General features: G+C 37.1%; 1 pseudogene; it reads right to left on the reverse strand.

The window, feature by feature from the left end:
* Window positions 1-8222: 8222 nt before the first annotated feature.
* Window positions 8223-54497, reverse strand: LOC149179230 (putative pectin methylesterase CGR2 pseudogene; annotated as a pseudogene).
* Between the last annotated feature and the right edge of the window lie 17592 nt (window positions 54498-72089).

Consider the following 72089-nt stretch of genomic DNA (forward strand, 5'->3'; position numbering starts at 1 on the left):
TAAAAGTTTCTTTCATATCCTAAGGATCCAAAATACTGAAGCAAATAAGCAAGCTAATCAAGCATGTAGTTTGGCAAAGGGGAAAACAGAGATCAAAGGGCAAGGGGGATGGAGAACCATACCATGACTTCAACTATGGGGATGACATGCTTCTTACCTCGTAAAACCAAAAATAAAATTTGAACCAAGGTGCGAAGCTTAGAGTTAAATGACAAATCTTATGAATTAAATGTGTCTTCCACTCAAATAATTATACGAAGTTCAATCAAGTTATATGGGTGAGGCAACTTCTGTGAGGTGGCAAGTGGCTAGCATGCAGGCCATGCACCCTTTCATCCCTCGCCTTAGGTGAATATGGATGGAAATATATGGTTTCAATGCTCATTCTGCGAGCAAGGCACATTTGATTAGTCTGACTTGGGAGATTTATTTCCCACTCTTGAGTATAAGATAAATTTTGTGTGGGAGGTACACAGCCCAATCCTCATACTCGTGATGTTTCATAATACATTTGGTATGAAATCCAATTATTTATGGGAGAAGTGAGGCAATTGGTTCAGTGTGAGAATTCGGTCCAGACATCTCCCTACTTTGAGGACCCTCTTGAGCCTGCAAATATTCAAAGTGGGTGATTTGATTTAGAATATTATATTGTTGTGCTAAGATCCTCCTTAGATTAGAAACAAAATGCTTTCATCGTGCTTAAGGATTCATGAATTTTTGCAAGTGGAATGATGAGTTTTTATGTTACTTTTATGAGTAATTTAACATAAATAAAAGACTAAACAACAGCATAAACATGTGCAAAACATCATCAAAAACACATTACAATAGGAACATGATAAAGGAGTTCACCCCTCCTGGGCTAACTCTCCTAGGTCTAGCTTCCAATGGCTTGGGCCTCTCTATTATGCTCAAAAGTGTAAAAATATGTGTTTGCAATGCTCCAATGCTTCTAAAACCTGCTCCAATGAGTCTAGAATACTAAAAAATGGTACCCTATCCTCTTTCTGCTTCTCTTTTGGTCGAAAATTGCCTTAGTTATGACTTATGTCAGTCTTTCCACAATTTCCTCCTCCAAATCTGGCTAACTGCCAGTTAAATTCATTATTTGGAGTTAATTCTGGTAGTTCTGCTGAATTGGTGATCCTGCCAACTTCCCAGCCAACGAACCCGTCTATCTCACGGTGAAGGCAACGGGTCCGACTTGTGGCGGTAAGGTTGCGTTCACATGCCGTGGTTAGAGAGGATGGCTGTCAGGATTGGCAATGAGCGGTGCGGTTACTGTGGCGGAAACATAACTGTTGTGGGCTGCGAACGAGGTGGTCACATGGGAGGGCCGTCGACGGTTATGCTAGCAGTCTCCCCCCCAACTTGGTGGTAAGTTCATAATAATACAAACCTGCTTGCATTGATAGTTAAGAACCATCATGTGGGCGCAATGGTAGGCCTTGGCACTATGAAACAGGAGGTCACAGGATCGAGCCTGGCCTCTAACCTGTGTTTCCAACCAATATTTTAGCCGACCATTAAGAGGACACGTGGTGGCCATAAACTATCGACGTCGATAGTTCCATCGCAAATCGCAATCAGCCAGAGCAGGGCTGATTCTCCATAACGGGACTTTGTGCTATGTGATATGTGATTGCGATATCACAATTGCAGCCTGACTCTAATGGGGCTGATTTTGTAAACGCACTTGATCCATGCAATGTGTGATTGCGATTTATTGCGTCACACTCCGGCTTCACTCCGGGGTCGATTCTTTACTGACGACCCACCTCTGATTTGCTATTGTGATATTGCAAATCGAAAACTGGTAGTGTTGGGGACCTCTTCCTTCTGCGATCTATGAAATGTGGGGCCAAGGGCAGCCTGCTCCTTGGTGCTTCCCCATTCACTAAAGACTCCTACTACGTCATATTCTCTTGCCATCTGTGCAAGTCAAACCTGAACTTTGACTTGCTCTAACTTCTTCATATGAGCTTGGATTCGAGTGTCGTTTGCACCGTTGGAATCAGGATGACGAGAAATTTGATCTAAAGCTAAGTTTATTGAGATTCTGCCACTTTGAGTTTTGAGCCTAATTTTAAGCACTTGATCACTCCTCCCCACTAGAAGCCTTTTGGACTCCAAAAGATCACTTTCAGTTGTTCAACATGGGAGGGTACAATTCCCTCACCTTTCCAACCTCTATCCATTTGGTTTTGTCCATGTTACTATGAGGAGCAACATCCTTCTTACCAAGATGATACAATACATTATGATGCAAATGGTAATCAAATTCCTCTATTTGATTCCTTTGACTCAAGCTTGAATATACATCTTGAAAGTATGTATTTTGTTGAACATAACTTTCATGTAAAACAAAATTATGCTTGAGGATAGTTATTACACAAACTATAGGCCTAGAAATTACATCAACAAACTTGTCACTTATACCTTTCTTATACCTTTTGACCAAGTGGAATAGTAGAAGAAAACCCATCCAATGAAAGTGCCCTTGTCACTGCAACTTAAACACTGCACCACTGAAAATTTTTGAATGAAATGAAATGGTCTTACCATATTGCATAAAGACTATGCCCATGGCATAGTCACATACATCAACCTGAAACTCAAATGACTTTTCAAGTTTAGATGAACAAGTATAAAAGCTGAACTGATCTTTTGTCTTAAAGCATCAAATTCCTCTTGTTGTTTTCCTCCCCATTGGGAGACTGTTTGCGCAACTTCCAAAGAATGCAAATGAGCTACAATAGAAGAAAAAATAACAAAATGTTTCCTCCAACATTGGGCTAATCCTAAAAAACCTCTTTTCCAAATGACTATCTTGAGCATTGACCAATCTATAATGGCATCAATCTTAGAGTAGTCTAACTTCAACTCATCTTCTCCAATATCATGGCCCAAGTACAACAAAGAAGTTTTATCCAACATATACTTTGACATCTTCAATAACAAATGTTCTTGACATAAGACATCAAGTATTTCTTTCTCATACATGACATATTCATAATGAAATTTTCTGAAAATGAAAATGTCATCCAAGTAGACTATCATGTCTAGAAATGGCTTCAACACATCTTTCTTCATATGAATGAAAGTAGCAGGAGCATGGAAAAGACCAAAAAGCATAACAAGCCATTCCAACAAACCTTGCTTGGTTTTGAATGTCATCTTCCTTATGTCTCCTTCAACAACTCTACTTTGATGAAAACCACTTCTTGAATCTCATTCAATGAAATGCTTACCACACTTCTTGGGCACCAAAACAAGAGGTGCACCACATGGTAAAGGAGAAGGTCGAATGATCCTTTTATTCAAAAATCCCTGGATTTGTTTTTTTGTTTCTGCACTTTCCCTTCTTGACATCCGATGCATGTCAATGTTAGAAATAAGACACTTTTGTTGCAATGGTGTTTCATGTTGGAATCTCCTCTTGGAAGGAAATCCTTTTGCTTTATGAAACACCTACATCAACCAAATTAGTTTTCGAATTTGAATTACAACCATCAAACGCTTCATAATCAACATCAACATTGGGTTTGATCATAAGAAGCACTAAATTCTTGCTTGAATTCACTAGTCTTTTCATTTGCCCCACATTAACTAATGAAAGATTTAATTTCTTGCGATGAGCTCTCGCAATATACTCCATACCATCCTTGAACAAGTGGTACTTGTTTTCATGACGATAGAAGACTTCTTTTCTATCATAGAGGTAAGGACTACCCAAAACAATTCCTGATATATCAAGTGGTACAACATCTAATTCAACTTTGTCAATGAAGTTTCCTGTTATTGCAAACTGAAGAATACATTTTCTTGTAACCTGTAAGTTTGTGTCCTTGCATATCCAACCTAATGGATATGGTTTGGGATGTAAAATGGTTTCAAGATTAAGTTGTTTGACTAAGTTATCATATATCAAGTTAGCTTGAGACCCACTATCAAAAAGTGTGTCTATTTTTATATGTTTTGAGATGACTCTCACATGAAATAATTCAATCCTTGTTTCTTCATTTGGAGTACTAGTGTGACAATTTGATATACTAGTGCTAGCAATGGATTCTTTTACTTTTATACCCATGGTTGTGATTTTAGTTTCATCACCTGAATCGGATCCCAAATCCTCTTGAATGACGACAACTGTCTTTTCTTTTCCCTTCTTGTTGAATTTTTTTGGTTTCATTTCGGGATGAAGCTTCCAAAAATGAGCTTCATCGTAACCCTCTCTGGAACAATATTTACATATTGTTTTCTCTTCTTCCTTTTTAATGGATGCATTTTTCTTTCCCGTGAAACCCTTTTCTTTCTCTTTACCCTTAAATGGCATTTTACTACCTTCTTCTAGAGTGATTTTCCCTCTTGCCTCAAGATGGGTGGCTTGCACACCCACATCATCTAGATTATTGGGATTAAGCATTAAGATAATATGCCTAAGGTAATTGTGTAAACCCCCTATGTACTTTAGCAATGTTTCCTGTGATTGCAAATCTACACCTAACATCAAAGACCTTTTTCTGAATTCTTGGGTGTAATCTTGCACATTTTGACCTTTAAGCTATCTAAAGTTCTGCCAATTCATGATGTCTTTCTGCATATAAGCTAGAGGATAGAATTTTCTTTCGATTGCAACAATGAAATCATTCCAAGAAATTGAGATCTTACCATGTTTTTTAATCTCCTCTTGGGTCTTTGATTCCCACCATACTAGTGTTGCACCCTCCATTCTCAAGGAAGCTAACAGAATCTTTATGTAATCCTCTTGAAGGTTTTGAATCCTGCAATAGACCTACAACTGACAAATCCAATTATCAAGATTCTCTGCATTCACTTCACCATTATATATGGGCAGCTCAATTTAACATCAAGTTTTAAAAAAGATGATTTGCCAATTCCTTTTGAAGTATGATGATGATTATGAGTAAGGGTTGTGTTAGTGGAAGAGGGTGAAGATGCTTTTGAGGAAGAAGATGAAGAAGATGGTGGATAGGGTGGAGGTTTGTCTCCATTTCCATTACCTCCTCCTGAAGAACCTTCTCCTTTGGGAGGTTTGGAACTTTCCCCTTGCAACCTGGTATTCCTCTCTTCATAAAGGACCTTCACCATCTTTGTCATATCAAAGAAAGCCTTTTTGAAGGTCTTCTCATCTTCTATCATGTTTTTAGGTTCTCCTTCATGAGACATGATCTTTGGAGTCTCAACTGCAACTCGAGGTTGAATTGGTGTTGGAGATTGTAGCAACCTTGCTCTCCTTCCCCTTGACCCAACTTCAGGGCTTCCAACCAACCAGTTTCCCTTCTCCTCTTTTGAGTTTTAACCTTGTAAGCATGACATAAACTTGCAAATAGTTAAATCATTCTTTTACAAAGAAAACCTAGAGCTCTGATACCAAAATGATCTGATTTAGAATATTATATTGTTGTGCTAAGATCCTCCTCGGATTAGAAACAAAATGCTTTCATTGTGCTTAAGGATTCATGAATTTTTGCAAGTGAAATGATGAGTTTTTATGTTAATTTTATGACCAATTTAACATAAATAAAATACTGAAGAACATCATAAACATGGATAGAACATCATCAAAAACACATTACACCAGGATAATGATAAAGGAGTTCACCCTCCTGGGCTATGTCTACTTGGTCCAGCTTCCAATGGCTTGGTCCTCTCTATTCTGCTCAAAAGTTTAAAAATATGTGTTTACAATGCTCCATTGCTATTGAAACCTGCTCCAGTGAGTCCAAAATACTAAAAAATGGTACCTTAGCCTCTTTCTGCTTCTCCTTTAGTCAAAAATTGCCTTAGTTATGACTTTTGCCAATCTTTCCACAATTTCCTCTTCCAAATCTGGCTAAATGTTAGTTAAATTCATTATTCAGAGTTAATTCTGGTAGTTCCATCGAAATTGGCAGTCCTGCCAACAAACCCATCTATATCGCGGTTAAGGCGATGGTTCTGGCTTGTGGTGGTTAAGGTGGCATTCACATGCCGTGGTTAGGGAGGTTGGCTATCAGGACTGGCGGTTGGCAGTGTGGTTACCGTGGCAGAAACATAACTACTGCGGGCTGCAGATGAGGTAGTCACATGGGAGGTTCACCGACAGTTATGCTGGCGATCTTGCCCCCAACCTGGTGGTCAGTTCATAATAATACAAACCCGCTTGCATTGATAGTTAAGAACCATCATGCGAGCACAATAGTAGGCCTTGGCACTATGAAACAGGAGGTCATGGGATTGAGCCCGACCTCCGACCGGTCTTGCCAACCAATATTTTAGCCGACCGTTAGGAGGACACATGACGGCCATAAACTATTGGTGCCGATAGTTCTGTTATCTCAAAATCAGGCCCTGGAAGGCTGCAGACCAGGAAGACTTCAAGTAACTGTTTCAAACCTACTTTAGGCTGAGGTTTAGCCTCCCCAACCTGAGAGGGCTCTCTCAAAGGATTAAAGGTTTTTGATTATGATCAAGATGGCTAACTCTTGTGAAACAACTAAGAAATGAAAATGGTGGAAACACAAATAACAAGTATCCATTGCGCTTATGGAGTCATATATGATTCAGTATTAACAGCAGGGTTGGCTTTGCATAGAAGTCAAGGCATTCAGATTTCAACACACCAAACACATAGAAGGCAGTTTATGAGTATATGAAGGAAATTAGAGCACTGTAAGCGATTTCTAAGTAATCAGATACTCATAACACTGTAGATAACATGAAAAGACAACAAAAAAAACTCATTACATTGAACTCTTTATGATTCTTGAGAAGTATAAGCCAATACTGTATTACCAAAAAAAACAGAGTCTTTACATAAGCCAAATATCAGAGCTTTTTTTCATAAATTTCAAACCCCTATTACATTGCTCCTTCTCCTATATATATAGCTCTTCTACCAAACTGAGATTCCTCCTCAAGCATGAGGGGAACTCAAATTCTCCTTATCATGACACGTATTGACATATTAAACTAACTATTAAAAGCAACTTACTACTAATTGACAGCTCTAAATACCTAAAACAATTAGGGTTCTAATTCTACATCTTGCTGAACATAGCATTTATTACAATCAAGATTCATTCTCTGACAAGTGGTTTTCTTCAGCTTTAGCCTTGATGGATGTTTAAAGCTCTTTGCTGGCCCTTACTATCTTATCTCTTCACTATTGCTGAGAAATAGGAAACTGCCCTTGTTTTTATGCTTTTGGTTTCCTCAAAGATATTCGGAAATAATTAACCATGTTGATCTTCTTGAATTAGTCAACAATCTATTGGAGTGCCACGTCCTTTATGTGCTGTAAGCCTTTCCCATGTACATGTGTGATGACAAAATCTTTCAAAAAGATTTGCCGCTTTGTCAATCATAATTGATCAACCGAATTGTAACATGCAGCTACAACAGTTTCGTAGCGCGCTACAAAACTGTTGTGTAATTTCAAAAACAAAGTCTTCCTTTCATAGCTAAATGATTGCCACTGTTCATGGCTTAAGCCCCTTACTCCCCTGATCACCTTGACAAGGTTTGCTAGCAACTTTTCAAGAAACAGATATTGCTCCTGAGGAAGAGATACAATGACACCAATAACACCATTGATTGTTCCAAATATAACTATAGGAATCTGGATAGATTCTGAATCTGGCAGATGCATAACAAGAGATCTATGCCTAATAAGATACAACAAACTCTCCTAAGTGGTATTCACCTTCAACTTCCAATTTTCCTCTCTCTTCATCAGTTGCGGCATCACTATTTTTCCTCACTGTAAAAAAAAACGTTGAAATTGTTCTCTGCTTCAAGGTATAAAATGTATTCGCAAGACCTAACAATGGATATCCTGATTTTACTGATTCTGTACCATCAACTGACTGCCTTGGATAGAAATCACTGTGACCATCCTCATCAATCTCTGGTGGCTCTAATGTCAGAGTCGAATCCCAGAATTTCTGCATCATTGTGCTTGCTGTGTCACTTGCAGCACAGCTTGAACCTCCCACCATGGCCATGGAATATGGTAACTTTAATGCCAAATTCTTTACAAGTAGCTACAACATCTTCCTGTGCTTTATATAATTCCCATGCAGCAGTGAAATGCCCTGCATCTTTTCCTGAATCAGAAATGAATAAATTGAACAAAACCTTTCATGATTTCCATCATGACCATCTTTCATTGCATTAAACAAACCTCAACTTGTAAAGCATGCAAACTATGGTTCTTAAATCGAAAGGGACTTTTGCGTCTGAAGCAGCTCAAATTTTCTGGTCATGCTCTCATTTTCTTGTAGTCCCAATGACTCGAAGTATCTTTGCCACCATGATTGACCCCGTGACCTAGAGTGCCAACAAACAGAACAAGTGCCTCAACTGAGACTCTAGCAAGCTCTGGCAGTGTCTTATTCAGGTAATTTGGGGACAAATAGTCCGGGGCATCCGAAACAAGCACAATTGGGAATGACTGTGCTTTTTAAGGTAAAGGAAATTTGATGTCGGCAACCCGTACAATACCCTTTCGAATCAAATTCTTGCAGGAATTGTCTAGTGGCTCAATACCCCAAGCTTCCCCAAGCTTCAGTGTCATCTTCCTTTAACAGTATATGCAGAATATCTACACCAAAATCAGGTCAATAATGACACGCAATACACAACCAGGTTTCATTTCTTTGTCAGATAGATGCAGGTGCATCCTGATCAATTGCAGTAGTAATCCAGGAGGCAACAGAAGTGCGTGCATCCAATTCAGCATTACATGTCAGTCCTAGAGGTGTAATGGTTACAAATCTTTGTTGAAGTGCTCCATAGTCAAGATCATCATCCATTTCTCCATGTTAATGCTCCGAAAACTCAACACGGAAGTACTTTTTGACTGCCGCATTGTGTGTTTCTTGTTTGCCTGCTTCTCCAACTGACTCCACCTCGACATTCTTCCTTCGTAAATTAAGACGACGAGCTGCACCTGCAGCAGAAGCAGCTTGACTCAGTTGTGCTAGCTGGATACCAAGGCTTTGTTCCTTGGACATGTACTTCCCTGCCAAATGCCGATGTAGAGTCACAGGTTGCCAATTTGAAGTCAAGCGCGATGTGCTTTGCCCAGTAATTCTAAATCCCTTATTCGCAGATGGGTGTGTTGGAATATCAACCTTTAATAGACAACCTTTAGGAAATAGATATTTTTCAGTATCTTGTACTGCGGCATATATTAAAGGTAGACATACTTCCACTGCTTCCTTGAAATCACTGTCACTTCTCTCATCTTTTTTCCAATTCAAAGATATTGCAATAGAGGGAACCCTTACCTGAGAGCTTCCCTTGCACTTGCAACAACGCCAGAATAAATGATGTGATATCCACAGTCTGATCCCTTGTTGATTCCTCTAATTACCAAAGAAGGCTTCTTCCAAGGAAAGAGTGCTCCAGATAAACCTAATGAAACACAATCTGCTGGGGTACCAGAAACCTCATAAGCTATAGCCCCTTTGATGCCAACAGAGCTTGCAACCAGTGTTTGACGAACCGATAAGTAATGCCCGCTTCCAGATTTATCTGATTCAGGAGCACAGACATGAACATTGAAGCGACCTCCATTGACAAGAGCTTTGACAATGGATTTGAGCTCTGGAGCTTCTATTCCATCCTCACTTGTGCATGCTATCCCCGTAAACTTCTTGCAGAAGTGGTAATTCCTTCCAGATTTCTGAACCACAAGAAAGTTGTTCCCCATTATCAATACTGAGAGCCTCCCTAGATATCTCTTCCCTGGAGTTTTCTTTGATTGCTCTGATACCATTTCGAAAAGCCTAGTTGAACGACCAAAACCGCAGAGCAAAGTACAACTACAAACATGTGCTAATACCATGACACCTAACGACGTAATGATGAGGATAAGCGGTTGGAGATGATAGACGAAGTGTATAAGCTGACAATTGTTGATGCAAACACAACGGATTTTGGTAAATATGACAGCTGGGGTGAGATTTGCTATGGATCAGCACGAATTCCCAATTTCGTAGCGCAGTTAGTGCAAAATAGGTGTTGTGCGCTACGAAATCACCTAGACCGGATTTATGCGCTATGAACTTTGAAATGAGTTTAGACATATGATATGCATGTGAGATATGAGACCAATGATAGACTAAAATAGAGAATCGACCCCATGTGACATACTAACAAGACTCTTAACCAGACTCTAAAACAAGATAAAAATACTAGACCCAAAATTGACACCAACCCTTTGACAAATTTAAATAATTGATGTTCAAAATTTAAAATATTTTTTCTTGAGTGATAACAAGTTCCATCGTAAATCGCAATCGGCTGGAGCAGGGTTGATTCTCCATAACGGGCCATTGTGTTGTACGATATGCGATTGTAATATCGCAATCGCAACCTGATTCTGTCGGGGCCAATTCTGTAATTGCACTTTGATCCATGTGATGTGTGATTGCGATTTATCGTGTCACACTCCAGCTTCGCTCTAGGGCCGATTCTTTACTGTCGACCCGCCTCCGATCTGTGTTTGTGATATCGCAGATCATAACCTAGTAGTGCTGGGGACCTCTTCCTACTGCGATCTGTGAAATGTGGAGCTAATGGCAGCCTGCCACTTGGGACTTCCCCATTCATTGAAGACTCCTGCTACGTCATCTTCTCCTGTCATTTGTCCAAGTCAAACCTGAACTTTGAATTGCTCTAACTTCTTCATATGAGCTCGAATTTGAGTGTCGTTCGCACCGTTGGAATCAGGATGACAAGCACTTTGATCTAAAGCTAAGTTTAGTGATATTCTACCACTTTGAGTTTTGAGCCTAATTTTGAGCACATGATCAATGGGCCTTGCACAATGATTCAACCTTTCATAGATTGTAACCCAGTCCTCTATATGTCCTTCTGAAGAAGGGATTTACAATTGGTCTCTCACTGGTCAAAAGAAACTATATCCAACTAAGTCAAGGTCTTGGAATAATTTGGTAGCAGACACTTGGGAAAGTGATAGCATGGGTGGCACGCTGTAGCGAAATCCTTTATTTCAACTAGTTCCCGATCTCCATGCATTTCACAAGCAATAATTTAGAAATAATTCAACAACTCTTCTCACCCAATTTTTAACATGCTAGACTGCAATCTCCCTTAGGAAATTCCTTGTACTCTTCTATTGCAATTTCTCTCATTATATTATAAGTAGTCTTTGGTAATTGGATTTTGGATTTGGTAGTGCCATAGCTTCGAATTCATGGTCTTTGGGTTACCAGGCTGCAATGTATGAATTTTGTCGAAAATAAGGGTGCGAGGGAGCCTCAGATTCATGCCACCTCTACCCCCATCTTCCTATAAGTGAGCATATTAATTGCCACTCTCTTTATCATCTTTTTCTTCGGCTCTCACAAATGGTTGTGGAACAATCTGAGGGAATGTAGAGGTTTTAACATCACATCAACAGGTAGATTGATGAAATAGACTTTCTTTGCAGCCAATTATATGAATTACGCCATGTTGCAAGACAACAAAGCTTGGGAAGAAACACAGGCACAAACCAAAATGAAGCAATGTTAGCGGATTCCCCCTTTGTTGAATGACAATTTACTATAAAACTATTCTTCTTTGTGGCCATTTTTTTCAGCTATATAGTTGCAAGTGTGTTGGTAACGTGTGTGTGTGTCGGGTAGTCTGTGTAGAAGATGTTGGATTTCCTAGTTTGTCTTACTCTAATGAAGAACTAGATTTCAAAACTCTTTGTAAATCTCTTAGTTTTTCAGTTACATTCTAGGCGTAAAGTTTATAAAATTTTACTCATCAATGTTTAATATATATATAATTGCACCGAGAGGCACTCTACAACCCAATATGGTAGAGATGTTGTAATGTAATGACCTGTAAACATTTTTACTTGGTCAAAATAAAATAAAAATAAAAATAACTCTTTGTTAAATGAAAATAACTTTAAACTAAAATAACAAGTAATACATAGTAGCTTGTCCCTATTGCTTAGTTTAAATATAGCTAAATTAAAGTAAAACTATTGAATTCAAGTTAGTTATAAGGTTTAGAATCTGGTCAATTTAGATTTTAGTGATTGGTAAATTGAGGTATTTTGTTATTTGTAATTCCGCATTATGGCGATGGAGAACCCAATCATGCCCAACAACAATAATATTGTCTTATTATTCCCTCACATATCCTGGAGTATAAAAATTGATTTCCATGAACATTTTCAATAACTGTAATTGATTTTTAAAAATATAATAGATTTTATATAGCTTATTATATTGTTTTGCAAAATTAAATAATTACTAGAATATTGTAGTTAAAGAAAAAAAAAATTATTTAAAAAATATAAAATTATACATTTTTAATTGGTTGAAACCTAAGTCCCCTGACACAAGGACATGGGACATGTAGGACATGAAAATTTCAGTTTCTGACACGGACACGTTGATCCCCCGGAACAAGACATGTTATATATATATAGACACACACACACACAAAGGTATTTTATCTAGAATACAACAATCATGTTGCAGGTTTCTCTGGCGTGGCAGTAAGGAAGGCCAAACTTTTGCATGGGTTGCTTGGGAACATATAGCACTACCCAAAAACTGGGGTGGATGGGGGATGAAGAACCTTGAATGTTTCTCCAAGGCCCTGGCTGCAAAACTGGGATGACAGATTCTCACCTCAACCAGTATTTGGACCGAAGTCCTCATTTGGAAATACATCAGCCCACAAAACATATTTGATTGGATTTAGTGCCCAAATTGGAATAGAAAGGATATATCAACCATATGGAGATCTGTTTTGAACTCTATCCCATATATTCATTTAGGACTCGCTTGGAAGGTGGGATCTGGAGACAAGGTGTGAATTGGTTTGGATGTCTTGTCAAGGAGTGAGAATTCTCACCTACTCTCGCATGAACTTATCCAAATTCTGGAGTCATCTATTATAAGGACCTTGAATCAAGTAGCGGATCTCGACAACACGACTATCTTCGCACAGGCCTGGAAGTCTTGTCATGATCTACAGATCCTGGAACCATGGCATCAAGAGTGGAATGATTTCATCAATGCTTTATCTGAAGCCCATATAAGAATTCAGGACCGGGACAATGAGATTGCTTGGGTCATCTCCAAATTAGGTATCTACTCCCCAAAGGACGGTTATCCTTACATATATGCCGACCATGAGCCTTAGAATTATTTTTGGTGGTGGTGTATGCTATCGAAATTAAAAGCCCTGCAAAATACCAAATTACTTATGTGGTGTTTACTTTGTAATAAGGCCCCCACAGGAGACAACTTTCAGAGGCGATCCTTTCAGGGTCCCATTTGGTGCATCCTTTGTAAGAATGACATGGAATCCATTGATCATATTTTTCTTCATTGTCTCGTAGTAATATATCTATGGAACCAAGTATATCAATCCTTGAATATTCCTTTGAGATGGGCAGGAGCATCGCTCCAAGTTGCCTGGGAAGCTTGGTGGAACAGTGTTAATCCATCTAAACTCCACAATCTTCCTTTACTGGTATGCTGGTGTATTTGGATTGGTCGGAACAAATATATTTTTCATGACTCTGCCCCTAATTGGACGTTGTTCGTTCCTCATATCACAACCTTCTATAATTTGTTGTCGGATGAAGATCCTTGATAACAGCACAGGACCATTGTGGTTGAAAATATAGACAAACCTATACCTTGGGCCTACTTCGATGGCTTGGCTTAATAGAATGGATATGAGGGAGGTGTTGCATTATATTTTCATGAGGAGAATTATTACAAAATGCATATTGGCTTAGGAGAAGGCACAAATAACTTTTCTGAACTTAGCAGTCTCCACCATCTTTTGATTTATGCACTTGAGAAAGACATTCGTTGTATCCAAATATTTGGAGATTCAAAGATAGTCATTTATTGGTTCAATATGCAAGTTGAATTCCACATACACACACTCAAGAATTTATTGGATGAAGTACTTGCACTAAAATCTCACTTTGATTATATCTCTGCTCGTCATATTTACAGGGAAAGGAATCAGCTTTCTGACATCCTTTCCAAGGAGGCAGTGCAATAACCTCGTGGTTATTGGATGATCCAGGAGCACAATGGGCATGCATTTTACCAATTTTTCCACGGACCATTTACTGAGCAGCATCAACAGGGGGCAACATCGCCCTGATTATTGTAGTTTTAATCCTGGACCTTTTTTTATGTTCATATGTATCTTTCTGTATCGATTTTAGACTATATACTTTTCATGTTTTGTCTTAGCTACTATGTAAGCATACTAGCTACAACATTGTACAGACCATCATAGACTTTTCAGTATGTGGCAAGGCCACCAATTTTGGCATATGCTTCATTGAAGCATCTACAATATGTAATTTTCAATATTTCATATAATGAAAGTTACGATTTTTCCTCGGGGTACCCAATATATATCTATATATCTATATATATATATATATATATCTATATATATATATAATACTAAATAGATATTTCTTACACAATTTCTCATTCATGATACAAATTCAGACATAGATCTAGATTCTTTATTATAAATTTATAATTTGTAAGTTTTACAAAGTAACAGTATGCATACAAATACAATTTTGACATATTCATCAATGATCCAATAGGAGAAATACAAGAAACTGTAGTTTTCTCATTAAGTCATCAAAATCAAAACATGTTACATAGGTAGTAGCAATGCCAATGGCAAATTAAAAAAAAACTACAAGCCTCTAGGTAGTAGGTAGCTCGTGACTCATGAGCCATCAATCATCATCATCAAAATCAACATCAGTGTCATGGTCACCACTGCTCTCATCTGTTGCATCCTTCTCCTTTGTATCCAATGTCATCTCTGCATCTGTTGGTGTGGAGGATGACCCCTCAACTGTATCACCATCATCAAAAGTGACAGGCTCTAGTACTGGGTCATTAAGATCGAAGTTGGCCAATGTCAACTCAACATTGTTGGTCAAACCCATATCATCAGGAAATACATCCCAAATATTTGTCTTTCCCTTCAACCACTCATCCCTCTACCTATAAATAAGACAAAGGTTGGTGTGCACATACACCATTGTCTCTACCCTAGACTGCTCAAGCCAACTCTTCTTGACACTATACAAATTCCCATATGCGCTCTAATTCTTCTCGCAACAAGAGGATGAAGTCACTTGAGAGAGGATCCTCATGGCTAACTGTTGTAGAGGAGGGCTTGTTGCCCCATGAGTTTCCCACCGAGAATAGGGTTTCTTAGCCCCCTTGTCTCTAATCACATCATAGCTTGCAAATCGCCCAGTTCTAGTGGAAAAATATGAAAAGGCATTCTCCACCTCATCAAGGGATTCTCTATCCTGAAATATCGCCCTTAATGCATCCTTCCTCCCCTGTAAAAGTTCACCATCCATATGAGAAGGGAATATGTGGGAAGGTCCACCATTCAACCACTTATGGTTGTAGTATTTTGGGTTCAATGAGTGAGCCAAACAATTCAATGGTGTGCAAATCTTGTCCAATCTGCTGACAAGAATATCCTGTATGGTAGTGAAGAAGGCCTCTGATGATGTCTCATACTCAGGGCATTCACTCTATAAAATAATGGTCCTCACAGACTCAATAATGGAATCCCATCCCTCATAAACCTCTCCTAGGATGGGTTCGTCTGTATCTGCAAATCGTAGCAAATAAATGATAGTGTCCATGATCCTAATAGTGATATCTACCCTCTCCCACCAAGCATCATCTACCATTGTGTCCTTAACTCTTTTTTAGGGTGCTTGATCTGTATTTCTCCAAAAAGACCAAAACTTTGAAATAACCATGGCCCCAAGAGCAGTCTTGACCTCCCTCAACCTCTTCAACATGATGAATGAAGAGGAAAACCATGTATCTGCAATCTTCAACAATGATAGATGGGTCTACTCCTTGTAGATTGTGAGGGCATTTGTATGATTTTGCACAAAGTTGTGGATATGTCGTGCATCATCAATAATACTTCCAATCCAAGGCACATTAGAAGCAATAGATTTAAGTGATAAATTCAAGGAATGGACAATGCAAGGTGTCCAAAATACCTGTGGATATTTAGCTTCCACAATCATGCCAACAACCTTCCAAACAGGTGCATTATCTGTAATTATTTGCACACAAGAATCAACACCTACTTCTTCAATAACTTTAATGAGCAACTCACTAATATATTGTGCATCCTTGTATTTTTCAAGTGCATCCACTAATTTCAAGAAAACTGGTCCATTCAAGAAAGACACCATGAATTTAATGAGTGGGTGGCTTGTTGGATTTGTCCATCCATAAAAAAATATACTAACCCCAAATGTTGGCCATGTTGATTTAATAGGCTCAAGAATTTTGTCCACCTATTTCTTGGACTTATTTAACAATGTGGTTCTAAGCTTCTTTGACCCAAGAGGCACATACCCCGATGGAGCCCCTTGAGTTAGAGCTTGACACATCCCAAGAAATAAAGGTGAACGCGCAACATTAAAGGATATGAAGTTTTGATATAAAAATAATGTGATGGTGAGATCAAGCTCTTCCCATCTCTCTTTCTAAAAAATCTTGTCCATTGGACCAAGTGCCACTGCCTTTCTTTTTACTGCTTGACCCCCACCCCCACCAAAACTCTCAAATGGAAATTTGTTGTTTCTTTTCCCCAAGAATGGAAGGGGATAATCATTCTTGTTTTTTTAGATGATGCATCCACCCTTGCCACACCAACATTGGCCTCTTTTTCCATTTCTTTCCTCCTAGCTAAAGACACATGTGTACATGCTGCAATTCCACAACTTGGTAAGGCCAATAAATGATCTTTCACATGGTAATAAGTACTCTTGAAATGATTGTTGCAATAGTTGCATTTCCAAGCAACATCGCCTCCTCCCTTCAACTTGTTTCCTAACCCTTGCTCTCTTGTGACATACTTCCACAAGAGTTATTTGTTTTCTTGAGCTTGTTGTCTTTCTAAATTCATTTTTGCCTCAACATTTGAAGTTGTTTTTGTAGCCCACTTCCAATAGAGGGAACACTTTCATACCCTGATGAAATTGGAATAGGAGGGGAATCACCAATGGGGACATTCTTCCCCTTCCTTTGCCCCTTCCCTGCTGCGCTTGATTAAGCCATGAATGTTGTAAAAAAATAAAGGGAAAATGCACAAACTAGTAAAAAAAATGCACATGCAAATTGTCGCAGTAAAAATGCAAAAAAATAGAAGCAAAATGAACTTACATGTTGCTTGAATCACCTCCAAAATGCTCTCAAACCCTTTCCTAGAAGCTCTCATACACTCACGACAGAAGACACACTTAAGAATGAGTGTCAAATGAGCCTAAATCAGGTTTTATTGGTCGTGTGGAATGCTTTTTTAGGGGACACATGTCCCAAAATTAGGACACGTTGGGCACGTTCTCGATATTCACGTGTCCGTCGAATCCCACTATCTAGGACACGTTGGGCATGCTCACAAGACACGTGTCCCAGCGAATTGTGTCTGATTCATGGGATTCAGGACACGATAGAGGGTTTGGACAAATCCAGCTTAGGTTGAAACATACGAACACATTAATTAATTGTTGTTGAATATATATATATATATAAACAAAATTTAATTTAATTATTTAATTAATTGCTTTTAGTAATTTTATTATTTTATGATCAATTAAATTATAATTTATTTGCTTGAATAACCATTTTTATTTATTATTGTATGATCAATTACAAAATAAATAAAATAAAATAAATTATATAATAGATAAATAGGGAATGTCTAATCATTAAATGATAAAGGTATATATCACTATCCATTATTAATATAAATTTACTAATATTAAATAAATTTTATCTTTGTAAATAATACTAGTCTAGATCCATATTAGCTCTCGATCTACCAAGAGCGGAGAGGGACCAAATCTCTTTTCACTTTAAAAGAGGTTTGCATATGAAGAGATTTGATCCCTCTCGGTGCTTGGTAGATCCGGAGTTAAGATGGAACTAGACTAGTTTAATTTCCCCTTTTAAACAGGCTACATTCCACATGAATACCATGAACCATTTTTATTTTTATTTTTAAAGGGTTATCTTGACCAAGTTAAAATGTTCACATTACATTATATTTTTATTTAATTTTGTTTTTATTTTATATAATTTGACTTAGTCTAAATGTTAAACATTAGATTACAACATCTCTACCATACTGGGTTAGAGAATGCCTTTCGACGCAACATATCGTATATATATGAATGCATTTCAATTATCAAAATTTGTGCTTCATTTTTAAAAGCAGATTGCTTTCATAGTTATCAATTGAGTGATTGTTTATTTTACTGGCACGTCACATTTTATTATTGACATGTATGCATTTTCCACAATATTCATGATAATGGATATCTTTTTTGGTTGGTGTGTAGAGATGGAATTTAATATTTATCACATTGAAGTGTGCATGTAATATGTTGAGTATGTATGGCATGTTAGGGTGAGGACAATAACTTTAGAACTTGGCATAATCACTCTCTAAAGTTTGGTGGTGGGACCCTTGTACTTTTGGGTTTATTAATCAAGGTAATAAGCAATAACATCATCAAATTCATAGGCAATCTGATTGAAGATAAATAAATTAAATTATTGTTAAAAAAATAATAAATTTCAATCTGCAATGTTAAACTATAGAAAGTTTGAATTATTTTTTTGTCAAACCCAACTAATATGGCTTTGACCAAAAAACCCAGTGCAATATCTACTATCTATGGAAGGAATAATAAGGTAAACTTGACTTGCTCAAAATCTAAGAGTTCTTGCCTCTCATCCACCAATTCATGTTTAATATATACGATTTCATGCTAGACCACTATCTTGATATGTTCAAGGTATATAGCCGTCGAGGCTTAGGCTTGTGCCCTCACTAAGGAACTTTTGCCCTCACTAAGGAATTAGAGTTATGACCCAACCCATGCTACATACCCGAGCTCTTTCTTTGGGAATCTTGACCACAAAGGAAAGAGTATAAACAAAACATAGGGAGGGTGTAAAAGCCAGTGCTGGAAAATAATACAAGAAGATGTACTAATCGCCGAAATTATAACAGACATATTCCAACTACAGAGAATAGACACCATACTCTTATAGGATGGCTAAATGAGAGCAATGGTATGACATAGCTCAAGGCATCAATATACCTTAAGCAAGAGTCGATCGAAGATTTCTATTGTGTGATTGGTGGCTTTGAAGCTTTTGCGGTAGGTAGGGTTGGCTAAAAATGAGTGTTAACTAATATCACATAACTATCAAGGTAAAGGAACCAGGGTAGAATACTGTAGTTCTTCGTGTAAAATATCGCACGCAATATTGTTGCCTTGCCTCATCCAAACTCTAACAAACTAGCTAGTATAAATCATTGCTAACCGGAGAAACATTTCCAAGTGCATTCTAAATTGCCTACAATTTTCATCGAGAGTATCACCACATTCACAGATTGCCTTCATTACGAAATGAATGTTTTACAGGGGATGAGCGCTCGAGTGAAACCTCACTCAAGGCTCCTTCAATGTGTTGAGCCATCCCTTCTCGAAGTAGCGAACACCTTCACACCATGTATGGGCGAGTCTCCAGCTATCCCCCACTATGGTCCTTGGATTGCACTCCTTCCCTTCTCAATCTAAAAAGCACGAGTGTCAGATACATTATCCCATCAAACAATATTGTTAAATATCACATTATTTTCATCTAATAAACTTGATAAATTTACAATAATTTATTAACATATTGCATAATATTTAGTATTGATCTATTTCACACAAAATAACAAAGTCAAAACATCATCTAACCCTAATCCTAAATTTTCATTCATAGACATAATCTAGTCTTCCTCGTTAAGTAATCCTATCATGACATCATATGTTCCATGCCGCTCACGCTCCTTTTGTGTTTGCCTTCCACGAAGTAACCATAAAATGACTTAGAAATTGCACCTTAACATTATAATTAAGATTTAGGGTGAAAGTATTAAAATATGTATTTGGAAGATTCATTTCACGTGTTTTCTTTTAAAATTTAGGTCAAATTTCAAAATACTTTTATATATAGATAAAAATAAATAAATTAAGATTTAGGGTGAAAGTATTAAAATATGTATTTGGAAGATTCATGTCACGTGTTTTTTTGTTTGTTTGTTTGCTTTTGTTTTTTTTTTCTAAATTTAGGTCAAATTTTAAAATATTTTTCAATATATATAGGGAAGATATGTCTAATGTTGTGCAGGGATCAGTGATTGATATAGTACTGGTCCCACCAAATCACCAGAAATTGAGACTTTTGCAACCAATATTTAAACAAAGATAAATAAAATTAAGTGCAAATAAGTATTAATTTATGTCCAAAATTTCCCAAAACATTGACTGGGCCCACAACTGTCCATAAATAGTATCTTAATACTTAAGAGTACAAACCATATTGACCCAACTAGAAAACAGATAAAACCATAAATCCTTCCAAAATGGTCTATTCCAAAAGTACAAAGTAGCAGTCACTTCAACCCCCACTCATTAGAACTGAAGCTTTGTATCCCAAATAAATATCCATACTTGCACATAATAAAATTGAATGTATGTCAGCCATAACTACTGTGTTGTTCAACATTTAAACCCCATATGTTCAATAAATGACACCCAATACAATAACATTTAAACCCACTTTGTTCAATAAATAACAACCAACCCAATAACTTCAATAAATGACACCCAACCCATTCTATTTCTCATTAAAACAGATCAAAGCACATGGATCAACAAATAACAAATTCCCAACCATTGGATCACATCAAATTAAATCCAAATCACACATTCAAAATGAAGCCATTGCAATCCATGTCCATCCTTACCACCAATTAAATTCAAGTGCCAAAAACTATAAAAGAAGTTCAACCACTACTGAAGTTGCATGTTATGCTTTCAAACTATTCACCAACCTTGAAGACAAAACATCACAGAACAATTGCCAATATATCCAGGTTAGTTATATCAATTACAACACATTTTTCTTACAGTTTCAGTTTCAGTTACATTTTCAGTTCTTATAGTTTCAGTTTCATGAAAATATATATTTTTTCTATAATTGTTGGTGAAGACACTTGGTAAATAGCAATCCTCAAATATGCTAATCTACAAGCACATGCTGCTAATAGAAAATACATGGAAGATGCTTTTGATCAGAGAGAGGGAGTGACCAAATATGAGATCTAGGCTGAAAATGGATCATAAAACCACACCCTTCCTCACAATCCAAATATGGAGCCTCAAAATCATGGCTCTGGTCTGAATAAAAAGGGGTCCATATTGTGGATCTGGGGCGTATCTGCTTCAAGTTTCATCTTCTTGCTCCATCAACTAGTTGCATAAAAGTGAGATCTATAAAATGAGTAACTAGAACTGAATTGAACTGAATTGGGAGGAACTAGAACTGAATCAGGTTCGAAACACCACGCATCTCTGTGAAATGGTTTTTACGTTGGACATGCATAATTGACCTCCTAGTGTCATCCTCTGAATATTTGATATTGTTGCAATGCAATACAATGTTTGCCTTGTGCTTACATATCTCAAGTGTTAGCAATAGTAAATGGTAGTTATTTCTATTGTTCAAGTCCGAAATTTAGATTTTTTATAGGATTTATGAATCAACACACAGCCTAGGGTATTCTCTCTTAGGTCCATAATGCTTATTTTAAGGGATGGATAAAGACTAACAGTATAGAAAGCTAATGGGACGATATTAATAGTATCAAGTTGGTAAATTAAAAAAAAAAATTGGTAGATGAGACCCATTAATGAAGAAAACGACTCTAGTCAGTACATGAAGAGAAACAGGGTGTCGCTTGGTGCCTTTAGCACATCAAGAATCTCATGTTTAAATACAGAAGCAACATGCAACAATAAAAAGTTGAGTGAAAAGAGAGGAACATGTTGAATGGGGATTTGGACAAAGAAAGCCTGAAGAACCACTTAGGTAACATAACACATTGAAGGGATTAAGACAAGATGGGAGTTTGACAAGGAATGATGTAGGGATTCAAACAAAATGCAGCAAAATGTAAGAAGTATGCCTGCAAAATATTCACCCACATTGACATGAAGATGGAACTGCAATTCATGTACATGGATTTCAACTAAGCCCACCTTTGAAGTAAAGATATTCCACAAGATAGATGGTTGAAGATACATCCATATAGAGCTTGTTTTTCCTGTTTTAAACCTTTAATGTCATTGAGACGTTTGGACCCATTACCCAGGTAAAGGCTTCTCATTCATATCTGAACAATTTAGATATCCTATCCACAATGAACAAACAAACCTAGAGACAAAGTTTCAAGGATACCACTCCAAATATCAAAGTACATAGCATAAATGAGGTTAGAAATGCCATGCATCTCTGTGAAATTATCATTCAAAATTTAGCATTTTTTATAGGACTTATGAATTAACACACCAGACTAGATTATTCTAAGTTCTCTCTTAGGTCCATAATGCTTATGTTAAAGGATAGATAAATATTAAAGACTAACACTATAGAAAGCTAATGGGACTATATTAATAGTTTCAAGTTGGTAGATAAGAACAAAGAATTGGTAGATGAGACCCATTAATAAAGGGAACAACTCTAGTCAGTAGATGAAGAGAAACATGGTGCCACTTGATGCCTTGAGCACATCAAGAATCTCATGTTTAAATTACAGAAGCAACATGCAACAATAAAAAGTTGAGTGAAAAAAGAGGAACATGTTAAATGGGGATTTGGACAAAGAAACCCTGAAGAACCACATAGGTAACATAACATATTGAAGGGATTAAGACAAAATGAGAGTCTGACAAAGAATGATCATAGGGATTCAAACAAAACGCAGCAAAATCTAAGTATGCCGGCAAAATATTCACCGACATCAACGTGAAGATTGGACTAAGAGCTATCATCCTTCCTGGAGTCAATGTAAGCACAAAAATGTACATGCAAGATCCATTAAGAAAAGATGAGCATGTGGTTCACCTCATTTACATATAGAGAGGAAGTTGAAAATCACCATAACTTGAAAAGCCCCCAACTTTTAATGGTAGCACCTTAGGTATTGCAGCAGAAGTTTGGTTGCTTGGACATTTCTCTAGTGACATGAAGGCTAAAATAGCAACTTATCATAAGACAGCATGCAAAAATTTGTAGGAACATGGTGATCAACTCAATTGAAATCTGTTTACCCATAATTTCACAAGGCAATTTCTTTCTGAGGATCATTTTTAACAAAAGCTTAATGAAATTTTATAATCAAAAACAAAAACTATGGCCCAATTGGAAGATAAGCATAGATTTATTGTCCTTGTGTTGGCTGTAAAATAGTTCAGAAGCTTCAGATGAGTTGTTTAATTAGTGGTCAACTATTGCAATACAACTTTGGGTGTTGGAACTGAAAACCTTGTATGAGGCCACCAATAAACATCATCAAGACTAATGGTAGCATAAACAAGACCTGCAAAATAAAGCAAAGAAAAAATTGAAAGGAGAAAAGGAAAAGGGGGTTTAGATCATTCTTGAAATATGATCAGAACAAAACAATGTAAAAGGAAGAAAATAACATAAACAAATGAACAAGAAGCAGTGGAAGGGCCCTATTGGAAGGTTGTTGTACACAAGGGGAAATCTATCAGAATGAATGACCACAAAGAAGGCACAACCAGCCTAGAACTATTGCAAATGTGGGAAAGCTACATGTGGCAAGGAAGATTTTTGAAGAATTGAAGAAAAGCAAACATAGAACCAAAAAAGTTGACGCTTAGTAAACTCATTGACCAATCACTTTCTATTTGACAGATCCACCTGCTATAGATAGCTTTCTTTCCTATTATGCTAAAGTCTAAATGTGTTCTTAAACAAGAAAAGGATGATCAACATTGAAAAGAAGAAATGGCAACAGGAACTGAGGCTAGTTATCCATGTAATGAAAATTTGTCAACTAGATTGAATGGGTTGAATACATGTCCATATTTTACATGTTATTCAACAAGGATCTTATGATGCGAGTTCTGATGAACTAGAACTAGAACTAGTGGGAGGAACTAGAACTGAATTGAACTTAGAACTTAACTAGATGTTTAACTGAATGGGAGGCTGATCTAAAGACCTACAAAAGAAACACTCTAGTTCACTGAAGGTGACACATGCATGCACCCTCTACCAAACAACAACCTATATTTCTATCCAACTGCACCCTCATTACTCCTATTCACTTTATCTAATTTGATATATGAGGTCAATAATTACTCAAAACTTTACAAATTGATAATATGCTTTCTTGATTTAAGAAAAAGGCATGGCCTCTCTTATATATGTAGACAAGATACAAATAAGAGTTGTAGTTGAAATGAATGTTTACATGACTAGAAACTTCAATTGTAAGTGACATGAGGAAAAAATTGTTATGGTGCCAAGTTGTGATCAAGAGTGCTTCAGGGGGTTTCAAGTTGGAGCCTTGGTCAAATTAAATACCATGCTTGGTTTGGCCAATGATAACTCCTTGATAGCCAGAGATCCATTTATGGAGAAGTGCATCCTTACAAAAAAAATAAAAAATTAGACAATGAATGTTAAGAGGGATAGGTTGTAGTGGGAGGAACTAGAACTGAATTGAACTTAGAACTTAACTAGATGTTTAACTAAATGGGACGCTGATCTGAAGACTTACAAAAGAAACACTCTAGTTCACTGAAGGTGACACATACATGCACCCTCTACCAAACAACAACCTATATTTCTATCTAACTTCACCCTCGTTATCGAAGAGCAGACCTAGAACAGACCTAGAAGGCATTATGCAAGTCCACTTGGTGAGACAGCGGGGGCCGTGAATGAATTCAATTGCAATAACAAACAGGAGTCTAAACAAATTAATTCAAACAATAGTAACTACCATATCTTCTCATGGTACCTTAACTGTAAAAGCAAGTTATCAAAACAACAAAACAATATTTTAAGTAGTCAAACCGAACAAGAGGCACTATTGGGAAATGTATAACAAAACCAATCAATACAGTCATGGTATTTTAAGTGTAAAGACAAGTTATCAAAACAACAATCACTGATAATTTTGAAGACATACAACAAAATGATTCTGTGTATTTGATTTTTCAAGGATACTAACATACATGTTGATAATTTCCTGTAATAAAGCGGAAGTATTTTTACCTTGTATGAAAGCATAATTTACAAATATTCTTATTTAAATGCATGCAAGAATTTTACAGGTTGTTGCATCTATGGCAAAAGGTAGTTATGTTGCTCGTACAAGGAGAAGTGGCAGGAGAGTGACAAGGGGTGCACAGCTGCGATGCACATCATCTCATGAGGATAGGATAGGTGATGTCAATGTCAACAATGCCCCAAGAAACGTTGTTGAGGATGACCATGCGATTGAAGCTGATGTTATCACAGCATCAGCCACATAACCACTGTCAAAAATAGTCCAAGCGGCAAGTTCAACTAAAAAGATTAGCGCTATAAGAGGATGGAAAAAAGAAGAAATGTTAGTTTCAATTGACGACATAGAGTTTAATGGATACTCAATTCAGGCATCTACAAAAAAACATGGTATTCCTCCCTCATCAATACATTATTGGATAAATGGACTAGCTCACACAAAACGTAGAGGGCCCCTTACAGTTATGACTAAGGAGGAGGAGGCCAAGGTGGTTGAGTGGTGTAAAGATATGGTCCAATTGGGACATGGGCTAGAGTTGATACAACTCAAATCCACAGTTGCTCAAGGGAGGCCAAACCCATTCAAAGATGGTTTTCCTGGTAAATCATGGTGGTTTGGGTTTAAAGAAAGGCATCCAGAACTTGTATTGCGTATTGCTGAGGGCCTTGACAGAGACAGAGCATTAAATTTGCAGCCTACAGTTGTGTAGAAGTTCTATGACACACTTTCTAGTGCTTATGATAAACATTGTTATGGAGTAGACCATATATGGAACTCTGATGAAACAGGTTTACAGGCAGGAGGAAATGTGGCATGCGGGTAATTGCCAAGAGAGGGAGCTGAAATGTGCCAAAGATTTTGCCTAAGAGTAGGGAGTGGATAACTATTTTATGTTGTGTCAATGCAATTGGTACTTCAATCCCAGGATTTTATCTATTCAAAGGTAAAAATCAACTGAAAAACTATATACAGAATTGTGAACCAGGTGCATGCATGGCTGCACATCCCCATGCATGGATGACTAAAGAACTATTTTTAAGTTGTCTTTTTCACTTTGTTGCATCGATACCAGGTGGCGTCTCGCCTAATAACAGACACCTATTGATATTAGATGGCCATGGGAGCCACATGGCTATACAAACAATTGAGGAAGCAAACAATTTAGGCATCGACATGTTGACATTGCCCGCTCATAGAACTCATAGATTGCAACCCCTTGATGTTAGTGTGTTTGGCCCTTTCAAGAACTATTTCAGGTCAGAGCATGCTGCATGGATGGCAAAGAATCCAGGGGTTGAGGTGAAAAGGTTCGAGCTAGTAGAGCTTGCAAGTAAAGCTTTTAAAAGGGCTCTGACACCATAAAATATCAAGGTTGGCTTTAGGAGGACAGGAATCTGGCCACTAAACTATGATGCTCTTATGCATGATATTGGTTGTAGCCAGGCGTTTCATGTGGATGGTCAGGAAGAAGGGAATGCCCAAACAGGTGTTGAAGTGCAAGAAGTAGATGACCAAGATGATGTGGTTGCAGCTGGTAATATGATTTCCCTCTCTCAAGGAAACTTATATGATGAAGATGATGAAACTGTATGTGAAACACAGTATAACCATGAACAAATTCGCAGTAACATGGAGATCGTTCCACCAACTCAAGAACATGAAACTCCTGTTGTTGATATTGTTAATGACATTGTTGAACATGCAGTTGACAATGACTAATTGACATTGCCAAGCCAAGTAACCCCACCATCATGGCTGGCAGAAGCAATGATTAATATGAATGCACATAGTGTCTCAACAACCAATGAACAAAGCATGAACATGCCCTCACAACCAGCGAAATTGAACAGTGAAATTGTTCATTTTTTTGTGGACAACAGATCAATGGAAGAAGATGAAGCACATAATGAGGCATCAAATGAAGATAATGATATAGTTCAATTAGTTCCATCAGATACTGAAAGGGAAGTACCAAGCAATGACATGCAGGTGGGAGGGGTGGAGAAGATACTTGGCCGGTTCCTAAAGCTACTAGTAGAGAGAGTATCAATGAAAAAAATCAAGGTACACCGGGTAGTCTTCATTTGGGCCGAAGCTCATAGTTACTCACCTTAGAGGACTATATAAACCTGTTAGTTGAGTCTAAAAAAAAGAAATTTGAAATGCAGGAATTAGAAAAAGAAGGATCTAGTCAAGGAGAAGAAGGCAGCAAGGATTGTTGCAGTGCAACATCGAGCAGATGAAAGGCTTGAAAGAGATAAAGCAAGGCAAGTTAAGGACCAACAAAAACAAATGGAAAGACAGGAAAAGGAATCAAGAAAGACACAACAAATGCTTGAAAAGGAACAAGGGATGATCAATATGGTTGACAATGATGCAAGCATAGTTGATGAAACCAGGATTATTTCAAACTCATTGGACTCCATTGCAGATAATACACCATTATTCCAAGATCTCATAAACATTCAAGTGCCTCACTATGTTGGGTCCCTATAATACTAGTGATTACCCCATTACTATTGTAGTTATACCCCTTATTTATATTGTTGTGCCCCTATTACCCCCATATTGTTATTTCTGTGCCCCATAGAATCCCTCTATTGTTATTTTTGTGGCTTTATATTATTATTGTTAGGTCGGCTGGATTATATTGTGACTCCCTAGACTCCTATATATAGAAAGGAGGTTTTGTCATTTGTATCATCCAAGAATTGTTCATTTATGTAATGTAAAGGAGGTTTCCCCCTCGAAGAGGCTGAATTCTAAGGCGTTGATCTATCTTTTTTATCTTTTCTTGAGCTGGTTTCATAACATTTGGTATCAGAGCTTTGGATTCTAGGGTTTCGCTGCTCCAAACAGGTCATCGTGGAATTTTCGCTATAACTTTTTTTCTGTGACATTTCAGAAGTTGCAAAAAAAACCCATTTGAGAAGAAATCTCGCTAAACCTTGGGTTCGAATTTCAGAGCTTTTCGCGCGATATTTACGGAGATATGATCTGAGGAAGTTGGTCTTTTGCAGACTCCTGAATTACATTCAAAACAGGTGACCTAGGGAAAATCGTCATAACTTTCTCTCTGAGGATCGGATTGAAATTTCGTAAGAAGGTACAGAAAGAGGACGGACTGTAGTTTCTTGTGCATGTGTTTTAGATTCAAAGGTTGAAACAGTGACTCGTGGCACGTCGTACAAGTTCGCTCTACTGAACCAGTCTAAAAACAAGTCACTGTGGGAGATTTCACATAACTCTTCCTTGGAGAATCCAATTTGGCTCAGACTTGTGGCATTGGAAAGAGGACGCAGAAGGCTACTACAGGTAGCAATTTCAGAATTGGATGATCTGAAATTACAGAGATACATCAGATTCAATATCAGGCTTCTATAAAGTGAAAAAAGGTGTGTAGTTTTTTTTTAAATTTTTGTGTAAACTTGGTTTAACGGAATTCAAAGGGCATAGTAAAGCATTATTATCGGTAACTGATGCCCCGAGGAAAGAAAATGCAAACACCTAGTAAGGAACCTGAAAGCTCTAGCATGACTCATGAAGAAGAGGAAGAAATGCTACATGATATATCAAAATTACAAGAACAAGTGCAACAAATGTCACGCTCACAAAAGCTAACAGAAGCTAAGATAAGTGGCGTGGAATCTAAGATAAATGGCGTGGAATCTAAGATAAATGGCATCGAATCTAAGATAAAGGGCATGTAAGCTAAGATGGATGATTCGAAGACAGATTTGAAGAGAGACATGGCAGATTTGAAGATAGATATGAAGACAGACATGGAAGAATTGAAGAAGTTGCTACAAGAAAGGGTCACTAATGGTGAAAAGGTAGTAAAGGAAACTCATGATGAGAACAAAAGAAATGTTAATCATGATTCCATAGACTTAATGTTGGATCGAAGAATCACCATATTCCAAAAATCGATATGAGGAAGTTTGATGGCAAGGATCCCGCCACATGGATATTACAGATGGAGCAATTCTTCGATCTCAATAATGTGCAAAACACAAAAGGTACGTATGGCAACTGTATATTTGGAACCAAATCAGTTTGTATGGTATCAATGGCTTTGCTCTCGTAAACAATTTATCACTTGGGCAATTTTTACGGAAGAATTGATAGCACATTATGAAGATACAAAAAGCAACACTTTTTTTAGCCAATTGATAAGTCTCAAACAAAAGGGTTCAATAATGGAGCACATTGAGGAGTTCCAAAAATTGAACATAAGGGTAAAAGATATTCCAGAGGAGCATAGGATTGATGTGTTCATAGGGTCTTTAAAGGATAATATCCAACATGATGTTCGCCTTTGGGAACCTGATTCATTAGAGAAGGCATTCAGGTTAGCAAGAAAAATGGAAAGCAAAATTATGGCAACCAGGAAGCATACCACTCACAACTATAAAGACGGAAGTGTTGTTGCCCCTAGTCTTCCACAACCTATAAGGTTGACACCACAACAATTGGAAGAAAAAAGAGCAAAAGGGCTTTGTTACAGTTGTGATAGCAAATACACTAAAGGTCATAAGTGTGCTGAGAAGAAATTATTCTACATAGATTGTGAAGAGGAAGAAGAAAAGGAGCAAGAAAGGTCAAAAGAAGAAGATATACTTCAGGAACAAAGCCTAGATGAAGAACAAATAAATCCGACCATATCTTGTAATGCATTGGCGGGAATTACCACTCCTCAAACCATCAAGATAGAAGGACAAATCAAGAAGAAAAAGGTAATAGTGTTGATTGATTCAGGAAGCACCCACAATTTTATTCATTGTAGGGTAGCAAAAGAATTGAATTGCTTCCTATATCCAGCACCAGAGTGTCAAGTGATGATTGCAAATGGAGGAACAATAAATTGCTCTGGAAAGTGCCATAATATCAAGCTATCCATGGGAGAATATGTATTGACTAGCCCAATGCTTTCCATTCCAATGGGAGGTGCTGATGTTGTACTAGGAGTCCAATGGCTACAATCCTTGGGTACAATAGCTTTTAATTTTCAAGAACTTTTCATCAAATTTTCTACGGAAGGAAAGGAAGTTGAATTAAGGGGTATTGCAGGGAAACCAGGAAAGATAATCAGCTCTAATGGTATGACAAAGCTTCTAAAAAAGGAGCAAAGAGGTGTAATTGCACAATTATGTTCGCTAGATGTTTCCACATTGGAATCATCTATTTCTCCAGATCTCCAAAAAGTCCTGGACAATCATTCCAAGGTATTTGAGACTCCCAAGGGTCTCCCACCTATGCGTGATCATGATCATGCTATTCATCTGATTCCAGGAAGTGTTCCTCCAAACATCAGGCCGTACAGATATCCCTATGTCCAAAAAAGTGAAATTGAACGTATGGTTGCAGAAATGCTAGAGGCTGGTATAATTCAACCGAGTCAAAGTTCTTTCTCAGCTCCAGTAGTATTGGTGCACAAGAAGGATGGATCATGGAGCTCAACAAGCTCACTATTAAAGATAAGTTCCCCATTCCTGTTATTGATGAATTACTGGATGAATTGCATGGATCAATTTACTTCACCAAGTTGGATCTTCGTTCGGGATATCATCAAATCAGAATGAAGATTGAAGACATTCCGAAAACGGCATTTAGAACTCATGAGGGTCATTATGAATTTTTGGTCATGCCTTTTGGCCTTACCAATGCACCTTCAACATTTCAAGGTTTGATGAATTCAATTTTCAAACCATTCCTTAGAAAATTTGTGTTAGTATTTTTTGATGATATACTAATCTACAGCAAGTCTTGGAAGGATCATGTTGAACATGTTGACAGGGTGCTACAACTATTGGAGGAGAAACAATTATATGCAAAAAGATCCAAATGTTTCTTTGGAGTCCAGGAGGTGGAATATTTGGGTCATATTGTATCTCATGAAGGAGTTAAGGTAGACCCTAGCAAAATTAAAGCCATTAAGGAATGGAAAATCCCCACATCCATAAAGCATCTGCGAGGATTTCTTGGGTTGACAGGGTATTATCGCAAGTTTGTTAAGAATTATGGGAGAATAGCAGCACCTCTAACAACATTATTGAAGAAAGATTCATTTTCATGGACTCCGGAAGCAACAAAGGCCTTTGAACATCTTAAAGAGGCAATGTGCCAAGCACCGGTCTTAGCTACACCGGACTTCACAAAAACCTTTATTGTGGAATGTGATGCTTCAGGAAATGGAATTGGTGCTGTTCTAATGCAAGATGAAAGACCCATTGCTTTTGAAAGTCGTCCAATCAAGGGAAAGTTTTTAAGCAAAGCTATTTATGAGAAGGAAATGTTGGCAATACTCCATGCACTTAAGAAATGGCGACCCTACCTAATGGGAAGACACTTCAAGGTAAAAACGGATCATGATAGCCTTAAATACTTTTTAGAACAAAGATTATCCTCTGAAGAGCAACAAAAGTGGGTCACAAAGATGTTGGGTTATGACTTTGAAATCATCTACAAAAAAGGGAAGCAAAATGTGGTGGCAGATGCACTCTCAAGAAAGGATGAGGATGTGGAAGCATTGTTGTGTGCCATTTCTATTATCCAACCAGATTGGATAAACGAAGCAAGGGAGGAATGGAAGAATGACGAAGAAGTGTGGGCACTTATTCGAAAGCTACAACAAGATTCCAGTACTTCTGATACATTTAGCTGGCAAAATGATTCGTTATGGTACAAAGATCGCTTATACCTCTGTAAGAATTCCCAGCTAAAACAAAAGATTCTTATGGAATTGCACACTTCTCCCTTAGGAGGGCACTCAGGATTTTTAAAAACTTACCACAGGGTTAAGAAGGAATTTTTTTGGGATGGCCTTAAATCAGATATTCAAAAGTTTGTGGCGGAATGTTTGGTTTGCCAGCAAAATAAAGTTGAAACAATTAAGACACCGGGTCTATTACAACCTTTATCCATTCCAAGCCAACGTTGGGAGGAGGTTTCAATGGATTTTATCACAGGTTTACCCAAGTCTGAGGGAAAGAGTGTCATCATGGTGGTAGTTGACAGACTTACCAAGTATGCACACTTTTGTGCATTATCACATCCATTTAAAGCCAGTACAGTTTCTACTGCATTTATGGAAACAGTTCAAAAGCTACATGGAAACCCAAAGATTATTGTAAGTGACAGAGATCCCATTTTCACTGGAAATTTTTGGACAGAATTATTTTCTTCTTGGTACTCAATTAGCTCATAGCTCATCTTATCATCCTCAATCTGATGGGCAAACTGAGATAGTAAACAAATGTTTGGAAGGATATCTTCGTTGCTTTGTATCTGATAAACAGACACAATGGGTCAAATGGTTGCCTCTGGCTGAATGGTGGTATAACACTTCCTTCCATACAACAACAAAAATGACCCCATTTATGGCACTTTATGGGTATCAACCACCATCCATCACATCATATTTAAGAGAAAATTCTAAGGTTCAGGCAGTGGAACATCACATCGAACATCAACAACAAGTCCTCCAACTCTTAAAGGATAACCTCGTGTTGGCACAAAATAGAATGAAACAACAGGCAGATCAACATCGCAGTGAAAGAAGTTTTGATGTAGGTGATTGGGTATTCCTACGGCTACAACCATATAAGCAAATGTCCCTAAAGCAAGCTAAGAAGGATAATAAATTATCACCAAAGTATTATGGTCCGTACAAGGTGTTGCAAAAGATTGGTACTATGGCATACAAATTGGAGCTTCCTGCAGCTTCTCGATTGCACCCAGTTTTCCATGTTTCATGTTTAAAGAAGGTTATAGGTGACAAGCTCCCAATTCAAACAATATTGCCAGAACTTGACGAGGAAGGAAAAATTATATTGGAACCGGAAGCAGTCACAGAAACAAGAACTCGACAGCTACGAAATCGATCAATTTCAGAGTATCTTATCAAGTGGAAGAACTTATCCGCTGAAGATTCCACATGGGAGGATGAGAATTTTATGCAGAAGTATCCAGAACTACTCAAGCGTTGAGGACAACACTTTTTTGAAGGAGAGGGGCATGTTGGGTCCCTATAATACTAGTGATTACCCCATTACTATTGTAGTTATACCCCTTATTTATATTGTTGTGCCCCTATTACCCCCATATTGTTATTTCTGTGCCCCATAGAATCCCTCTATTGTTATTTTTGTGGCTTTATATTATTATTGTTAGGTCGGCTGGATTATATTGTGACTCCCTAGACTCCTATATATAGAAAGGAGGTTTTGTCATTTGTATCATCCAAGAATTGTTCATTTATGTAATGTAAAGGAGGTCGCCCCCTCGAAGAGGCTAAATTCTAAGGCGTTGATCTATCTTTTCTATCTTTTCTTGAGCTGGTTTCATAACACACTATCAAACTGAGGGTTTACCCACTTGCCTTATTCCTACCAGAGGAGGTGTCAATTCTATGTATGCTCATTACACACCTCCACTTAATGCAGGGGTTAGTAGTGCAAATGTGAGGTATGGGTACTCAATTCCTCCATGGTTGGAAGCTGCAAATTGGACTCAATCATATGGCAACAATCAACCATTTCCTAATCAACCCTTTTTAGGTAGGCCAACCTACTTGGCTCAAGAAGGTAACTCGGGGAGTTTTGGCACTCAAGATTCTCAGGGCCATAAAGAATAGGGGTGTCATATGTTTTTGGTTGTAACCACATTATGATGTGGATTTTGGATGGATTGTATCTTTTTCTTGTCATAGAAACATTTTGGCTTACAACCTAGGTTGTTTTATTTCATACTGTGTGCGACATTGTAACCAAAATCAATTTTAGAAGGAACATCTATAGTCTATTATAATGTAGACATCTCACTTGAGAATTCAAATGGTATTTTACGTTATGCATCTACACACCAAATGATTTACTCAAGTGAAACAATGACAACATTTTTAGTTTACATTTCATGAGATTGTAGAAATACTTCATGATGAAACAACAGATAATGAACATAATACCTATAATTAAAATATAATACAAATGGGTAATACAACTAATTCACCCAGCCAACCTCTGAGAAATCTATTGATTGATTAATTAAGTTACAAATGCATATTACTTAACAATAAAAGAGACACATGGCTACAATAAACATTGTAGAAACATTGCTTAGTAAAAATCAGTAAGTGAGATAACAATACCAGAATTTCACATTTGCAAGCACAAAGAGAATTATAAACACGTTGCAACACAAAACTTAGCATGTCCAAAGCAATAACCATCTAAGATAAAATCATGGAGAGATCTAGTAGAAACATTGCATTTTGGACCAAGGGACATGGCATATCTTGTTGGGTTGTGTTATATTCTTTCCACGTAGTTAAGAAGGGGTTTGAGGGGCACCCGTAACCCCACTTTATGGAGTTTGGGGCAGCGCCCCGGAAAAATTTGGTTTTGGACCCTATGTTAGGTTGGGCGGACCCACCTATGGTTTTGTGCATGATTTTCGCACATGTTTTTTGGATGCGATGGTTTTCGGTCCATGGTATTGGATGCTTCGGCATGTATAAATATGTATTATAACATTGAAAGGAAATAATGAAAAATCAAGCTAGTAGTCCCGGTTTTGGGATCCAGGGGAAAATCTCTGTGTATATGTGTTTTATGTGTTCTGCTCTCGCATTATGTATTTTCTGTGTTTTAGAATTCGTATGCAGGTAATTTTTGTACGAGGTTAAAACCTACATTTGGTATCAGAGCAGATTTAGCTTCAAGGGGACGCCTTTGTTGTTGAGGGGTTTCGCTCGGGCCTGTGGTATACCCTGTTCAGTGGGAGATCTGCTAGATCGATTCTAGTGGTGAAAGAAGATGGCGAGCAGTGGAAAGATAGAGATCGAGAAATTTAATGGTCAGAGTTTTGAGTTGTGGAAACTCAAGATGGAGGATCTGTTGGTGGATAAAGATCAGTGAATCGCGGTAGATTTGGGTACTAAACCAACGTGTGTGTCCGATGAAGAATGGAAGAAGTTGGATCGGAAGGCAAAGAGCACAATACGATTGTGTGTCTTAGATTCAGTATTGCTGAATGTATCAGGGGAAGCTACAACAAAGGCTTTGTGGGACAAGTTAGGGACTTTGTACCAATCTAAGTCTCTGGTGAATAAACTGTTCCTACGAAAAAAGCTGTATAACCTGAGGATGAAAGATGGAGACTCGGTGATAGAGCATCTAAACGCATTTAATATTGTGGTAAGTCAGTTAGCATCTGTTGATATTAAAATTTCATATGAAGATAAGTGCATCAGTTTGTTGTGTTCTCTACCAGATTCGTGGGATAGTCTGGTTATTGCAATAGGTAGCAATGCAACTGCCTTGCAGTTTGATGAAATAGTCTCAGCCTTGCTGACAGAGGAGATGAGACGGAAAAATATCGAGAGCCAAAATGGTGATGCCTTGTCTGTACGAGGACGGTCCCAGAACAGAAAAAAAAAATAAGTCATCGAGTGGGAGATCTAAATCTCCAGGAAAACCTATAAGGGTGGTGTGCTGGAAATGCGGAAAGGAAGGCCACTTCAAAAGGAACTGTAAATCTAAAGCTCCTGAAAAAGGAAAGGGATCTGATGAGGCTCCTTCTGTAGAGGCGAAAACCACCTCAGATGAAGGTGGGGATGTGTACTTGGCTTCTTCAAGTACACATGTAGATCATGACGCATGGTTGATTGACTCAGGTGCATCCTTTCACTTCACTCCCCATAGACAGTGGTTTTGTGAGTATTAGAAATATGATGGTGGTGATGTCTTCTTGGGGGATGACAGGAAGGCTAGAATCATTGGTCGTGGAAAAGTAAAGTTGAGGCTGCAAGGTGGAAGGGTTAGAACACTTCCGGGTGTTCTGCATATTCCTGCATTAGCCAGAAATCTAATTTCTGTTAGTAAGCTGGATGGTGCAGGTGTAAAAACAGTGTTCGAGAACGATGCCTTTAAGATGGTTCGGGGAGCATTGGTATTGATGCGGGGAGTTCGGATTGGAACTTTGTACAAGTTGCAAGGTAGCACTGTTGTTGATGGGTGCAACAATTTCATGGTTCCTGAAAGTGGAGCAGAAAATCTAGTGGTCTCTAGAGAAAATACCATGCTATGGCATCAAAGGCTTGGACATATTGGAGAGAAGGGCCTTCGAATACTTCATGGTAAAGGTATGGTAGAAGGTATGAGTAATAGCTCTCTGGATTTTGATTTCTGTGAAAATTGTGCATACGGGAAGCAGAATCGGGTGAGTTTCTCCTCTGGTGGTAAGAGGGCGAAACATATATTAGAGCTTGTGCACAGTGATGTGTTTTGACCTGTGAAGGTTCCATCACTGGGTAAGTCTGTGTACTATGTATCATTTATAGATGACTTCTCAAGGAATACGTGGATATATTTCCTTAAGAAGAAATCTGAAGTCTTTGATAGGTTTAAAGAATTTAAGGCTCTAGTGGAAAACCAGACAGAGAAGAAGATAAAGGTGCTGAGGACAGATAATGGTGGAGAGTTTTGCAGTAAGGAATTTGAAGAATTCTGCAAGAAGTGTGGTATAGCACGGCAGAAGACTACTCCATATACACCTCAGCAAAATGGATTTGCAGAAAGAATGAACAAGACGTTGATGGAAAGGGTAAGAAGCATGCTCAGTGGTGCCGGGTTAGGACAGGAATTCTGGGCAGAGGCGGTGGATACTGCATGTTACCTGGTCAACAGGTCACCTTCATCAACATTGGAGGATAAGACTCCACAAGAGGTATGGACTGGTAAGAAACCCTCTCTTTCACATCTGAGGGTATTTGGATGTGATGCATATGTACACATTCCAAAGGAGAAAAGAACAAAGTTGGATAGTAAATCTGAAAAGTGCACCTTTATTGGGTATAAGGATGGTTTAAAGGGTTATAAGCTTTGGAACCCAGTAACAAGGAAGGTTATGTACAGCCGAGATGTGGTGTTCAGAGAGGTGAAAGATGTTATTAAACATGAAGTCCAACCAAAGGAACTTGAGAAGATAGAGTTTGAGCTAAAGGAGAAAGAATAAGACTCTACAACAGAGGAGGAACGAGAAGATGAAGAGCCACAAACTCCGACTGTGAGAAGATCAGTTCGAGAAAGAAGGCAGCCAGAAAGGTATAGTCCATCTGCTTTTTGTTCAAATTTTGCTTTGTCTGTTACTGATGATGATCCTAGAACTATGAAGGAAGCAGTGGATTCAGAGGATGGAAAACTCTGGAAAGAGGCCATGGTTGATGAAATGGCATCTTTGGACAAAAATGAGGCTTGGGATCTGGTGGAGTTGTCGGCTGGAAGGAAACCCATTGGCAGCAAATGGGTGTTCAAAAGGAAGACAAATGCAGAAGGAAAAGTGGAGAAATACAAAGCTCGGTTGGTAGCAAAAGCTTATTCGCAGGTGTCGAGAATTGATTTTGCTGATATTTTTTCTCTTGTTGCCAAGGTAACTTCTATTAGATTACTTTTATTTGTTGATGCTGCTTTTGATTTTGACGTAGAACAGATGGATGTGAAGACAACATTTCTTCACGGGGATTTGGAAGAGGAAATCTACATGAAGCAACCTGAAGGCTTTGCGGTGAAGGGTAAGAAAGAACTAGTATGTAAGTTAAAGAAGTCTCTATATGGGTTAAAACAGTCACCAAGGATGTGGTATCAGAAATTTGATACATTTATACGGGGACTTGGCTTCACCAGAAGTAAAGCAGATCACTGTGTGTATTTTAAATTAATTGGTGACCGTGTTATTTATCTGGTCTTGTATGTGGATGATATGTTGTTGGTTGGAAATGACAAAGAAGTTATCCAAGATTTGAAGACCCAATTGTCCTCCAAATTCGACATGAAAGATCTTGGTGTTGCAAACTATATTTTGGGCATGGAAATTAAAAGAGATCGGGCAAAGAGGAAGCTCTGGTTAAACCAGAGGAAGTATGTCGAGACAATATTGCAGAGGTTTAATATGTAGGATAGTAAACCGGTGAAGGTTCCTATTCTTGTAGGTGTGAGGTTATCTACTGAACAGTGTCCTAAGACACAAGAAGAGGAAGAAGACATGTCCTGTGTTCCATATGCAAGTGCAGTCGGTAGCCTGATGTATGCAATGGTCTGCTGTACTAGACCAGACATTGCACATGCAGTGGGAGTATTGAGCAGGTTTATGTCAAAACCAGGGATGGAGCACTGGATAGCAGTGAAGCGGGTTTTTAGGTATTTGCGTGGCACTAGTGATTATGGTTTGTGCTACCAAGGAAGACGAGGATTGGACAGAGTGTTGGATATTCATGGCTTTGTTGATGTAGACTAGGCTGGAGATTTAGATCAGAGAAGATCTACAAGTGGGTATGTGTTTAACCTATTTGGAGGTGCAGTCAGTTGGATGAGTAAGAAACAATCTGTAGTGGCACTGTCAACTACAGAGGCAAAATACATGGCAGCCACTCATGCAAGCAAGGAAGCAGTTTGGTTACAGAGATTGTGTTCAAGTATGGGGTTAGTACAGGAAGCTATAAGGATAGACTGTGACAGCCAAAGTGAAATTTTCTTGCCAAAGAACCCGCATATCATTCAAAGACAAAGCACATTGATGTTCAGTATCGCTTTGTGAGGGATATGATAGAAGACAAAAAGGTGTTGCCGGTAAAGGTGGACACTTTAAATAATACTGCAGATGCATTGACAAAATCTGTGAGCTCTGAGAAGTTCTCTTGGTGTAGAGGGACAATGGGCATTTCAGGGCTGGAAAAATGATTAAGCTCTCTTGTGGCCCCCTGTGGAAAGAAAACAACAAGTGGGAGAATGTTGGGTTGTGTTATATTCTTTCCACATAGTTAACAGGGGGTTTGAGGGGCACCCGTAACCCCACTTTATGGGGTCCGTGGCAGCGCCCCGGAAAATTTTGGTTTTGGACTCTATATTAGGTTGGGCGAACCCACCTATGGTTTTGTGCATGATTTTCGCACATGTTTTTTGGACGCGATGGTTTTCGGTCCATGGTATTGGACGCGATGGTTTTCGGTCCACGGTATTGGATGCTTCGGCATGTATAAATATGTATTATAACATTGAAAGGAAATAATGAAAAATCAAGCTAGTAGTCTCAGTTTTGGGATCCAAGGGAAAATCTCTGTGTATATGTGTTTTATGTGTTTTTCTCTGGCATTATTTATTTTCTGTGTTTTAGAATTCGTATGCAGGTAATTTCTGAATGGGGTTAAAACCTACATATCTTGGAACACAGAGAAGCCAGTGGCTACAAGTATTATCACATACCTTACAGGGATTTCCTTGCACAGGAAGGAAGATAATTGACTACTTGCATCCCTTTCATTTTCTACTACACATTTTGAAATCTCCATATGCTATCTGGTTGCACACAACATTATGAAAGGAGTCTATTCACTCCTTGTCTTTTCTGTGAATGGTCACGAGTTCATTATGAAGCTCGTTGCAGTTCATAAAACCAAAATTAGCATTAATTACATACCTTAGGCCAAAGTTCCAATTTGATCATATTTAAGCAACTAAAGAACAGATTTACTGGATATAAGTATAAGGGTGAAAAGCAGAGTAGTTCCTGATGAATCATTGCACTAGAACTGTGGAACAAATGGAAGCAAATCTCAATAATTGATGTGTATAAATATATAACCATGAAACAGAAGAAAATCGGAATAATTTGTGTATAAATTTACAATGATGAGTGAGTCAATGAATCAATCACGCTGACTGAAACCCAAATTTACATCTTATTACATTCACACTGCCAAGAATGTGATGGACATGACATATAACAACAGCATGCTAAATCACAAATTGCAAGGACCAAAATCAAAGAATAAACCCCATTGTGACAACAGACCACCTCTGAAGGGTTCTTAATGGCAGCCGCTCACACCTAAGGTCAATTTTAGCATACAAACTGACCTCCAAAAACAAGACCTTCCAAATTTACATCTATCAAAGTCTGTTAAAAACTTTCTACATCATGATTAACAGATACCCATTTTAGATTACAATGGAAGTTCAAATTTGGCTGACCCATCAAAGTCTGTCAGAAACTTTATGCACCATGATTAACACATACCCATTTTAATTACAACATAAGCTCAAATTTGACTGACCCATGAAACACTTGTGTTAATTTAGACACAATAATCTTATCTACAAATTATCTAACATAATTTTTAATTTGAATGATAAGAACTAAGTTGCAGGTTATTGTAATCTCAAAAGTGTTTTTTATTATAGAAAATTTATAAATATTTAAATAAAATAATATAAACTAGCTAGCATAAATTTAATTTGACAAAATAAAAAACGTCCAAGCATAATCTTAACAGAGTCTCAAATAATCTTGATACCATGATAAAACAACCTAATTGACAATGATGTGCTGATTGCCACCAAACAATTTTCCACATCACATGAACACGCCATGCAAGCTTTATATGAATCGACTTTCACATAATCTTGATAATGTTATCACGTTATTAAACCCTAAACCCTAATTGACGATGTTGTGTTGATTTCGACTGAAGTTCTTCCCCATGACATGAATGAGCGTGTAAGCTTCTCATTATTCATTTATCCCTTAAATAACATGGCTTCTTTCATTATTTGTTTATTCCTTAAATAGCAAGACTTCTTCCATCAGTGACCTCCATTTCTAATAGTGAGAACTATCAGTTCCCTCGACCACCTCGGAAGAATGTAACTAATTCCACATTGGAAATATCTGAAGACATATAACAGCAGCATGCTAAATCACAAATTGCAAGGACCAAAATCAAAGAATAAACCCCATTGTGATAGCAGGCCACCTCTGAAGGGTTCTTAATGGCAACTGCTCACACCTAAGGTCAATTTCAGCATACAAACTGACAATTTCAGCATACAAACTGACCTCCAAAAACAAGACCTTCCAAATTTACATCTTATTACATTCAAACTGCAAAGAATGTGATGGACACGACATATAACAACAACATGCTAAATCACAAATTGCAATGACCAAAATCAAAAAATAAACCCCATTGTGACAACAGGCCACCTCTAAAGGGTTCTTAATGGAAGCTGCTCACACCTAAGGTCAATTTCAGCATACAAACTAACAATTTCAGCATACAAACTGACCTCTAAGAGCAGCAATAGCAAAAAAACAGACCAAAACCCTAAACCTGCAAAACTCCAAGAGAAAAAATAACAAAAATTCCAACAAGAAGGTGAGGTGTTGAAAAACACAGTGGCAATGGCTGGTAGGATTTTTCCTTCCAGATAGACGTAGAAGCCATGTCCAAGCATCTTCCATGTCGAAACCTTCTCTAGAGCTCACCAAACTTGCAACCAACTTGGAAAACATGAAAAAATAGAAAATTAGGCAATGGCATGAATATTAAAGACAATGTGAAACAGAAATCATCAAAAACCTGTAAATTTACCTTCGACCTCGAACTGGCTATATATTGGCACTGGCTCCTTCCCAAACAATAGGCCGCGTGAATGAAACAACCACCAAGGTATGTGTAAACCCTCGGCGGTCCAGAACGAACAACACTGGCAGGCGGAATGAAACAAGAACAGCGGAAACCCTGTTCCGTTAACGAGCGTGTGCAAGCAGTTAAGCAGGGTTAGCAGGCCAACAATGGCGGACAAGCTGCACAGGTAATGGAGCCGTCCTGTGCCATCATCGGCGGAGTGCTTCACCCAAACACCAAACCTGAACAAAAATACACAGAGCAGAGCATACATCGCGGCAAACAGGCGGAAGCAGGAGGTGGAAAGGGTTAAAATTAGGGTTATAAACCTTGACACCCACCACAACACGTGGTGCAACATGTCGGGTAGGTGTCGTACAAGCGCCTGTGGGAGCCACGTGCCGGTAGCTGAGGTGGAGGGGAGGGCACACAGGTAATGGCGTCCCTCCCCTAGATATAGATTTTTTTTCTTTTTTCTTTTTTTTCAACTTGTCTTAGTATTGAGTTAGCAAATTAATGGTTATTGGATTAGATTATATCAATTTATTATTCTTATTTCAAAGTACAAATTTTCATTGCAAAAATTTGCAAGTTAATAATTTAATGACTATTAAATTATATTACGTTAATTTATTAGTATACTCTTGAAGTAGGGGAAAGTAACACCAAATAGTTGCATTGTTCAAATATTGGAGAAACTGTTTTTCGAGAAAAATGGATCTTCAAAAGGGTTGTTAGTGAGGGAAAATGTGAATGCACATGTAATGGAAGGATACAATGTAGGAGTTTTTGACTTACCCATTCTTATTTAAGTCAACCCCAATTAGTGTTTTTAATGGATCTCTTAAGAATAATAAAATGGTGATATATAAATAGAATCTTCCAATGATTATTGGGGTATAAAGAAATAGACTATTGGGGTAGAATCATGATGTATTGTGACATTTTCATGGGTCATTGTTACAATTCAAATAGAGGTATGAAACTATTGATTCAAATGAACATCGAGTAGCTTATGCATCAACAAAGCAATTATTTGAAGACAAAAATATAAGTGTGCATTGTTAGAATGAGAATTTAACCTTGAACCTTGGTGGTGGTTTGCCACTAAGAAATAGAAGTGATGGCCTCTACCTCAACTCTATCTCCAAAATCACAATTCTCGTCTTCACCCTTGACCTTGGCCTATTTCCCCTCAAGTCCATACCATGCATAAATATAAACCCATAAATAACTAGATTGAGGCTTCAAAATGTTGATGCTTTTATTTGTTTTAAATGGGGATTCCTATCTTGCTATTAGTCACATGTGTGTTGTTTATATCAATACTGCTCCAGTGGGTGGCTTTCTTGATGATGTCTTCTTACTTCTAACTTACAAATTGCAATCCCTAATATGACGAATAGGTTGTAAATAGATAGGTCACATCAAATCCACATTAAATACTTGGATAAATGTGTGGTCATTTAAAGCCCTTGATTTTTGAAATCTAACCCATCTAACCCATCTATTTCCATTCAATACTCCATGGCGTGCCAAACATAAAATGGCCATGACCATGAATGATTACATCAACATGCAAATAAAGAGTAAACTAATGAAATAGTATCTACCATAGAAGGTCATAAGAGTAGTGAGCCCAATGAAGTCCCTAAATTATGAAGAAAACAATAGTAATGGAGAAAAGCTTAGGCCCAAATTAGATGGAACCTCAATGCAATGGAAGAGAGCATTGACATGAATGTATGTCGATTATTTGGAAGTTGTAATTAGTACACATGAATTCAACAAAAAATTTCTAAAGGCTCCCAAGCCTTCGACGATGGTTGAGCATGGAAAGAAGATGTTAATCAAAGACGTTTCTGATCCTAGTAAATGATTGTTGAACTACCAAATATTCAAAAAGAGAGGCAGACAACTTCCTTGCCTACAAAGGCACACTATAAAGGGGTGCAAAGGAATCCATGGGGAGAATTCATAACATATATTCATCTTGACAAGAAGCGTGGATGTGGCTTGGAATATTTGAGAGAATAAAAGAAGCAGCCTTGGTTTATGACAAAGCCACTCTAAATATGAGGGAAGGTCATACCTTTCTCAAATTTTGTCGTGTGGTGGTAGAGTCCCTCCCACAGGAACTCAAAACTAACTATGTTAGCTTCCTTGCTTTCAACTTCCTAACCCCTTAACAGGTCAAATGATGGTACATCAATGTATAGGAAAATGTCCAACAAATTGTTTTTAGAAACATTTCAACTATCTCCAAAACAAATTAATTTGCAAAGGTGTGGATTGGATGGGTACATAATCAAAGTGTGAATTTGTTTGGCCCATGAATGGTAAGAAGATAGGTGGATGGTTTGATAGATGGAAATTGGACACAAAGTGGATTCCAAGTGGTTATGGATAGATGACAAAGCTCTGAATAAAATTGTCCCCCTTAGAAAATGCATTTAGCATAATTAATTTTGCTCATTTAATTTTGTTGACGTTTTTTAAAAGTAATAATAAAATTTCCAACATCCAAAGTACATTTATATATTTTATTTACAACAAAAGCATTCATATCACTCCTATGTATCTTTTCTTACATTTTCTTTTCCAAAATTGGAATGGGAAGTGGTTGACCAACTTCCAAGAAAGCTCCTATGTAACTTTTCTTACATTTTCTTTTCCAAAATTGGAATGGGAAGTGGTTGACCAACTTCCACGAAAGACATAAACATAACTCACCATTTTAAATAGATTAATCATGACATGTCTTTGAAATATTTTCTTTATTTTAATGAAAAAATTGTTACTATATCAAATGAAAAAGGCATAATTATAGGAATCATTTCAACTACATATACAAATGCATGTATACAATTCCTTAACTTAAAATCTAATTTCTACATTTAATGATTGATGAAATGTTTAATCATAACATATCAAGAAGTATTTTCTTTACTTCCTTTACTTAATTACAAATGTTGGTGATATCAAATGGGAAAGGTAGAATTACATGGTTCATTTCAAAAGCATATTTACAATCGGTAAAGTTAAAATTTAATCTATAGAACGAAGAATGGATGAAATAAGGATTCCTCCATTCCAAAACGGGTTTGAAGTTGAAATTATTTGAATATATTTTAGATTGATATCCATTTATTGTCATGGAAAAACATAGTACATATCTCGTGAATTGTAAGAATAAAAGCACATGTTTCGACATATTGGTGGGACGTGTGATAAACTCCAAGGTGATATGGACAAACAATGAAGGCCCAAATATAACTGCTTTCTATGTTTCATTTCAATTGCAAGGGGACTGAATTTAAAGGTAGGGTTCTATTTCATTTTCATGGGTTGTGATTAGTTTATCATTTTTTTTTTTGAAATAGTAGCAATATATTAAAATTTCATGACATATCAAAGACAATGTAATGGAAATCTCTATCTAATGACAAAAATAGTCTTCTTCCACCTTGTAGTTTTTAGTAACCAAGATATATCTTAATCAAGATTTGAGTTTGTTTTGATAAATTGTTATTATGTTAAGCTATGGATGTTAAAAGCTAGTTAGAAATGTAGGTTGAATAATCCCAAGATTCAGTGAATAAAGGAATCAATAATATCCATCTATAATCCTATGAAATAGTAAATTGAAGTAATCTTAAGCATTTTTCCATATATGAGTTTGCATTAATCAACTTTCATTATGTTAATATATGAATGTTAAATGCTAACTAAAATATAGGTTGAATAATTCCAAGATTCGTTGAATAAAGGAGTCAATAATATCCATCCATAATTCTATGAAATAGTAATTTGAAGCAACTAGGCATTTACCTATATATAAGGATTCTATATAGCAACTTTATATATTTGAATTCCTTGTGTAAACTTAAATTTTAACAAAGTGACATTCTAAAAGTTCAAAAGGACCATTATATGTTCAAGTAAACAACAATACACTTTTTCATAACATTCAAGTCCTAATTGTTGTACATTATATAAATCTTCCAAGTGTATAAGTTATTGTAAATTGCAATGCAATTATGGACCATTTGAAAACTAATAATATTTTTCAAAAATATAAAGAAATATTTTAAAATTACACCCTAGTTTATAATAAACTATTATCTTAACATGCTTAAATATGTGCAAAGTCTTATAATTGTGATATGTCTCATTGAACACATAGTCCCGAGCGATAGCTCAATTGGTTGAGTCCCCATCATTAAAGCACCTTTACTATTTAGAGGTCACAAGGTCAATTCTCTCGGCACTCTTAGGGTCAGGTTCCATGGTTGAGCTGACAAGAAGTGATCGCTTTGGGTGAATTTTCCCGGTACAAATAATCCATGGATGTAGTAGTCACCAATTTCTAAGGTTCGTGAACTACATAGGAAAAGAAGTCTCATTGAGCACATGATAGCTTATTGGAGCCACATTGAAAATAGTTTACTCCGCTATATAGTGTTAACAATCTTATATCGAAGCATAAAAGCATTAGAGATTACAATATTGATTAAAATATTGTGTCATAATTAATTTACTTAACTTAGTGGAAGAGGTCATTGCAACCTCAACCTTGTCCAAGTTTCATGCACTAGATTCCAATATTTCTCATGCAACTCCTAAGATGCTAGATAGAGATAAAAACATTAAGTGTATAAAATTTCTAAGCAAAATCCAAATTTATCATCATTTTTTATATAGTTCAACTTTGAGAATCTTGTCTTGCAATTCACAATAATCACTAGAAGATTAACAACAATTTACCATAATTCCATCAAATTTGGAAAAGAATCACATTATCTTGGTTCATCTCCACATTGTTCACATGATATAAACATGTTTTTCTTTGGATATGCCTAATGTATAATGACAACAAAACTTTCCATTTCGACTTCACAATTTATAGTATTAATTGTCGGTGAGTCTGCAATATCAAAGTTTTCATATAAGCATACTAACCATCATTTTTTTTCATAATCTCTTTCATTCTCTTCTTCAAAGCAACAATGATGACTAAAAATATTAGCAGCATTGAATAAAAGTAAATTTGCAAACCTTACATTGAAATAATTAATCAATTTTAAATAATTGCTCTTCTTAAGTAATACAATCTTCCATTGTATCAAAGCCAAGTAAATTCAGTATAGGTTCAAATCCCAATGAATTCACATATGAAACACTTGTATTTTCAATGAATTCTAGTTTTCCATTTTCTCATTTCTTCAAGAAATTGGAAACATGTTGAGAGCCAACTGCAAATATATCATGCAAAATCTCCTACAATGAATTTCAATATGAACATCTAATTGCACACCAATGTATGTTATATCAATAAGTTCCTCTTGAAATCATTGACTCAATTTATTTAATTTAGTAAGAACATCAACAAGTAAATGGATAGAGAAGTGAACTTGAAATATTAAGAGAATTGAACTTGAAATATTATGCCAATTTCATACATCTTTGTATCATCATGTTTCCATTCTTCTAACAATGCTAACACGATTTTATCAAACTTGTTCATCACTTGTCCCCCATAAATTCATTGGACTTCATGAATTTGAAGTACATGTAGTTTGTCAAAAATGAGCCTATCAATCTCTTAAATTCTATGTGCCTCTTTGTAGATTTTCCTAGCAATGAATATATTTTATTGGCTAGCTTGTCAATAAAACTAAATTTGAGAAAATGTTTTGAAGCATTTGTTATAGCGAAGGCCTCACTATGTGCTACACATTGAATACATAACAAATGAGGTGTTTCATGAAACAATTCAAACAAATAAACCTTCATGAATACCTCTCATAGATGAAGTCCATCTAAACCAAATCTTACCATTTGATGTTTTGATAACTTCGTTTCAAATAATAACCATGATAGTGCTTCGTACATGGATTATGTAGAGTTGCCGTTGATTTTCAAAAGTAGAATAAATGTGCTCACGCTTGACCCTCTTACTCTATACAGTTAGATGTTATTCCATTGTCTTATTTATACTTTCATAAACCAAAATAGAATAAAAAGGGCTAAATAAAAAGAAACCTTCCTAAGAAACATCTTTTATGACAAGTAAAAACTCTTTATTGAATGTAATATTAGTATATAAAGAATATTTATTGGTTAACGACATATTGGGACTTCCCTTATACATTTCTCAGGCACACAAGTATTTCTACATTTTTAAAGGTAAATCTTTTATGGCCACAAAATATATAGCTTCCATACAACTAATTATTCTTGATTTTTCAATGTCCAACATGTTAGGATATTTAGGCAGTGAGGAATTGGTTAGTCCAACTTGTTCTAATGTGTTTACTAGGTAAAAGTGTGTTTCTTTATTGTGCATTAGTTGCATTGTAATTTTATGGCCACAATATGTTCTATACATAGTGTGATCCAGTGGATCATATTCTCCTCGATACTAATGGATATTGAACCATGGCTTAACAACTAATTAGTCCATGATCTCTATTTAAAGAGCATGGAGGGTCATGGTTGATAATCGATTGTAAGAACTCTCTTATGTAATTTTTTTCCTTTTGTATTACAAAGTTGTCTCGAGTGGCCACGTTGGCTAGAGTTGTGGATTGTTTCCCTCGTAGAGGCTTTTAACCACTTAAAAATATTGGAAATGTGATCTTTGATCTGGTTGTGTGAGTGGTTATTGAAGTTGTTCACCCTGTATGGAATACCATGTTTACCCAAACACAACATAAGTTCGATATGCTTTGTGATGGGTAAACATGATTGCCTCAATTCATAGTTCAATAGTTGGCTTCAATGTTTATAAGCCTCACATGATGCATGGACATATAATTCACTTAATTGGATTGTACTACTACCATTCTTATAGATGGTGCATCTCTTTTGAATTTAACACATTATAAGCATGTATGCACTCTTCACCATTTGAACTTACTATCAAATAAGCCCATTATATGCATTAACTTTGATGCATGTTTCAATGATCTTTTTGGAGCTACTCCTTTTTGTTTTTTTTCTCGAAGATCTTCTTCTTCAAGAATCTTATCAATTTTACGATCAATGTCTCTTCTTCAACATTTTCATGTTGACTCAAGTTAAACACATCATCAGGTTATCTTTCATGCTTTTTAGGTCGACCAATTCAAAACATTGTTTTTCTATAAATTATTTTATTTCACATAAGAAAAATTCATTCATGCCTCTCCATATAAACACATAAAATATTTGAAATTAGGAATCCCATTGAGAAAATAAAAATATATGAATATTTATAATTTATCTACAAACCTAAAACTTCAAATTATTTTAAAAAAATATTAAAATGTTTCTTATTACATGATTATTCAACAAATGAAAAGTCAAGAAATATAAGAGACATAAACATGTAAGGAAAAATAATTCCTTTTATTTTCATATCTTTGTCGCTATAATATATCGTCAATTATTTGTTACATGCAAAACATATTATAAAATTCCAAAATTTAAATAACAAGAGCCACGTGGTGGCATGTCATTGTTATTTGTATACATGAATTGTGTGCATATAATAGTTTTGGTTGAAATGATATGTGTGAAGATGAAATTATTTGAAATAAAAAAATTCATTAAAAAACCATAACAGGGGGAATATAAGAGATCATCGCCTTGATTGCAACTTTGACTAGAGTAGAACATAAACACTTTCGACTCTATCTTGAGGTCTAAGCATAGGTATATCTGGTATATTAATGACATACTTATGTCAAGTGTCCAACAGATCATTCAACCAGAAAAAATGTCAACCTGCTTATAAATCCTGCACGAGCGCAACTTTTTAGGGTTCCACTAGGAAAATGCCAACCTGGTTATAAATCCTTCACTAGCATAAATTTTTGGGGTTCCAGAGTTCTACTGTTGAGGGAAAGGTATTTTATTAGGTAATAAATTTTTAGAAAGACTATTAGAATTTTCTATCATGACTACTTTTGTAGAGCCTTTAATAGCAATCACCAAAAGTGTTGAGATTAGTGAAAGAGTCACAAGCAATATGTTATAGTCAAATATGTTATGTAATAAATGAGTTGTCACTCACGAAAGAAACAACATGTGAAAGCATTTCATAAACCCACAGGATGAAGTTATAGACCCACCAACATCTAAAAAGAAAATGATGTGAAGATGGTGTAGACCTCTTTTCAAAACTAATAAGAAGAAGTGAAAGTGACAAAGTCATTGCTTGAGAACAAAGATACACCATGCGAGGAAAACTAGCACGAGGTTATATGCCATGATAGCCAATCCATCAATGAACAACAATATCAAGTTATGCTTAGAATTATTGTGATGATTTGAACAACCAATAAATTTCCCTTGGTTACAACAATTCTTTGTCCTTTTGTACCTTGGTTATGATGCCACAGATTGGTGCCCACCACTGCATGTATTGCAAACCCCAGGAAGGCAGCTAAAAAACAGTATGTATAGCTGAGGAAACCAAATTTTCAATGTTTTGTGAGAGTAAAACTAGATGCAACCATTGCAAGAGGGCCATGGCTAATGTTTTCATCTCTAGATTTCCCAAACCCAACCACAATAGCCTTGTGATTGAATCCTTCAACGGGCTCAAAAATTCTATATCCAATTCGAGAAGAGAAAAATTAACATTGCAGCTTAATAAAGGTTAGGGAGAAGCATAAAAATTTGACCAAGAAAAAATATAGTCAGTTGTTCACCATCCATTCTTGTAATATAGTCAAATTCACATTGTTTCAACAATGTAGAGCTAAACTTTGTTAGAAACGATGTTTGATAAAGAGTTCATCTAAGAAAAATAATAAACCATTCATTTTATTTAAATCAATATAAGGGTAGATGCAAAACCTCTGGAGTTATTGTTTGTAATTACTAATAAGATAGAATTATCCATTGGAAAATATTAAAAAAATAGGAAACCTTTGTCTAAATGTAAAGAAGTATAAAAACAATAATGCATCTCACAAATAAATGCAATTTTTAAAAATGTTACACATAAACGATCAGATTATTTATATTGCTAACAGATAATAGAAACCAAGACAACCAAGGAGATAGACCAATACTTGAAAAAAACACATTATTCAATGATCAGTAACATAAAACATTATTTTTCATCCCACAAGAAATTTGTCAAGATCAAACAATGGCCAAAATACTTGGAATTATTGATTGTTTATGTGAGTATGAGGCTAACATTCCCCCCCCCCCCCCAATCATAAGTCCGGAGTAAGAACCTAGTACCATCTCCAAGTATTCATGTTGAAACTGCTAAGCTGAGCCTAAATGCAAAACTGCTTGAAAAACCGCCAAAAATGGATGCTGAAAATTCCAATATGAAGAGGGCAAACTAAGAGAAGTGAATCAACTGCAAGTTTGATACATCCCTGAAAATGCTTGACAACTCAATCTAATGCCAAGTTTTAATGCAAAAGGATCTATCTATCCTTTTCTAGGTCCAATGATCATCTAAGTGAACAAAAATGCCCACAAATGTACTCTCAATCAGCATCCCAATCTCTTGCCCACTAGAAAATTTTGATGCCCACTGGAAAAGTGTGTTATTTTCAAAAATTTCAGTCTAACAACCATCATCATCAATTCACTTTCAATTTCATTATAAATTCCCCCCTTTGTCAACTGAAAGGAGAGACAAATTCACTTGAATTTGAACTCCCCCCCTTAATATGTAGGAGATTTTCACCATTGTACTCCCCCTTTCAAACACTTGGGAGTACCATCTTCATTTGATTATTGGCTGCAATAATTGTCTTCACGTGAGATTGAATTTTGCGGTAAAAATTATAAAATATTTTGATTGTAGATAACCACTCCCAAGGATCAATCCATGCATAATTAATCTTCAATCTGGTTGGTTGGTTTCATTTGTAGCATCTCTCTGACGAGTGATTCTTCTTGCTGCAATGGTGACAAGGATGGAGATCAAAACAATGATATTCCATATGACCTGTTTTTTGACAATGCTGACATTTTGACTTTTCTTCAACTTTCTTATTGATTTTTGATGTTATTTGATCAAGAAATCCTCGACTGATGAACTTGATTGGTTTTGAATAATCAGGAATATGAAAATTTTTGTCATCTTTTTCATATCCTAAACCACGTTGATTTTGGCTGCTTTGAATTTCTTCCCATGGTTTAATGATTGACTTGGAAAAAGAAGGTTGAACTTGATCATGTACAACTTCTAAACTTGAAACTGTATCGCTGAGTGGCTTAGAATAATCTTTATCATTTGAAGTTGTGTTGTTGAATGGCTTAGAAACACGACTCTTCTATTGCAGCTCATCATGTTGTAGTTGTGATTCAAGTTGGAGAAACTCAATGGTCTCATGTGCATAATGTAGATGCCTTTTAATATCAACAAGAATGACTTTGTTAATTTTCATTGTGTCATTAGCAGAGGATAATATTAGATTGTTTAGAAACTATAACAATTGAATACTTTGCTCCATTTGAAATCGCTCGCTTGCTTTTAAGACTTGCTTGATTTTCACACTCGCTTGATCTTAGATTCAACGAGTTTAGGGTGTCAACTACCATGAAAATGAACCCAAGTTAATGATTTTACAACAAGTTCAAATGACTTTGAAAGAACTTAACCCCTATCCATGCTCACTTAATGATTCAATCAAGGCTTGGGTGTCGAGCTCAACTAAGAATGCACCCTTTTATTACAAATATTTCTTGAACTTTCAACTCATCCACTTATCACTCCAATTGTTACAAAAAATAACTTATCACTCCAAATTTACAAAAAAATTACACCTTATTACTCCAAAAAATATTTTCTTCTCAAACAAAATGCACAACTACAAAATTAAAAAAAATTGTAGCAAACCTTATCTCTTCCAACAATTTACTCCTCCATGCGACAATTACCTTATTACTCCACCAAACCTCCTTATCTCTCCATTACAAATTTCAAAAATAAATAGCGCACCTTCTCTCCATTAATAAACTTTACTTTTTAAAATGCTTTTACATAAATCTCATTAAAATATTTTAAAGAACTTTATGAAATCACAATATCTCCATGAATATCTCCACAAATATCTTAGCTGATTTTGTGTGAATTCATCCCTAACTTCTCTCATTATCCTCATCTTTGGTCATACATAGACTTCTAAAGTAAGTCTACTTTCATGATTAATAATTTCATAACTTTATTATTTAATGAATACTTGAACTGTTCAACACGGATTTCCCTGGCCTATAACACAATTTGTCTTATGTCCGATAGTTGGCCTAACGAACATATATCTCCGTTTAGGCTGAATCTTGTGGCAGAGGGAATACCATTAACATGCAAACTACATTTTTGCAAAATTTAGGCTCAGGCTTGTAGATTGAAAATTCAGCACAATAAGTTATTGTACCCTTGAAAAATGTTAGAAATATACTGCTACAAAACTATCAAGTCAAGACAAAAGGGAATATGATGTTAAAAAATTATACGGACATGTTTTGATATCAATATTTTTTTCCCTGTGAGAAATTTGTTTGATTTGCATTAAAAGGATTTCATGAACGAGATATGGATGTTTCCATAGTTTCTATGAAAAAATGTATCTTTAAATTTATTATGTGTTACTGAAACCTTTAAAGTAAACACAAAAGACTTGGTTTAATCTTTGGTGTGGACATGTATTTTCAATTACACAGTCTAAGATTCAAATTAAAGCTTCGCAACTTGGCCATGCTATATCTTTATTCAAATAAAAAGATGCGGCTACAAAATGATACAGTCATGAAAACTGCTTGCAAAATTAAATAAAATATGAAGACCAGGCTTGATATTCATTGTGGACTTAAATTTACAGATACAAAGATCAAGCTTCTCAACTAAAATAACTATCTATAGTTACTGCCTCTTTTAAGCTCAAACTTAACAGCTCGCAAAGTAATTTCTCTTTACAGTTTAATTTTCCTGGGAGTTTACAAAAACTTAAAAAGCCCAAAACTTTTGAAGAGGCTTAACAAATACTAGACACTTCAAATTTCAGTGAAAGTTGTGTTATTACTTAGTGAATGTCATTAAATCTTGAATTATACTTAAATGAGAAAACCCAAAGAATTGTCAAGCTTTTTGTTTTCGAGTTTGAAGGTCGAAAACCTAAGGAATAATGCCTAGAAAGCTTCCACCTTCAATTGGTCCATTACAAGCAGCAAGTTACATCTTAGAACTAATCTAGTCAAAGGAAATGGCGAGTCGAAACGAATTTACTTGTAAAGCTTGGATTAATCCGGTCTCGGATCTATCAATTTACAACTTCGAGGCCATTGAATGAAATATCTATTTTCACAGTAGATTGAAGTTCAAAGCGATGTATCCGGCCATTGGTAAAAATAGACTGAACAGATTTTTAGGTTTTATTTTTTCTGAACATTTGTCAGATTGGAACTATTTGTTACAGATTTTTGTATGTATACTGAACTTTATATTCTCTTAATATAAACTATGATGCTTTTTCTCTCTGAAAAAAAAAAAAAAGTTCAAAGCGATAGTGAGGTAATACCCTAAGTCCTACAAAAATGCCTTTGAGATTCGTTCTCAACGCCTATGCATTTTTTCGGAACGGGCACAGTTTGCGCAAAGCAATTCAATGCAACAATATCTCAACCTTTGCATCTTCCCAAATTCTCAAAAATGAATTGGAGGGGCCTGGTTACTCATCTAAACCTTCGAAGCCCTCATCCCCAAAGCACATGGATCTTCCAAAGCCATTTCCAAAGGGCGAGAGGAAGCCATTACCTACACCACTGAAGGTTCTCTTTAGGAGCGCTAAGGAGGAAAAAAATCTTAATAGAGAAGTGGAACAAAGAGTTCTACAACCTCCTGAAAAATGGGTTGTTGGTTCCTAAGCTTATCAAAGTCTCCCATGAAGTTTATCAAGCATTAATCACAGTTTGTCTTGGTGTTAGAAAGATTCTCAGTGTAGTGTTAGTTCATAAATGCAGGTATGAAGTAGTGTTTAATTCATCTTGACGTCGGCCCTCGGAGTATGGTCCGAGCATGCGATGGTGTCATGATGTAGTCACATCGAAAACATCAAAAACTTATGTTAACTTTAGACAAAGTAAAAAAAATTGTTTAATTTTTAGTAAGACCGTGAATAATACATAAAAGTTGATACCTATGCAATGACATCATAATAATAATAATAAATCAAATCTATTTCTTACAAAAATTGTGAAAAAATCCATTTAAGGTATGCATTTCATTGCTCATGTACCTTTAATACCATAAATAAACAACTTATTATGAGTTTTTACCAAAATTAATTTAATTAAATACTTTTTTTCCCTTTTTTAAATTTTTAACATATTATTTTTGACAAATTTATAAAGTAAAAAAACTTTTTGCAAATTCTTATTAGGGTGATATATCTAACAAAAGGTTTTTTCTTACTTGGGTTATTTCCTTAAACCCAATAAATATTTGGTTAAGGACTAATGGTAGTTGATCGATAAGTTTGAATGAAAGCTATTGAATTGGACAACTAAGTGGTTGTTGATAGAGGTAGGTTCACCCTTGTAAAGGTTGTTCTACAAAATATGCCAGTGTATTGGATACATATAATAAGGCTCCCTAAATCTATTTTTCAAAAGGTCAATTTTATTATAGCTAATTTTATAGGGTTGGTGCTACAGATCAACATAAAATCAATTTGGTTAATCTAGAGGATATATAGAAGCCTGGAAAAGATGGACGTTGGGGGCTAAAAAACCTTCTTTGGTTTGGATGGGCTTTGGTGACAAAACCTATTTGGAGAGGCTTATCTGTAGATGGTTTATGACAAGAAATCTGCAAAGACAAATATATAGCAGCAATAAAAGGTGGAAGATTGGGTTAGAGTACATATTCGAGGAGCCCAAGATGTTTCTTTGATTTGGCTCATAATACTATCAATTGAGCAATGGTTGGCTGGAAATATACCTTGGAAAATTGGTGATGGATCAATTGTAAGGACTGGAGAGGGATTTGTAGGATCCTCTACAATCTTACATTTTCCTCAACAATTCCTCAATTATCTACACAACAGAGGAATCTACTACATCAACCATATAAAGAAATGGGAGACATATTACAATGTAGGTACTATTTGCATTTCTGCTAACTTTTTGGTGATATGGTAACTCTATGGGATAGATATATTTTGGATCTAAAACAAGATGGAGTCAGTCCAATCCAATATGAAGATACTCTACTTTGGAATGGAACCACATCCTAAGGTCTCTTTACAGGCATGTTGCCTTATTTAGTGTCCAAGACAAATGTGCAGGAAGTTGTAGGGTATTGGCCGTTAGAGTGGCGCGAACCTACAATGTTGGAGGTAGGAACTAGTAAAGGCGTAGAAAGCTCTGTTGCGCAAAAGCAGATGGACATCGCTCAGAAAGTTGCATGCAACCTGACCGAGCAGAAGAAGAAGGAGGTTGCCAAGGCAGCTGCAGAGAAGGCCCATCTAGAAGAAGAGCGCGTTGCTAAAGAGCAAGCAGAGAGAGAATGGAAGGATCTGAGGAGAGTGAGAAGTCTGTGTCACATCATACTGACGAGCAAGAGCTTTGAGAGCAGGGAGGAGGCGGCGGTGAGGAGAAAAGCACTCCTTTCATCCTGAAGAGGCGCGGGCAGGAACAGAAGGGTGGACAACGAAAGAAACACAAGTATGATAAGCAGACACATATTGATCCCATGGTGCTGACAGAGGGAGATCTTGATGAGATTGGGGACAAGATATGGGACACAACAACGAAGGTGCTGCAACAATTTGAGCAGCAATACATGTAGACGCTAGGGAGCATCCAGAAGGATCTGCGCGAGCTAAAGATCCAAGCGAATAGGATTCAGGTGGATGTCAGGAAGGCGAGCGATGCGCAAGCGAGCCTAATGCAGGGCACTAGCACAGTAATAAAGATTAAAAGGACTCTAGATTTCAGAGTCTTTCCTTTGCTAGAGGGGTCAGTCCATGTGGAATCAGACGAGGATCGCAAGTGCTCAACATAGTGGAGGATATGGGACTGAACATTGTTGCGATGCTGCTCCAGACCCTTCATACGTTGCGTCGGGGGGTCTCAGATGAGTTGAAGATCAAAGAATAATGCACGCTCATTGTTGCGAGTGGGTTTAAAGTCAACATCGAGCAGCTTTTTGCAGAGAAAACTCGGGCACTGAAGGAACAGGAGGAATTGTGGACACAGTGCCAGAACCTAGTAGCAACAATTGAGTAGGCCTGCAAGTTAGTTACTGAGCTGAACATTCTAGAGGATGCAGAGGCCTTAGCCAAAGTGAGGAAATTGGTTGATGCAATGCGTGTGTCAAAGAAGAAAATCAATAAGGTTACTTTCGATTTTCAAATGCAAATAAATGAGTTGCAATTAAAGTTGCAGTCGACCACACCACTAGAAGTCCGGGAATAAAGAGTTGTCGCTATCAAAGAGTCCATGGGTCAACTAGATGTCACATTTTAGGGTTGCGACCAACTATTCGCACAGGCAATGGGCCTATGGGATACACTGCAGGAGGATCCTACGCTACAATAGTTGAACACAGAGATTAGGGAAGTGCAGCAACAATATGATGAAATCAGTACGGTAGTATGGACGTTGGCATCAGTACAGCGCTTCGTGTGCTTGCAGCAAGGCAAGGAAAAATTGATGTAGATCCAGGAGTTGCAGAAAAAGTAGTCCCTGCTCAAAGATCGGCTTGAGCCTTGGACAGAGGAAGCCTTCTAACTTTCATAAAAAAATCATGAGAAGCTGAAGGCCATGCAACAAACCCAGAGGACTATGAAACTTGTAGTAGAAGGGCCAACCATTGAGAAACTGGTCCATGAGGTACATCAAGCAGCAAAACAGAGTATCACAGAGCTTCAGGCATTGACCAAGGCATTCAACGAACTCTGCCAGAAAATGGAACAACTAGCAGAGTGACTCAAGGGTGAGTCACAATCTTTGTGTTGGGGGCCTGTTGGGATGGGGTCCCTAGGTGTAGAATTGAATAAACTAGTCATTTTTTGTAAAGAATTTTGTAAAAGATGTAAAGTCTCTGCGAAATGTGGGTGCAGAGCGCATAGATAGATAGATTCAAAGGGGCTTTAGCCCCTTGTTATTGGTCAGTTTGAAGACTCACCCGTGAGTCGGGGGCCATGGTATTGTATTAGAAAAGCTATAAATAATTGATTCTTAGCGAGTCTTATAGATAACTTTGGATAGAGATTGGTGTACGTTGAAGAGTTTTTTGTCCTGAGCAAGAGCTAAGGCAGGAAGGCTTTGCTTCTTGTACTTAGATAGATAAAGAGGGGCTCCTGCAATTAAGTGTGCAGGAGGCCTCAGTAGAGTCCGCAGCTGAGTGTGCGGACCCTTGTAGCTATTTGCATAGGCTAGAGAGTATGTAACCTATGAGTGAAAGATCAATAAATACAACTTTTTGAAGAATTACTTTGTATTTCCATTGCATCTGTTTATGTTATATGTTGTTGATTAATGATATGTTTTATGAAATAATGATTGAATGTTATGTGAATGCATTGAATCTGTCTTAATAATGTATGAAATGAATCCTTAGCCACTTCCGCGAAGTTAGAGGATATTTCTCTTAAGTTTTCTAATGAATTAAGTAGATATATGTGAACTCCGATCTAGGGTTGTTTGTTGATGCGTGAAAGAAGGTAAATCAACTATTTAAGGTCCACGAGGACTGATCATGGACCTTCGCGAAGGTCTGAAGGCAAATTTAACTTACTTATAGTAATGAGCCCTATAATTCTATCGATCTGCGCAGAGGCAACTCTAAGGAGTTGGAAGACATCACACTAGTCTTTGGATGCAAAATCTTGGTTCTTTCATCCCCCAATACTGCTTCGGGTGAGACTGCAGCTTGCACTACACGGGTTGTTGTCGAAAGGGCTAGCAGTGTAGGGTTTTGTTGGTTGGCACAACTAACTCTGAACCTGGGTTAGGACCCCCTAAGCCAACACGATGGCCCCTGTTTTTGCATGAATTTTTCCTTGGTTCTTGAGCCTATCTTTGGTCAGCCTACTTCCAGCTGAACTTCCCTGAGTCTTCAGTGTCTTGTGGTCTCTCTAAAGCCTCTGTTTGGTTTTCATTTGTGTTGTTTTCCTTGGTAAGAATTGGTTTTGATTTTTCTTTGTTCTTATCATTAGGTCGCTTGCAAACTTGTTTTGTTTGATCATTGATCACTTGGATGAATTGTTGTTCTAGTCCTCATTTTGAAAAGTGCATTTGAATCAGCGATTAGACTTTGAATCTTAGTTTTCTTCATTTTGAAAATTAAGTGTGGTGAAAAGAAAAAATCTTGCATTTGCATCTAGGGTTTTGTGTGTGAAATTGGAATTCCCTAATGTGAATTACGTATAAGTGTTAATCACCTTGAGTGACATCACTTTTAACTTTTGGAATTTTCACTCTATTTCAGTTTGAGTCCTTTGTTCATGAAATCCGAGATTATGTTTGATTTCATTGGAATCCTCTTGCATTTGTTTTGAAGAATTCTCTTGCATAGATCACATTTGCATAGTTAGAATTCTCATTTTCACAGCTGGAAAGGAAATTGTGCATAGATTACATTTGCATAGTTTTCAGGGGAATCATGCATAGATTACATTGCATGGTTTGGCATCTTTTAATGCTTTGAATTGAATTGGAATAGTGAAATTGAAAGATCTAGTTAGGAATCTCTTGTTTGCTGCATATTTGATTGTTGCATCATTGTTTTCACCTCTTCCCTACACTATATAGCTTTCATTGAAATTGAAAAGAGTTATTTTTCTCATATTAGTTGCATCATAGGTGTGTTCAGGTGACATCAAATTTTGAGCCTTGAAATCGAAATCTAATTCAAGATAAACTCTAAAATTCACCTTAATTAACCTAAGGAGCATTTGTAACATTAACACAAACACGTAGAGGTCTAGGCTAGATATGTGTTGTGTCTTTAAATGTAGGATTTGTCGTTGTTTGTCAGTGTTGCATCCCTCGGGTGAAATATCATTCCACATACATAAGTTTATAGGATCGTTCTACACATACCTTTGGGTATATTGGATGGCGCTCCATGCATGATAAGTATACGAGAACGCTCTCATCGAACGATTACACATTACACAACAGTACTACGGACTGCACTTCCACGTATCGTTGCACATATTTTGGAAGTCCCCTATAGGTTGTTATCCATCCATAGGTACCGAGTTTGTAGCCTTGTATACCATGATACACCAAACACAACATTCAGGGAAATTGCCTGCCATACGTTAAGTCCTTGGTTCACCAAGGTGTATATTGTAATTCATGGTTGCTTGGTAAATCCTTTTGCCTAGTTACCCCTCTTTGTTTTTGTTTGTGTCTTTAATTTCTAAAATCAATTAATTGACCGCGAAACAACATCCTCCCCGTGGAACAACTCCTTAGTAGATCTTAGGTTGAGACTAATGGAAACAGTTTCAGAGTCTACCAATCAAGGGAACCCCTCTGATGGGAATCCTGGTCCTTTTCCTTATTTTGGAAATATTGGTGCTCCCTATATGGAAACGTTGTCCCTCCCTGAATTTACCATTGGTTTGCCAGTTTGGTTATTTTCGACCCCTATGGTTCTGAATGTCCAAACTACTTCTCAACCGAGTTCTCCTCCACCTGAACAACATCAACCTCATGTTGATCCTAAAGTTGACCCTTTGCCTTCTTCACCTATTATTTCTTCATCCCTTTCTTCCTCTTCACTTGGTGAAAGTCTTGATTCTAGTAACCAAGAAGCTAAGAAGAAGAAGAAAAGGACGAAGAAGAAGAAGAAAAATAAGCAAGGGGGAAACCAAGCAACCATTGCTACGGATGCAACTAGTATGGAGAAACCTTCCAATCAGCCCTGCAAAGTTAAATTCCCTTGCATGTTATGTAAGGGTGACCACCTTCTTAGAGATTGTCCTGGTATTCCCAAGGTATTAGAAGTGTGGTCCACAGGCTCACATCGGCCTTTGTCGTCAACTTTTGGAGATCATGTTGGTGACAAACCCTCAACTAGTGATAGTAAGGTCCATGGGAAAAAGGGTAAAGTCAAATTTCCCTGTAAGTTATGTGAAGGGAATCATCCTATTCACCTTTTTCCTTATATGGATGAAGCCTCAAAAGTGTTGGAAAACCTTACAGCTTCTCAGCCACAACTTCCAACTGGTTATTGGAAGCTTTCTCCCAATCCTCCACTAGTTGATGAAGTGATTGATCAAAATATGAATCCAATCAATCACGCTCTCTATGAACGTGAATCCCATGAGTCCCTTCTTGACCAACCTTTGGTTGAGAAAATGGTTGGTTCCATTCCACCTTCATTTGATCATACCTTTCCCATAGAGAGTGAACTTCATACTGCTCAGGTTCTTCTTGTTTCTTCATATTCCAATGAACTGGGGGGCAGTCCTCCCATTCCAATGGAACAAGGAGGAAATCCTCTTGTTCCCACAAAATTGGAGAGTCGTTCTCCCATTCCCATAGCATAAGGGGGCATTTCTCTCATTCTCACGACACCCTCTCCAGGTAGCATGGTCACTTCCTTTGATTGGAGTCGACTAGCAAGATATCATCTTCCTCCTCACGTTCCCTTCCAGATTATAATATAGGCTTATAATGTGGTCATACCTAGCACAATCATAGATGAAGGTGAATTTGTTAGTATTATGTCCTCAACTGCTTGGCAAGCTTTAGGTTCTCTGCAACTTGTGCTCGCTACCTAGAATCTGTTGGCTTTTAACAAAGGAACCAATCAACCATTAGGGATCCTTCCTAAGTTGCCTATTACTTTAGGAGGAAAGTTTGTCTATATCAATGTGATGGTTACCGAAGGCCCTTTGGATTTTAATTTACTCCTTGGGCGTTACTATGTTTATGTCATGGGAGCTCTTGTCTCTTCACTCTTTCATGTGATGTGTTTCCCGCATGAAGGAAGAATTCTGACCATTTACCAACTATGATTCATGGTCCTAATTTGACTCCTTATCAAGCAACTTCCCTAAATGGTCCACATATGCAAGCATCATCTCGCCCGCCACATATTAATTACGTGGCAACTTGTTCCATGCTCATGTCTACTGATGATCTAGTAGGTGATGTAATGCATCATTTACTGGGGGAATTGGAGTCTGATCTATCCATTGGATCCTTTTATCCCTTCCAAAGCATTGTTCTTCCATCTGATGAAAATCTCTTGGAAGCCATGGCCTTCTGCAGGTCATGATCAAGGTCTAAAGCAAAGTTCCCTTTCTTATGTCAAGCTCCTTAAAAAATGAAACAAGTTGTTCAGAGCAGAGTTCCTTTTCTTGTGTCAAGCTCGTTAAAAAATGAAACAAGGTTCTCAGAGAAGATTTAAAAAAATGAAACAAGCTCTTATGAGGATAATTCTTTTACTATGTCAACCACGTTAAAAAATGAAATAGGTTCCTATGAGCATAGTTCTTTTCATGTGTCAAGCTCATTAAAAAATGAAACAAACCCCCTTTCAATTACAGTCTTTGATTAAATCTCGTAAATTCCCAGTCAAGTCTTTCACTTGATCTCATAAATGAACCTTCATTCCATCCACCTATTGGTACCCAGTAGTCTACTTAGGTGCATGAAATGAAGCTTGGGGGGCATGTATCTCAAATTGAGTCATTATGCTGGTGGAATACAACTTATTTCAAGCATAGTTTTCCTCTGTTTCAATATTGTGTTAAAATGAAACCAATTTCAAGCATAGTTTCCCATGTTTCAAGCTTTTGTATAAATGAAACCATTTTCATTTTCTCTCGCGTGATTGCCATTTTATCAGCCTATTTTTTCTAGATGAGCCCTTGGTTTTCTCATTCCATTGTCATCATCTGCTTGGTTGATCATACACTTTCACTTGGTTTTTACCTGTTCCCGAGGAACCGTTGCGATGAGTGATCTTATTAGCTAGCTTCTTGAACTTTACATGTTTTGAGCAGTTCCATCATGATCAGAACCAGTTGTTATCCTTTATACCACTTGTTCCTCTAGGAGGAGTCCTCTTTTAGTTGTTTTCAGGCTCCCAAACTGTGAAAATATTGTCAAGCACTTGTCTTTTCGAACTCATAAAAGTAAATTAAAATATGTCTACTAAGTATAAGTTTACCCCTTTTCCAGACTAAAACAAACTAGCTACAAAAAAGGAATACCTTAGTCGAACATGGCTAAGAGGTTCTCTTGGGTATTGTTTTCTACTTTTTCGGACCTAAGGGACACCTAGAGTTTTCTTTTTCTCCTCTTTTTCAAACTCTCTAATATATATATATATATATATGTTGAGTTTTACCATTAATGGACTCGTTAAAACATCAAACAACAATGGATTTGTCAAACATGAAAAGGTCGAACCACTCCTTCTTAAGGTTTGTTAAATATACTCGGGCGGATTCATCCGAGGATGAACATACATATAAAGCATATGTTATCCTCCTCAAGCTTGTAGAAAAATAAAGAGGTACTGACGAGTATGGTTGGGGAAATTGGGAAAATAAGGGATTCCATTTTGCTAATGGCAACAAGTCACTCTTGAACACGACACTCTTCCACTTCATCTTCGTGGCTGTTGGGTTGGGTAATTTGCTTGTCTTTTGGTTATCATACCATTTTCAGAGCCTCCATTTTGGTTTTGGGTCAATGCTACCAACTCCATTCAATGTTGTTGGTGTGTTCAAGAGAAGTCATTCAGTTGATCTCTGCTACAATACTCTTAAGCCTTCATTTCATGTTTGTCTTTCTTGATCCAGTTCCATGTTAACATCATTCTAATAATTTTGTCTCAATCATGATACCTATTTTGTGTCATTGATGGGGGATACATCAAGGCCCTCCTGTGACGGGTCGCTTCCTATTGACATCAGCACATCATCTAAGAAGTTGACTTAGAAACACTCTGTGGTACCTAGTGCTTGCATACATCAATGGCAAGTTTTCCTCGCTCTCAACGACATGTTTACATCATTGGCCTTCAACCGAAATATTATGTGTGTTGTTCAACATCAACTCATTCATTCACACCATACATATTGTACTATAGTACCTTGAGAGCCATTAACATCATCGATGATTTCTCTCGCATCTGTTAACGAGTTACATCATTGGCCGTAATCAGATGGTGTCTACCATGTTCGACTCGAGCTCATTGATTCACATAGTTATACTCATACATTGGTTGGTCGTGTGAATGAGATAGAAGACATCGGATCTAGTTTCATCCATCCAGGCTGCAATTTTAGGAGTTATACAAAAAACACAATGTATGATGTCCATGATCATATAGACAATCATCTAGTCATGGGTCCACTGGTTGCATCTGTGGATGCGTCTTTTGATCATTGTACATGTTGTGTTAGCTTATGAGCTGAGTATGGGTATGCCACCCTCAGTAAATAAAGATTTCATGTTGTAAATGTATTGTAACAGATGAAACTCGTCGGTTGTCCTTGATCCCTACTTGTCACAAGGTAAATCACTTCAATCATCAATCATCATCTCTGACTTTGCACTTTAGGGGGCATTCCGTTATTGGCCATTTTGTCACATCTGACCAGTGAGCCTCTTAATGGGATCAATCAACGTCATATTTCCCCTTGTCACCATCTTACACAAAGCCCTATGCATGTTCCCTTCATCCCTCGGAATTTCAACCCTAAACTGCTTCATCTAAGCCAGTTTGAGGACCAACGTTCCCTGTAAGCCTATTGGGGTGCGTTCACCAACAGGTTGCTCCACTGTGGCCTGCGTTGGTCACCAAAAGGTTTCTCCCCTTTGCACCTGTGTTAGTTCTAGAAATCCGAGAGAATGATCGGGATTTCAGAATCTTCCCCTTCTATGAGTTTCCAGAAGTTGTTACAACTAATTACCTTGGATAAAACATTCAGATCCTATCCTACCCTACTTTGGAGTTTTCACCACTTATCCTTTGATCCTATCCCTACATCAAAGGTGGATCTCAAACCCTATATTGGTAAATGAATAAGAATTCATGAACTACCTCTCCTTCCTATATATTTACCGCATTCCACAAGCACCGAGTTAGTTTTGGGTTGGCTTTTGCAGAGTGATTCTACCCTTATGCTATTGTAGTGAGTAGTTATTATCTCATGCATTTAGGGTGATTGGAGGTGCATATTGTGACAAGGAAAGGATAAGTCAACAACTTGGAGGAGCTCTTTTACAAGATCAACTTATACTTATGGTTGTAATCTCCTTCCATTTATAGTAATGTGAAGAATTAATTGTTTTCCTATATGTGATGTTGTTATTTCAATTATTTAAATACCATGTTGATGTATTGAATGGGGTACTTAGATGATACTGCATACATATCATAGTTTCTTGGCTTGTGTTATTTGACTGTGCAGGTTCTAATTTTGGCATTCGAAGCTGGAATTGGGGTTTCCAAGCTAAAGAAGGAGCGAAGCGTGCGAAGGATTCCAGGTAGGCCTCACTCAATTATCTATTAACTTTAAGGAAAATCATTGAGTTCCTTGTCTCTCTGTTGTTCTAGGTTAGCCACCGACCTAGGGGAGATACTTTTGTCTGCAATCGTAAATCTTGTATAACAGTGGTCATCATTGCACTGCACAAAAAATAAACTATTATCATACAAAAAGTGGTTACCTAGCCAAAATCATTACACAAATGAAAATATGCTATATTAGTATGGATTTTACACATTAAAACCCACTTTCACCTAGGGAAATAGCCTAAGGAACCACTTTTCCTGAGTTATTTCTATTCATTAACTTATTTACATGAGAATAACCCATAAATTCATTAATTTTATGTTATTCTCATAATTTTACCCATCTAGGTGAAAATAATTTAATCTATTTTCACTCACATTGTTTGTTTCCAATAAAATAATTTAAGAAATCATTTATTTTTTAATTTTTTAGACATTTTCATGAAATAATTTATTAAATCATTATCTGTGAATTATTTTCAACTTAACCTAGTCAAATGGAAATAATCTAATAAATAAATGTTTAAAATATTAAAAGATAATTAAAAAATAAATTATTTATTAAATTACTTTTATTCAAATAAATAATGTGAATGCAAATATTAAATTATTTCTCGGTGGGGGTGCCAATTCATTAGGACTTAACGGTGGAGGGGGTCCCACCTTTACATTCCACATGGCACATACAATTATACATAGTCGCATGCAAATGAAGAAAATGTTGCGTAGAGAGAACACTCTAGAATGGAGGTTGTCCTTAAATGCTAAGAGGTGGAATTCTTGGTTGTGGTTGTACAGTTTGGGCATCGGAGTGAAAGCAACGAATAATTGTGCCTGGTGTGTGTTGCAGGGTCACTCCCGTGGTTTCAGCTAGCACTTGAACTCTTCTTGCGAGACTCTGGTGGCGACCCTCAATCTCTACCTCAACCTCAGATGGCATGGAATTAGAACACACCAAGGGTTGTTGTTAGTCGTGGTCTCATCAATTACATGCAGGGGGAGAATGACGACTGGAGCGGGTCATTGCAGCACCCCTCTCTGCAAAGGAAGAACTTGTCTCCAAGGTTTCTAATATTTTCCTTGAGTTTGATTGCCTATGCTATGGGAATTCATTACATTAGGTCTTGGGTTTGTTATTTTGTGAGGTCTGTTGTGTCTTATTTGGCCTTGAATTATATTTGTGATTCCAGGCCTAAGTGTGGTGGGGGGTTTGAGTGAGGCTTGTTGAGCTTTCTTCTTGAGCTTCTACATGGGAAGGACTATCTCGAAGAATCCATTGTGCACTTGTGTCCTCTCTTGGAACAGTTTGAATTGAGGTTGTGGGCTTCCAAGGTGTGGCGTGAGTACGTAGCTATGAGGGGAGCTCATGGGCTAAACTATGAACCCCTCAATTACACAGACTTCTATGAAGTTTCATCCCACGGGGTGATTGACTCAGAGGTTGCTAGCAGTAGTGGAAGTTGGGACTGTTGGTGTTTTGCAAGAGGGACGCAAAGTGTGAGGCGTCCTACCCTAGGTAATGAAGTGTTAGTTGTGGGGGCTATAATTAGACATTGGAGTTAGTATATTGGGCATCCTAGTTTTAAGTGGGCTGAGCTAGCAGCTTTGGAAATTCCTCCATGCAGTGTCAACAGGGACACATTCACTGGGGTGTGGGGCCCCGAGGCCAACGTGTAGTACCTTGGTTAGAAAATGTAGACCTAGGGGAGGAGTTAGATCCCAACCCGACCCATTCTCTAGGCAGAGTGGTGTGCTTCCTACCCTTCGACTCTCTTGAGACCTCTCTCTAGCACGTCACCCTTCTAGTAGAACAACCTGGAAGAGGCCACGACGACGACTGAAACATAGTTATTGGCTTCATGAATGATTTGCAGTGGAATTAGTGGCAAATGCAAGATCAATTGGTTTCCTTACATATGGGACAACGTCAAATTTATGAGAAGCTAGATTGCTTGGAGGGACGGTTAGCCCACATGGAGAAGCATGTTCATTGCTCCTTCAGGCCACCTCCATCTCATGGCACCAGACTAAACCATTTAACACTTGTTAACTTTTCTGACTTGGTATGATGTATGGTTGTATCTTGTTACTTGGGATTTTTTGGTACTGTTAAACAATCAACTCTTGCTTTCCTTTTATGTCGACACTACTTGTGTTTTGGTTTTGTTCTTGTCTTCTAGTCACCAAATCCGGTAGGAGTGAGGCGGGAGACTGCGAAAATTGAGCTTATCATGATGTAATATTTTTCTGAATTAATGAAAGCTTTTAATATATATATATATCTATGTGTGTGTGGGATAATAACATACCATTAATGAATTTATAAATTATTATCATATAAATGAGTTAATTAATGGAAATAATCTAAGAAAAATAATTCCTTAAAACACCTAAAGTGAATTTTAATATGTAAACAAGGAATGATGTAAACACCCTTCCCATCCTTGGGGTTAACCAGGTCCTTAACCGAATGGGGAGAACTCTGAATAGTGCCCCTTAGCACTATTCGAAGTTCTCTTTGTTCGGTTAAGGACCCGGTTAACCCCAAGGATGGGAAGGGTGTTTACATCATTCCTTGTTCATGTGGGACTCCTTATATTGGTGAGATTGGTCGATCAATAAATCAAAGGATTTGTGAGCATGTTGCGGACATCAAGCATGGAAGGTCTCGCTCCTTCGCTTTGGAAAAACATGCAGAAAAGACCAATCATCACATCTGCATAGAAGAGGCTAGGGTCATCGCTAGGATTGACCATTTTCATCATCGTAAATTTAGAGAGGCCTTAGAAATTGAAAAAAGGTTTGTTAATTTGAATAGAGACAATGACTGGAGTATCAATAGGTGTTGGATCCCTACTCTATCTTCCTAAAGTTTTTTATTTTTATCTTCTTATTTATTTTCTTTATTTTTATTTATTAATATTATTTATATATATATTTATCTATGCTTTTTTAAATATTATTTGTAAAAATAAAATTTATTAATTCTAATTTAACAATAATGTTTACAATTGTTTTTTTTATTACTATTTCTTAGTAATAGTATTACTACTTATTTGGAAGAATAAAATTTGTTAATACCATCTTAACAATATTGTTTATAATATTATTATTTATTAGAATACTAATTCTTAATAATAGTATTACATATAATAGTATATTTTTGGTTTAGTAACTTTTATTATAAAATTGATTTTAAATATTAATAGAAATTAATTTAATAATATTAATTATTAATTAAAATTCATTTAGTTTAGTTCCTTTTTTTTTCTTGGTCAAATCTTAATTATTAATATCAACAATTAAGTCAAACTAACTATTATTTTCTAACGGTTAGTTCGCTAATCTCTTCATTTATTTATTTCATTGCTTAAATCTGGTTCTTCATCTTGTCTTAAAAATGAAACACACTAATTAATTCGACTTATACCTCTATTGCGCTTGTCCGTAGTATTTAGTAGCCACCTGAGTTTACTCGGATCCTTTTGCCCAAGAACGTTATGAATGAAGCCGGAGTAACTCTACATCTACTCAAGAATGAGAGGACAATTACCTATGCAATCAACACGAAAATGAATAAAGTCATGAATAAGGTTGGTGCAAAGGTGATATGACAATTACCTAGGGTTGTCGTGCAAGATAGATGGGAGATTTGGGGCCCTCGATTTATAGTTTAAAGCACTAAGGAGCTTATCTTATATTATTTGGCATGTATTCATATCAATTTCAAACAAACCAAAACACTCTATGGCTTAATTTAAGGTAGAGCAAACCCGGATGCGGGTGATAAGACGGCACCCACGGTGAGGCCACATGGCCAGCACGAGCTGCCACGAGCCAACCCGTGGAGGGACGAGGCGCCTCAGGCCGCTGGCATAAGTAAGGGAGCCTCTGCTCCGAGAATTGAATGAGCATTTATGTTGGCAGGAAGGGAGAGCGCAGCGCATTCATGGCGCTCAGACTCCAAGAGAGGGAAGCAGATGTTAAAGCTGGAGCAAGGATGCTGCAGCAACATTCCTGGCAAGTTCAGTTTCACCTGCAATCGAGCAGGAACATTCTCTGCTCGCGGAAAACTCTGGAGATCAGGAATTCGATTTGTGAGGAGGACATTCTGGGTAGTTTCGCTGTTTGTATGGCACGAACGCGAGAAAGGCAGCCATGTCGCAGAGGGCCTGGTCGTGGGGCTCCTTCTCGCCCTCCTGCAGTGGCAGAAGAGCATCACCACTGTTGTTGCTCCTACTGTTTTCGAAGGTTTGGAATTCCCCAGCTGCAAGTTTCCCAGTACATGGACACCTCCATCCCGAATGAGGAACCACCAAGGCAGCCTATACTTCCAGCGTTCAGCACAGCAGTCTTCAAGCTGGGCAATCTTAGTGCCCATGTTTCAATCCTTTTTGTTCGAGACGCAGAGGAGGACCTCGAGGGAGCACGTAACAGCGAATTACCCTCTGCGAATCCGCTGGACAGAGCCGAAGATCAAGCAGCTGCTGCAAAAGGGAAGGTGCCCATCCAGGTGGCTTCAGCGTCCAAAGCGGGGGCGTCTTCGTCCAACGCGGAAGCGAATGAGGTCCAGGAAGATCCCCTCGAAGGCTTTGGGTACCCGATCGTGGAGATGGACCCGGGAGATTTGGAGCCAGAGGAATAGCACCATCATCCTCCCTCCTCTCAGGTCCTGTTTTGCTGTCTCATGTCTTAGTCTTCTGGTCATGTTTTGCAGTCCTCTGTCTTGGTCGCACATTATGAACGGGTCTGGTTATCTTAGTTTAGGTCCTGCTCTGTTTTCAATTACGTCCCTCAGTTTACTATGGAATTCTGCGAATCCACAGAGTCGCCCCTGCATGGGTAGTGTTCTTGAGTCTCCGCCCCTGCGTGGGCATTGTTAAAGTTAAAACAGTGTCCTTCTGTCAAGTTTTTGGGGCATCTAGTGCTCAATGCAAGCAACTGTCAGCTGCCACACCACAGTGCCATCGATGGCCTTGGAAAACTTGTCTCAATGCATGTAATTTCTCTCTGTATATAATATAATTTCCTAGAGTAGTCTTACTGAGAAAAAAAAAAAATTTAAGGTAGAGCAAGTGATTTTTTTGGTAAATATTTGTATAGGTTGATAGTAGTATAATATTTTTAAATAGTTGTATGATATTTTTAAATATTTGTCACGGCTTTACATGTATTAGCTATCATGATACGCATGCTTAAAAATATGCATCACAAGGAGTAATATAACGAATTATGTCTTAATCATAAAATTACTTTACATTTAATACTATATGATATAAAGTTTTAAAATATATTATTATTTTTTAATAGAAATAATATATGATTAAATAAAGATATTATTTATTATAAATTTTAATAAAAAATTACAAGTGTGTAAAGAATATAGTTTCGAGGGTTAGCTTAATTGGTCAAGTCTTTGTTGCTAAAGTATGTTGTTAATGGGAGGTATGGGGTCAATTATTTTTGACTCCCTCGGGTTTAGGCTTTTCTAGTTTAGTCGATGGGATGTGATCCCTTCAGGTTGATCTGCCCGAATTTTCCTCATAAAATGAAGAAGAAGAAGAAGTGTGTATAAAATATGTTAAAGAAAAGTAGGGATGCAAACATATTTTTTCCCAAGGGATGCAAACATATTAATAAAATAAAATGTAGAAACTTAGGTGTAGATTTAGAAAGTTTATGTTAAACAAGAATTAAGTAGAATTTAAAGAAAATGAGTTTTATGTTGAAGTAATCAAGTTACATTCTTTTGGGACTTCTTCTATCATTTGAAGTCAAAAGGGACATTGTTATGATCCTAAGGTTAATGAATTTGCTAAAAGATTTGTGTTTGTTAATGCCCCTACTCACAATATTGATAAATTGGTCATGGGGTCTCTTTGTACTTGAGCTTGGTTGACCTAGGAAGCAATCAAATTGGTATAAGTCACTCTAGAAGATTACCTTGATTAAGATAATCCCATTGATCAAACATCTCTAGGAAGAAGGGGGATAAGCATCTCTAATCCTCATATGTGATAAAGGCATGGAGTGAGTTTTGAGAGTCCCCAAAAGGCAAAGGAACCACCTTCTAGTATCATAACATGGTAAACATTTGAAGTCAAAATGGTCCTTAATTGGTCTTTGACTTCGAGGAATGGGTGTGACAAGTATGCTGCTCTTGAGGAATGTTGTGCTTTGTTCCAGTGCAGAGCTAATGGGAGAAAACTATAATATGTGTAAGGGGAACTCTCAAAATACAAGGCATCTAGAGTTTGGTGTATCCAAGGGGTCTAGTGAACTTTCCAAATGAGAGTATTTACTATAGTAGTAATGGATATTTCTTGTTGAAAATGCAACAAGATGATGGAGCTTAGTGAAAAGAAGTCGCCTTCACTAAGTGGGCCCGCAGGCTATTTTTGGCGCAAAGTCTATTTTTAGAATATGGATCATGGTCTATGAGTTGCAGGATGTTATTTATGGATGATTGGTCATGTTGGTAAAAATAGATGGACCTCTATTTTTAGACATATGGGCGGAGTCTATTTTTAGACTGTCAGTCAAAAAATAGAACAGTCGAATATTATTAGCTCTTAATAATATTTGGACTATAAACATTATCTTATCCTCTTGCAACACTTCAGTTCGAGCTACGGATGTGGCACATGCAACTGCCAGAAGGAAATACGCTTTTCCTATGGGTTAGTTGAGCTATTGCATGATGGACTTCAGTTAGAACTCAAGTGATTGAGTTTGGTGGAGTTGATTGAGGAGTTGATGGAGTTGTGTTCAGTTTGACTTAGTTGAACTAGTTGTATTTAGTCTAACTGCCAAATACACTAGTGATGAGTGATGTGAATTAATTAT

This window comes from Pinus tabuliformis, chromosome 4_1 (genome assembly GCF_031772625.1).
Source record: "Pinus tabuliformis cultivar Carrire ecotype Pingquan chromosome 4_1, CPIR1, whole genome shotgun sequence".
Taxonomy (NCBI): domain Eukaryota; kingdom Viridiplantae; phylum Streptophyta; class Pinopsida; order Pinales; family Pinaceae; genus Pinus; species Pinus tabuliformis.